We start from the raw sequence: 72089 nt of genomic DNA, 5'->3' as shown, positions 1-72089 counted from the left end.
GGGACCTTCCCAAGCTGAGACCACTTCTTCAAACCAACTAGCAGCTAGGAAACCAACCACTTCATCCTCTCAAAAGGGTGAATTGAGTAAAAAGAAGAGAAATGAGATAACCTTAACTGTTATGAATGAGAGTGGTGAGGAACAAACAGAAGCTGAGTCACCATTGGTCAAGAGAACAAATAAGGGTAAGAAATCTGAGTTGACCACTCATACTACCTCTGTATCCTCCCAAAAGGACGCATTTATAAAAATGGGGTCAAAATAAATGCTAGATACATCCTCTCAACAGGGTGTGTCTATTGAAAAGAGCATTCTCCCCAATGCACCCTGTATAGAGTCTGCACAACCAACACCTGAAGAAATTCAAGTGTATGGTAGGAGAAATAAGGATGACAAACACTGTGAGAGCACATCTATTGAAGCTCCCTCATCCATTCAGGGGGAGCTTCCAACACTCAATTCTGAGCAACAAATCTTAATCTCACAAATTTCTTCCTCTCCTACAGCACTTGAATCCATTTCTCATGCAAGCTAAATCAAGTGACTTGGTTCAAGAAACCTTTCTCACCACCCAGACACTACAATAGATGGTGAGAGGCTACTAGATGGGGTAGACCTTGATGATACCATCAAAACCATGGGGGATTCATCAGTTTTTACTGAAGACCCCATGGATGTTACAAATGCACCTTCATGTGCAAATCAGCCTTCATAGGCTGCTAGGTTTGAGGGTAGTACTCCTGAGGGGGAGTATCTAAATCCTCTCCAATTCAATTGGAGGTTCCTATACAAGGAACAACTCCCCTCAAAACCCTGGCGGAAATTGCATTAGTAGTTGATGCTAGGAGTACAATTGCCAATGACCCTATTATTGGAGAGGCAAGTTTATCACATTCATGTGACAGTGCTTTACAAGAAGCACAAGGGATTTAGACTGGTGCACATGACAGTAACCCAGCCAAATCCTCTCCAATTCAATTGGAGGTTCACACTACATGTGAGGAATAATAACTTGGCATAATCACAGAGCAATTTGTGAGTAAAACTGTGACTTCTGTCACAGGTGGTTCTGATCCTCAACCCTCCACATCTCAACAACACTTAATCTCCCAGTGGCTTCAAGATACTAAAAATCAACCTTCAACCATTGAAGATCTCAGAGTTGATCATCTTGGAGGCCTTGTACAAAAATCACAACAGATACTCACACCCAACATGTCAAATCTGGACTACCAAACTATCATGCTCACCTACCAGGATGATGTTGAAGAAAATCAAGCAAAAATTATTGATGAAGCTGGTCAGGATGCTAACTGTGATGCTTGGCTGGATAAGGAATTCACCATTGTAATGGATGTAGTGTTGGCTAAGTTCAAGAAGGAATACATCACCATTCCGGGAAGCAATGCTAGATCCCTAACTCCTCAAGAGGTGTATGATGCTATCAATGATGTCTACAAATCTCAAATCAAAGCTTTCCATTATTTTGGAAAAGCACTTCAAATCACATCACATTGAATGGTCATCAAGACAAGATAATGAGAATGGTCAGGGAAAAGATGGATCAAATCATCCCCTCTTAGACTGAGATCAAAAACCAATTCAAAACCTTCTCAGAATAAATGTCAAGGTATGATCTCAGTGGGATTGATAAGAGTGTCACACAATTGAAAGACTCATTTGTAGCCTTGCACAAGGTAGTTCAAGATCACATCACAAACTCCAATGACACAAGGTGGAAGTTGGATCAAATGCACATTACAAGATACACTCCTTCACCTTTGGTCATGGATGAAATTCAGAAACATGTGCAAACTATATTTGGACCATCTACTGCTCTCTCTACAACAAGCTCCTCTCCACAAGACCTTCAAGATCTCAAGACTCAAGTAGCTTCTCTAGAGACCTCCAATGCATCTCTCAATACTCAAGTTCAGGCTTTTACTTCTCTAGTCAAGAGTCAACAATCAGACATCAAAACCCCGATGGACTCTCATAAGCATCTCCAAATGCAAAATTCTGTTGCTTTGGGAGCCATCATGGGGAAGCTCACCATACCACTGCCATCACTTCCTGAACAAATAAGGCCAGAAATTCCAACTTCCTAACTCATGCCTGTCACCAAGACTAAGGGGAGATTGAGGCTAGGATCCAACAATCTAGGGATGTTAAAGCAAAATCTAAAGCTAAAGAGCCTATTCAGGTTGGTCAAAGCTCTTCTCATGATGATGTTGGAAAAGAAAGACTTCTCAGGGCTGCAGAAGGACCCAATCAAGATCAAGAATTTAGTGACCTTCTTGCAGCACTAAGAGTGTCTCTTCAAAACAACTATGTGACCTGCAAGAAAGCTTTAGCCAAGAACATCAACTTCATAAGGGTAGTGGTGAAAATTGATAACTTTTTGGAGAAAAGGATTGTCATGAACATCAATGATGATGGTGTGGACAGGTGTCTTCAGGTTACTCTTGGAAATCTCCAATCTTTAAGAGCATCTGAATTGGATGTAATGATTGAAAGAGTAAATCCAGTCATTCTAGAAGACACACAACTCCTCCAAGAGCTCAAAAAGGCACATATATCAGCTTTTTCTGAAGCTTATCTCCATCCAAACAGAGGAGTAGTTTATGTCTGTCCAACAACCAAACAATCTAAACATTTCCTTGTTCCCAAACATTATGTTAAATCATCTATGAAGTTGATCATGAATCTATAGACTGATCTAAAGCACATAAAGAACAAGAAGCAGGAAGATGTGGAGATGATAAAGATCCTGGAAAGATATCTTGCAAATCCTGACACCATACTGCCAAATACTCAATACAATTTAAGAAAAGACAAGGATGTTGATGAGCAGAAGGATGAAAAACAAAAACCTTGTGGCTCAAATCCAATTCAAGCTTCTAGAGCAACTGGAAGCAAGAACAAGAATCAAGGAGAGAAGAAGGATGATGAGAAGAAGGATGTTGAAAGTAAAAGGAGAGGAGAAAGGAGAAGCAAACAAATACATGATGGCTCAGAACCACTACAAACCCTAAAAATCCAAATAAATCTAGCTCAACTTTCAAATCCAACAACCTCAATCATCAAACCACCTCTAACCTCCAACCCAAAGTTTCTATACAAACAAACTGCAAACACCTTCCTAAAAACACCAATCACCTCAAACCAAACATCTCTCAGGAAAATCACAAATTACCTTTAGACAAGCCTTCACTCAAAATCAATTACAAATCTTTTGGGAGAAAACCTTAGAAAGCCAAGCCTACAGAAAAAGTAGAAGTCACTAAAAGGGCCCTCTGGAATTGTTTCAAGAAAAATGGCTTTCTACCTTTACATTGGTGCATCTCAGATGAAGATTATTTTCAACAACTAGTTGAGGAAATAGTTAGAGTCTGGGTTGTATCTCTAAGGGAATTTAGAATTTACTATGAATATGGGTCCTTCACATTCCTTGGTTGTACCTTAATGGACTCTCTCTCTCTCTCTCTCTCTCTCTCTCCCACAGAAATCAAAAGAGTGATAAGCTTGCTAAAAGATAAGGATTCTGCTACAAGAGCATGGAGATCAATTTTGGATGAGTGGTTGATTGTAAGAGAGGAAAGAAGAGAAAGAAATGAGGTTGAATATGAGGAAAGAAAAAGGAAGTATGATGAGGAGATTGAAATGTTCATAAAAAGATCAGAAGAACTGAAAGCAAAAGGAATGAGTAGAATCTCTAAGGATGGAAAGTTTCTAAACATTAACGCTAGCAAATTCCCAAGATTTAGGATTGATTTACTAGAAAGTGGTTACCCAAAGGCATAAAAAATCAAACTTGTAGAAGCTCTAAGTGGGACACCTATTGTAGAAGAACTTGAAATTCTTGTTTACTTAAAGGATCTCATTAGAAAAGAAGTAGAAGCAAAAACAGTCTTTACCTGATGCTTGTAACTATTTAAACTCTGTAAATCCCCTATTGTATAAAAGCTGTAATTGTGTCAATTTTTATGTATTAATCTTATTTTCCATCATAACTTGGGCTTAGTCTTGTTAACAGGCATGAATTTGTGTTGAGCACTCTTCTCACAAATTGGGGGAGATTGTTGTGCAAGACATGCATGTACAATAACAAGACTAAGTCAAATTGATAACCCTAACTAAGTTGTATTGTAATCTTAGTTTGCATTCCAAATGTCAAAGAGCAGACTGGAGTCTTTTTCTTTAAACAGTATCAAGCCTAAGAATTCTATCTGTAAGAAGATCAAGAATATCATGCCTCAGAAGAATTATGAAGAAGTTTGGAGTTGAATAAATCTGTTTTGAGAAAAATATTCTAAGTCAAGATATCTAAAAGTCACAAATTTAGTGTTATAGAGAAGTCATTCGAGAACTCCAGAATAATTTATCGAGAAGTCAGGAAAGCTACTAGAGAACTAAGAGATATCGACAAGCCAATTGAAGACATGAAGATTGGAGATATCGACAAGTCATTTCTTTAGTATAGAACTCAGAGTTATCGACAAGTCAAATATCATTAGAAAACTCTGAGATATAGATAAGTCAATTATCATTAGAGAACTCTGAGATATCGATAAGTCAACTATCACTAAAGAACTCTGAGTTATCGATAGGTCAATTAATCACTAAAGAACTCAGAGATGTCTATAAGCCAAAGTGAAGACATAAAGTGGAAAGATCTTGACAAGCTAAATTCTCTTATAGAGAACTCAGAGATATCTACAAGTCAAATCAAGTATAGATTAATAAGAGATCTCGATAAGACCTTATCGATATATCAAGTTCTCTGTATAACAAACTGGAGTTCTCGAGGTAAAACTCAAAGTACAAAGTGCAGATCAGTTCAATATACAAGATTAACAATAAACAAACAATTCAACCAGTTGGATTGATAGGTCTACAAAAAGCAACTTGAAGAGTTTGCAAGATCAAGGGTAAAGATTAACTGATAAAGGAAGATCAAAGTTAACACATTATGCAAAGATATGCTAAGCCAGAAATGGAAGATATACTTTTCCTAAAATTGAATGATTAGTGACGGGTTACTAAAGTGAATAGCATGTCTTATTATACACCGTGGAAACCAGTAGTTAACTGTGATATAAAGTTAACACTGGTCCTTTGCTAGAAGTAAAAATTTAGATATGAAAATCTTGTATTTCTCTCAATGAAGAAGCTAAGCTCTTTAGTAACAAAGAGCCTAGAAATTTTGTAGCAAAACATTCTTAATTTTAATATAAAATTAAGTGAGATTTGAAAAATTTATGTTCACTGTTATTGCTCGTTTAATTTCAATAGTAATACATCTCACTACAAGATTTAATTCACTTTGTTCACAACCATAAAAACTTCAAGAAAAGCATAAAAACACAAAAACACATTCCACCCCCCTGTGTGTAATTCATTTCCTAACATATTCTTTTTTTTATTCTCATATACCACACTTTGTCAGTGGTCGGAATTTAAAATTCAATAATTACGCGCCCTTATTAGGTATCTAAAGTTGCACACTTGTGCGCCTATTAAGGGTATCTAAAACTAGTTCTGGAACTATAGTGTAAATTACGAACGGGTTCGAAAATGTAGATACTGGGTTTCAAAAGATTCTCACATCTTATTTCTTATACAGTTCAAAATAGAATTCTTATATCTTATACGAAATTCGAAAATCAGAATATCAAAGCTTTTCCGAAAATAAAAGTAAGTAAAAAAGTACTTACCTCATAGCCTAAACAGATCTGAATATAGCCTTTTTATCACTCTAAATGATGTTATCTTGAAAAACACAAAATACGAAAGTTGTAGAGAACGAAAAGACCTTTTCGAAAAGTCTAGAATCAACAAATTATGAATTGCGATGAATTTTCTATAAATTTTACAAGATTGCTGATTTATGCTGAGAAGAGCCCTATGAATTTTGATACAAAAAGCGAGGAAGACCAATAAGATGTATTTATAACGAGATAAAACCCTATATCTTAACCTACAAGTTATCCATATTAGAATATGATCCGAATTTTAGGCCCATTGGTCTAATTTAAATTTTAAATCCTAATTTTTATCCAATTTTAATCCTTTTTTTATATTATTCTTATATTAATCTAATTCTAAAAATTACGGGATATTACACCCAACGACGGACATAGGCTCTAAAATTTCCTCTGAGCTATTATTAAAAATTAAATACTATATTAAAATTTATAAATTTACACGATAATTATATAAATCTATTATCTATACTATACTATAATAACCAGAATGGAGTGTAATTTGGTTCAACGGTTATCTCCTAATTTTGATTATTACAAAAAAAATAGTGTTATATATCCAATAAACTACTAAACATAGTCTACTTATCATAATAAATTAAGAATACAACTTATCCTATTATTAAAAAATAAATAAATAATATTATATATCCGTTAAACTACTAAATTGTTAAACTACTAAAAATAGTCTATTTATTCTACTAAATTACGACCACATATTATTTATTATTTTATTATAAATTTATAATCATTATATATTTATATAAATATTTTAAATATATAATATAACGGGATAAATAAAAATTTAAAATATTAACGAAAACCCGTGCATCACACGGGATTTAAGCTAGTATATATAATACAACAACATGGGGGTTTTGATGAACAATTTAATTAATATGATGAACAAACCCCTACATTGTTATACATATATATATATATATATATTATTTATTTCATCTTATCATTCAATTATTAAAAATTATCAATTATTGTATAATTAATATGTACATACATACAAACCATAAATATATACATATACATACATACATACATACATACATATATACATACATACATACATACAATACATACTTACATACATACTTACATGCATCCACATACATACATGCATACACACATACACACACACATATATACACATATACACACATACTTAAATAGATGCATATTCATATATTCTTATATGTCATCAATTTAACATCGTCCTCTGACACAATGAAATGGCCAAATATTATATCAAATTATATGAAATAAAAAATAAAATAAATTATTTATAAATATATGTACGATTTATACTTCACTATTAATAATTATGAGACATATATCATATACTTATACCGTCCCATAGGTTGTTAACATTGTTATAGGGTTTGTTTAGCAAATTAATTTATATAATAATTATATCCCTATATTAATATTTATATAATATTTAATTCATCTCGTCATTCATTTATTAAAAATTATCAATTGTTGTATAATTAATATGTGCATACATATATACATACATACATACATATATATATATATACATACATAAATAAATAAATACATACATATATACATACATACATGCATGTATGCATGCATGCATACATACATACATATATATATACATGCATACATATAATAAATATATACATATATAAATTAATACATGGACACCCACACATATACATACTCGTGCATTCTTATTTGTCATCAATCTAACCTCGTCCTCAAACATAATAAAACCGTGAAATATTATATTAAATTCAATAAAATAAAAATTAAAATAAATTATTTAAACATATATGTACGATTTATACTTCACTATTAATCATTCTATGAAATATATCATATACTCTCACCGTCCTATTGGTTGTTAACATCGTTGTTAGAAATAAAGATTACAAAAATGAATTGTGTTGAAGAAAATTAAGAAAGCGGGGGTAAATTTTGAAGCAATTATAAAGATAATATGTTATTTTGAAAATTTTAACAATCTGTTGAAACATCCCAAAATATAAAATTATTAGGACGGGGAGTATCTAATGTCATTCAGTGAGTAAACTTACAGTACTAACGTCAATTGCCTATATAGTATGACTCATCAATCACAGATCTAACACATAAACACATTAAATAATTAAAAAACAAAAAATAATTATTTATATTTAGAGTGATTGATATACATCAGGCACGCATAATCACTTGTATTTATTTTAATTTTTAAGCATTAACATATTACAAATAACATTTTATTATGAAGTGGCAAAAAAATGTATACTAACATAATTTATTACTTCCTGCGAATGCACCATTGCAAACATACCTCAATCACTCGTGCTCATATGCATAAATAAATAAATAATTTATCCATTAGGTAACAGCATAAATATATCGTCAACAATTACAACGAAAATAGTTTCAATTAGCACAATTTAAAGTATGTTCGTGCATTGCACGGGTTATAGAGCTAGTTGTCATTAATACACAAACACTTATTTTTATTGGTAAATATCTTTTTTCCTGAATCATTTTCGTAAATATAACTTATTTTCTTAAGAATTTGGGAATCGATATATTTAATCCATGATAAAGATACGATTTATTCAAATTTTGGAAATTAATAGTAATATTAAATGCTAAAAGATGACATAATACAGATGAGTTAACGAAATTCAATACTTAAACGCATCCCTAAAAATTCCCTAACTATTGTGATCAACATTCCTGAGCAAGTCCAAGTCATAACTATATTTAGTCCAATAGCTGTAATATAGGACTAAAGTCATAAAATTCAACCCCAATGTATAGCTATACGTTAAGGAATAAATGCATAAATGGATACTTGGTCTTATATTTGAGACCAAGAATAACTATAATTATTCTTGCCACATCATCAAATAACTAATAATGGGGGGCAAAAAAAATATCTTTAAAATAAAGTGAATGAGTTCGATAAAATGTTAGCTAAATATGAAATTATTTAATTGTAAAATATAACTAGTATTGGAGAGCATGTGCTATTTGAGCACCAAAAATCACTATTCGTTGTCATATTATAGCAATGGCTATAATCATTTTCCATCTAATATTGAACTTGCTCTTGGGTATTTTAATTACTAGTTATAACCCTTGTGAAGCACGGGCCGAGATCAAAATATTAATATTAAATAATAATTATATAAATTTATTATCAATATAATATAAAATATATAATAAATTAAATTGTACGATTATTACAATTATTCTTTTGGAATTATATGTGGTTTCATTAACTCAAATATTATTAGAATAATAAATTCAACATTATTATGTATTTGTTGTTCAAAAAGACATAACTAATATTTTATATCGAAACTTTAGCCAAGTAATGAGCAACACGATTGACGGATAATTTAACAAAATATTAAATCAACATTATTAAGTACTTGCATATTAGATTTCTTATTGTTAACTGGATTTGCATTTTTACATAGTTTGTGATCGCATATTTTTTTCTTATAAAATTTTCTTTATGTATGTATGTATGTATGTATAAATTTGCATTTGGTGCTAACATATAATTTTATAGGTATGAATCTAGAAATTACAATGTATATACGATTCTGTTTATATAAAAAATAATAAAAATATGCGGTATATAAGAATCAAAAATGGGTAAAATATAACATATAGAATTATAAGTCAAATAGGAATAAAAAAAAGAATAAAAATGACATATTTAGAGCTATAGTAAGATTTAAAAAGAGGTGAAACCAAAAGTTCGTGAAAACAAAAAGGGATAAAACCAAAATTGGGTGAAACCAAAATACCCCTTAAAAGATGGTTTCCCAAAAGCATGGCTTATAAAATTCAAAAAATAGATAAAAATAAAACATATAGAATTAAAAGTTATATAGGAATCAAAAAGGATAAAAATAAAACACTTAAAGTTATAACATGAATTATAAATAACTTTTCTGTAGTGTGCCTATGGACACACAATAAGCACAAATATTTATAACTTTGACTTGTTTTAATTGGTTTCCACTTCTTAATAGTGGTGGACGCCCTGCATTCACAACAACAACACCAATAAAATACTCTAAATTTATGAATTTTAATTCTCAGCATGTGAACCAAAAGGTGGTGGAATCAAAAAATAAGTGAAATCAAAGTACCACTTAAAAAAGGTTTCGTTTATTAATAAAGGTTATTGTTATGCACAAAATTTGGTACAAGCAATATTCAGGTGAAAATCAGGTCAATTGGACAAAATTGGGACAAAATTATGAAGATCACTTATATGGATATTAGGGAGCGCCCTGTTGTTTTGCTGGCAGTAAATGGATTTTTTAGGAAGATTCTTTGGACGCTTCGTGAGGATAGGAAGATGATGGATGATTATTACTGTAATAACCCCAAAATTTTGAACTTTTTGTAACCCTTATGAATAGTGTTTTTGCTGATATTGCTGCATAAGAAAACTTTTCATACCATACTATGTAGGGGTTCTTTTATTGTTATTCTGAGATCTTATTAGTAATCTATATGATATATAAGTGTATGTAAAGATCGTCAGAATCCAAATTCAAACACTTTGATTTTTCCCGAAAATCCACCAGATACCGAAAGAATTGAGTATAAGGTAAAGGATAAAAAGGATTTAAATTCAAGGATTATAAGAGAGGATCATAAAAGGAATATAATGTATTGAGAAAGGTTAAGGAAACCCAAGTAATAAGATCCCAGGTATGATCCCTCAAACGATAAACAAAAACGAAAGTTAAGCGAACCGTATAACAGATCACGTATAAAAGATCATCGGTCAGTTGCCAAGTAATTAGAAGCTAATCAAAGAGGTTAGTAAGGATGATGTCATCAAACCAATAAGAAGAGGACAAGCATGGGAAGATGACATAGGATTGATGACCTAAGCATGACCAAAGAGAAGTGTGTTGTTGGTTGATTAAGAACCACACAAAAATCACCATGGATAAAAGGTAAATAATTAAAATAAAAGCTAAAAACAACCAACCAACAAATCATTTCACCAAAACACAAGTTGACTTCACTTTTCTTCAAGAAAAGCTCTCGGCCTCTTTTCCATTTGAAGAAGAAAAAAACCAAAATCCAAGTTCCAAGCTTCATTAATTAGTGAGGTAATTATCTAAGACTCCTTATGCATAGATATAGCTATCTTATAAGTTTAAGCTTCAAATTCCTTCACAATATCTTCCTAAAATTCATGGAAGAAGAGGGTGAATAGTGTTTTTCAAGAACTTAAATTTTTGTTCTTGAGTTTTTGTTTAGATTAAGCTTGGGTAAGGACTTTCAAGGGTGATTCCAAGCTAATTAGTTACTCCTACTCACAAGGAAGGTATAATCTCTTAACCTAGCTTTTTTATTGAATATTAAGAGCTTATTATGAGTAGTATAGTTCATGAGAAGCATGGTGTTTGAATATGTAGAGATTAGTTGGTTTTCTGATGTTTTTGGAGTTGTAAATCTTGGTTATTAGTTAAGAAACTTAAGAATAGTTTTAGTTCATGTTTGAGATTAATATAAATTGGAAAACTTGAGGTGTTGGGACTGTTGTAGTGATGTATGGATGGAGTTTGGTTGTATGGTTGAATTGTGGTTGGTTTGTGGTTGATTTGGAGTAGAATAAAAATTGGTAATCGCGTAAACATAGCCGTCGTAATGTCCGATTTACTTTAGACTATTTTTGTTCTTAACATCAGGACCCGAAAACTCACTGTTAGGTTTTGACCATTGCCATTATTAGATAGTTCATGTTATGAGCTTCGTTTTGATATGTGGTTCGTTTGAATCCGAAATACGGTTTAGGAGAAACGACCGTTTTAAGTAACGGCGTTTCGTGAACGAACCATTACCACTCGCCTTACTTTGAAACATAGGTTAAAAACCTTAAAGGACTAATTGGAGTATGAAACATTTATGTGAAGTGTATTATGCAGTTGGTAAGGTACTCGCGAAAGAATCGCCTTAAAACCCTTAATGGTTAATTTATTCAAAATGGTGGAGCCGAGGGTACTCGAGCGACTTAAGTGAATCGTTACGCGCAAAAGCGAACTTTAGGGTCTAATTGGTTAAAATATAGATTCATAAGCGACTTTGGTTTAATTCCAACTTATATGTTGTTTATAGGTTACCAGACTCGTCCCAAGCCATTTATCACCCCCAGTCGCTCAGGCAAGTTTTCTACCCGTTATACTGTTGTTGTGATGTATACATTTGTATATGCATTATCTTGTGATAGATGCATGGTGGTTAATTAGCATATCTTGCGATATATTGGAGCATGTGATATGGTATATATGCATGTCTATTTCGTAATCTTGATATATATTGTTGATTCAATTGCTTATAAGTTGCATAATACATATGCTAGAGATAAGCAGTAGTTGCGTATACCCTTAGTATAGGGGACCCAAAGGTGAACATTTTCTAAAACCGGGAGTCGATGTTCCCGAGTATATTATATATATTTATATATATATATAGATATAGTTTTCAAAACTATGAATCGAATAAGGTTTATTCGATAACTTTATTTTATTAATGAATATTATTTTGAATATTCATTCGAGGGCTTATGACTCCGTTTATTTTATTAATGAATATTATTTTGAATATTCATTCGAGGACATATGACTCCGTTTATTTTATTTAATGAATATTATTATTTGAATATTCATTCGAGGACTTATGACTCCGATTATTTACTAATTAATATTCTTTATTTTATTAAAGAATAATGTGTCGATAATCAAACTCACTTTTGATTATTCAAATAAAGTTAATACTTTCGTATAAGTATATCTTTGGTTATTTAATATTCATTTCAAGTATAAGTTTTAAACTTCTACTCCAATTATTTTTATAAAGATTATTCTTTATGGGAATATTATTTAAATAATAATATTCAGATATTTTCTAATATATTGGGACTGATTTATTTTATTAAATCAGCATCACTCCAAGCATTCTTAAAAATGTTTTCGAGTCTTCAAAATGATTTTAAAGGTTAGGGCGGATCCCAAAACTCATTTTTATATTTAAGATCCTCCTTTCGAAGGGGATTTAAATACTCGCTCAAAATCTGAGGGATCCGGCTCTGTGGTGTATTTTATATTCGCAACAAGGTTGCTATTCTGATAAAAGAGTTTTTGATTACTTACCCTACACTCGGGAAGTAAAATTCTTGGAACAAGTTAATCCATTAACAGGCATCGCCTGGGAAATATCGGTGAATTTTCCTTTCCAACTAGATACGACTTCTTGGTGGAGCCGTATCAACAAGTTTCTACTTGGGGAAAATGGGGACGGGCTTTACATTTCAGAGTCATGGATTTCATCTGAACTAGGAGTGGCGTAAGTGGTCGAGTGGCGCCGGCCTAGCCTTATTATATTGGCCCAAATGGCCCGGAAGTTCCGCTAAGACGGTCCATTCCTTAGGAGTCCAGTGTTCGGTTAGCAAGTAAATCCGACAGGTTCTCCTCTACATGTAGAAAATGGTGGGGTTGCACTACTGCGACTGATCATCATAAGTGGTCTTCCTGGCGCGACAAACTCCCGTAATGAGTTCATCATCCAGTTGGATATTTCTGCAACACTACCCGGAGCATTTCGATCGAAAGGCTACGAATGGGTGATTGCCGAAGCATTGACAAGGGTCAAACAGTTATAATGGTGTTTCCATTGAATGAAGTATCTCATAACTTCATTTCCTTTAAAAATTAATTCAAAGATTGAATCTATTCAAGTCTTAACTTATGGTCTCATCTATGGGACAAACTTTTGAAACTTATTATATTTTTGAACAGTGGTAGTTCAAGTAGATTTCTAAAAATAGTATAAGTATAGTAAAGTAATTGGTAAATTCATCTTCCTTTAAGCTTATATCCAGTAAGTAATTACCTTACACTTGATAAAGGATTCTAGTAAGTTATGCATTTAGATACTTGCATTATTGTTTACACTATATATTATCTTGCGAGCTGTAATGCTCACTCTTGCTTCATTTCTTCATCACACAACAACAGTTAGAAAAGATGACCAGACTCAAGCAGACCCAGCGCAAGCGCGTGGGAAGCGGCCCGCATCTTCCCGTTGATGTTGTAGCTCATAGTCGGACTACTTAAAGTAGCACTGACAGTTAAAACCCTTACGGGAACCCTTATAAGTATCATGATAGTAACTTAGCTCGTTTAATGTGTAGGCTCATGAGATAGAGGACCCAGAGATGTTCGAGCGTGAGCATGATGAGGCACTGCTAGATGCCGAGGATCAGGAGGAGCCTGAGATGGAGGAGGATGAGGAGGACCCCTCAGAGGAGTCAGAGACAGAGGTTATTGATATTTCAGATGAGGAGGACCCGGATGAGGTCCCAGTAGCTGAAGAGCATGTCGGAGCTATAGTGGAGTATACTGGTACCCCTTTACCCTCACTCCCGGTGGTCAGAGCTTCTACCCCTCCACCACTATCTTGGAGCCCCTATGATGACAGCTCAGAGACCCATACTCCCGAGCCTAGGCAGACCGAGGAGGCACCCCCAGCGGCTCCGGATTCACCACCTCTCGACCCTGCCCATAGGCGGTCTTTGTTAGCTCATGGCTATGTTCAGGATGTACTGAGGACCCGAGTGGCTGTTGCTGAGGCCCGGCTAGATGAGGTCAGGAGGGAGTTGGATGCGGAGAGGGCGGGTAGGCGTGCCCGAGCTTATGAGACTAGGGCTACTATACCCCGATCCTTGAGGAGGGAGCTGACGGGGATAGAGCTCACATCCCGAGCGAGACTCCGATCGCTCCAGGGGGACAGGCATGGTAGGATCTCCAGGCGGCAGGCCGACTTTATCTTCCGTCGTGCGATGGAAAGGGTATGGGAGCTGACCCACTCTGGTGTGTGATTCAGGACCGACGATGGGATAGTCTAGTTGTCTAGTTAGTCGAGGCCATAGTAAGAGCCAATTTTCTGGGATAATTGACTTGTATATAGCATCCTTTTTTCTGACTAGACAGATAGACTCTTGTGTATCACTTTTGGGCAGATGGCTGTAGCACTGTTGTATTTTGACCAGATCAAACTATGTATTTCTCGCATTATGTATATATTTGTTTCCTTTCAGTTCAGTTCCTTAGTGACGAGATCACTGTTTTTATCATTATTATTACTGCACTTCTTATTAGAACTGTCATAAAATAATAGAATTGCAAGATACATTCTCCCCATTATAGAACTATGCAAGGCACAATTTTGTGTATGATTGTGACCTAACGTTGAATTTCCCAAAAAAAAAATTATCAGTATCATGCCGCCAAGAAAGATTGGAACTAGGGCGAACCCTGGATCTGAGGACCAGGGAAGCCATAACCAGGACGATAGGAACCAAGAACACAGTGAAGAGGAAGATGAGGATTATGTTGAACAGGATGACTCCCTGTATGAAGAGGAGGAGGAAACATATGATGTTGAGGGATTTGAGATAGAGGCTGAAGAAGGAGAAACTGAGGTTGAGCAACCAGTACCAAACCCAGGCATGGATCCCATGGGACAGTTCATGCAACTACTAAGGCAGAACTTGGAACGTCAACCCAACCCACCCCGACAAGGAAATAACAATGTTGTGGCAAACTCCTTCAGGGCTTTCAAGTCCCTTAAGCCCCCTGAGTTCCACGAATCAGCCGACCCAGTCGAGGCAAGGGCATGGTTAAAGGAAATGGAGAAATCCTTTGAGATTCTGAGTACCGATGAGGCACAGAAGACTGTATTTGCTACCTACCTTCTGAAAGTAGAGGCTAACTACTGGTGGGAGGCCAAGAAAAACATGGAGACAGATGCTATTATAACCTGGGAGAGATTTAGTCAGTTGTTTCTGGGAAAATATTTCTCGAGGTTTATGGAAAACCAGATGGAGCTCAAGTTCTTGGAGCTAAAGCAGAATAACTTATCTGTAGCAGAGTATGAAGCGAAATTTACAAGTTATCAAGGTTTGTGCCAGAGTTTGTGAGCACCGAGGAAAAGAAAGCTAGGAGGTTTCAGCAGGGACTGAAACCGTGGATTCAGAATAGGGTGGCAATCCTTGAACTTACTGATTATGCCACTCTGGTGCAAAAGGCAACAATTGTAGAAGCCGAAAGTGAACAGATGTAGAAGGAAAGAGAGAAGAAGGGAATAAAGAGGAAAAGTATGAGCATGGGTGGAGGTTCCGCAGGAAGGAGCTTCCCAACTAGATTTAATCGAGGAGCAGTGTCCCTACCGGGAAAGAACACTGGGTTTAAGCGGCCAATGAGTGTGAATATGAGCCAAAGCGGCCAGAAGTCAAGAATGTCCTATTCCAGCCAGTCTCGACCCCCATTGCCAGCCTGTAACACTTGTAGAAGGATGCATTCTGGGGAGTGTAAAGGAAAGCCAGTAACCTGCTTTAAGTGTGGACAAGTGGGCCACTATTCCCACAAATGCCCTTCGTCAGCCCCTGCCGTCATTCCAACCACCACTTGTCATCAGTGTGGACGCCCGAGTCATTGGAAGAGGGAATGCCCAATGAACAAACCAGTAGCTTCAGGAGCAAGCAGAACTGCTTCTAATAAGCCACTGACTGTGAGGACTTATATCATGACAGTCCAGGATGCTATGAAAGACTCATATGTAATAGCAGGTACCCTTTCTCTAAATTCAGTCAGTGCAAACGTTTTATTTGATTCAGGAGCAACTAAATCTTTTATATTAAAGGACTTTGCACGTAAATTAAGACTTAAGGCTGAACCCTTGATAGAACCCTTACAAGTAGAAATAGCCAACCATGAAGTTATTCCTGTTAACCAGATTCACCCCGCCTGTGAGTTAGGCATAGGGGAACAATCTTTTAGTGTTGATCTGATTCCTTTTAAATTAGGGGAGTTTGATGTAATTTTGGGAATGGACTGGCTATCTAGCAATGATGCTCAGATAGACTGTAAGGGGAAGAAAGTTAAGTTGAATATCCCAGGAAAGAAAGAAGTCATATTTAGAGGAAAGAGGCAGACGCAGAAATTTTTGACTATGGCCCAGGCCAAAAGGATGCTACGAAAAGGAAATGAGGCTTACCTAGCCTATGTGATGGACACACAGATGAGGTGCCCAACTTACAAGATATTCCGGTAGTCAATGAATTTGAAGATGTACTCCCACAAGACCTTCCGGGATTACCACCCGATAGAGTGATTGAATTTACTATTGACTTGGCCCCATGGACGGTGCCAGTTTCAAAAGCACCTTACCGGTTAGCCCCGTTAGAAATGAAGGAATTAGCTACTCAATTGCAGGAACTCTTGGATAAGGGTATGATAAGACCCAGTGTGTCTCCGTGGGGAGCACCAGTGTTATTTGTTAAGAAGAAGGATGGGAGCATGACGTTGTGCATCGACTACCGAGAGTTGAACAAGCTAACCATAAAGAACAGGTACCCGTTACCTAGAATAGACGATCTGTTCGACCAGCTAAAGGATGCTGTTTATTTTTCCAAGATTGACCTGAGAACTGGATATCACCAGCTAAAGATTAAACCCGAAGATATTCCCAAGACCGCGTTCCGTACCAGGTATGGGCACTATGAGTTCTTGGTAATGTCCTTTGGATTAACCAACGCCCCAGCGGCTTTCATGGATTTAATGAACAGAGTATTTAAGAAGTACTTGGACAAGTGTGTGATAGTTTTTATCGATGATATTTTAATCTACTCAAGGACTGAGGCAGAACATGCAGAGCATTTGAGGATAGCTCTAGGAATACTCAGAGAGGAACAGTTATATGCCAAATTCTCGAAGTGTGAATTCTGGCGGAATGAAGTACAGTTTTTAGGACATGTGATCAATAAAGAAGGAGTATTGGTCGACCCCTCCAAGATAGAGGCGGTCTCAAATTGGGAAAGGCCAACCACACCCACAGAGGTAAGAAGTTTCATAGGATTGGCCGGCTACTATCGTAGATTTGTACAGGACTTTGCGAAGATCGCAGCCCCTTTGACACGACTTACTCGTAAGACAGAGAAGTTTGAATGGACGGAAAAATGCGAGAACAGTTTTCAAGAATTAAAGAAAAGGTTGGTAACGGCCCCGGTGTTGGCATTGCCAGACGGAAAAGGAGATTTTGTGATATATAGTGACGCGTCGCATAAAGGATTAGGGTGTGTACTTATGCAGCACGGTAAGGTGATTGCGTATGCATTGAGACAACTGAAGGAATACGAGATTAGATATCCTACTCATGACCTCGAGCTCGCGGCAATAGTTTTTGCCTTAAAGATTTGGAGGCACTACTTGTATGGAGAGAAGTGTGAGATTTTCACATACCATAAGAGCCTCAAGTACATATTTACGCAGAAAGAGCTCAACATGCGCCAGAGGAGATGGTTAGAGCTAATCAAGGACTATGATTGTGAGATTCTTTATCATCCGGGGAAAGCCAATGTGGTGGCTGATGCCCTTAGTAGGAAGGAAAGACTCAGAATGATAATGACTTCGGAAGAATTGATAAAGGATTTCGAGAGAATGGAAATAGAAGTAAAGGTAACCGGAATCGGAACTGAAAAGCTGTTTGAGATCTCGATGCAGCCAGAGTTATTGGAAAAGATTAGATTGTGCCAAGAGAAAGTAATGAATGAAGGCAGAGAGTCAATGACTCGAGAAGATCGCAGCCCCTTTGACACGACTTACTCGTAAGACAGAGAAGTTTGAATGGACGAAAAAATGCGAGAACATTTTTCAGGAATTAAAGAAAAGGTTTGTAACGGCCCCAGTGTTGGCATTGCCAGACGGAAAAGGAGATTTTGTGATATATAGTGACGCGTCACACAAAGGATTAGGGTGTGTACTTATGCAGCACGGTAAGTTGATTGCGTATGCGTCGAGACAACTGAAGGAATACGAGATTAGATATCCTACTCATGACCTCGAGCTCGCGGCAATAGTTTTTGCCTTAAAGATTTGGAGGCACTACTTGTATGGAGAGAAGTGCGAGATTTTCACAGACCATAAGAGCCTCAAGTACATATTTACGCAGAAAGAGCTCAACATGCGCCAGAGGAGATGGTTAGAGCTAATCAAGGACTATGATTGTGAGATTCTCTATCATCCGGGGAAAGCCAATGTGGTGGCTGATGCCCTTAGTAGGAAGGAAAGACTCAGAATGATAATGACTTCGGAAGAATTGATAAAGGATTTCGAGAGAATGGAAATAGAAGTAAAGGTAACCGGAACCGAAACTGAAAAGTTGTTTGAGATCTCGATGCAGCCAGAGTTATTGGAAAAGATTAGATTGTGCCAAGAGAAAGTAATGAATGAAGGCAGAGAGTCAATGACTGGAGAAGAGATCCATACTGAGAGAGATGATAAAGGGATAATGAGGTACTCCTATCGGATTTGGGTTCCGAACGTTCAAGAGCTTAAATACGAGATTTTGGATGAAAGTCATAGTTCAAGATATTCCATTCACCCGGGAAGAACCAAGATGTATAAGGATTTGAAGGAGTATTACTGGTGGCCCAACATGAAGAGGGACGTAGAAGAATGGGTAAGAAAATGTTTGACTTGCCAAAGAGTAAAGGCAGAGCACCAGAGACCCAGTGGACTTTTACGACCCCTGAAGATTCCTGAATGGAAATGGGAACAGATAGCCATGGATTTTGTTGTCGGCTTACCAAGGACGAAAGCCAACCATGATGCCATATGGGTGATTATAGACCGACTGACAAAGTCAGCTCATTTCATTCCTATCAATGAGAGATACACAGTCGATAGACTGGTGGACATTTACCTTAAGGAAATAGTGACGCGACATGGAGTCCCAGCGTCCATTGTCTCAGACCGAGACCCCAGGTTCAACTCCAGATTTTGGAGGAGCTTTCAAGAATGTGCGGGGACCAAGTTAAATATGAGTACTGCTTACCATCCCCAGACGGATGGGCAGAGTGAAAGGACCATCCAGACACTAGAGGATATGTTGAGAGTCTGCGCAATAGACTTTAAAGGAAGTTGGGATGATCACTTGCCGTTGATTGAGTTTTCTTATAACAATAGCTTTCATGCTAGCATCGGAATGCCGCCTTATGAGGCCCTGTACGGAAGAAGGTGTCGATCTCCCTTATACTGGGATGAAGTAGGAGAGCGGAAGATGCTCGGACCCGAAGTGGTCCAAAGGACCAAAGACATAGTGGATCTTATCAAAGGACGGCTGGTAGCAGCCCAAGACAGACAGAAGAAATATACAGACCTAGCCCGAAAGGACAAGGAGTATGAAGTAGGGGACTTAGTACTACTAAAAGTATCCCCTTGGAAGGGATTAATGTGGTTCAGAAAGAAAGGAAAACTAAGCCCAAGATACATTGGACCTTTTGAGATACTAAGACGGATTGGGAAGTTGGCTTACGAGCTAGCCTTACCCCCGAACCTACAACAAGTTCATAATGTGTTCCATGTGTCAATGCTAAGGAAGTATCATCGGGATGCCAGGTACATAGTGGAGTACGAGCAGGTGGATATGCAACCATATCTGACTTACGTGGAAAGACCAGTAAAGATTATGGATAAGAAGGAGCAGGTGCTTCGGAACAAAGTAATCAATCTAGTCAGAGTACTATGGCAGAATCACAATGTGGAAGAATCGACTTGGGAACTAGAGAGCGCAATGCTAGAAAAGTACCCCCATTTGTTTTCTATTTGATTCCAGGACGGAATCCTTTTAAGGAGGGGAGACTGTAATAACCCCAAAATTTTGAACTTTTTGTAACCCTTATGAATAGTGTTTTTGCTGATATTGCTGGATAAGAAAACTTTTCATGCCACACTATGTAGGGGTTCTTTTATTGTTATTTTGAGATCTTATTAGTACTCTATATGATATATAAGTGTATGTAAAGATCGTCAGAATCCAAATTCAAACATTTTGATTTTTCCCGAAAATCCACCAGATACCGAAAGAATTGAGTATAAGGTAACATGATAAAAAGGATTTAAATTCAAGGATTATAAGAGAGTATCATAAAAGGAATATAATGTATTGAGAAAGGTTAAGGAAACCCAAGTAATAAGATCCCGGGTATGATCCCTCAAACGATAAATGAAAACAAAAGTTAAGCGAACTGTATAACAGATCAACGGTCATTAGCCAAGTAATTAGAAGCTAATCAAAGAGGTTAGTAATGATGATGTCATCAAACCAATAAGAAGAGGACAAGCATAGGAAGATGACATAGGATTGATGACCTAAGCATGACCAAAGAGAAGTGTGTTGTTGGTTGATTAAGAACCACACAAAAATCACCATGGATAAAAGGTAAATAATTAAAACAAAAGCCAAAAACAACCAACCAACAAATTATTTCACCAAAACACAAGTTGACTTCACTTTTCTTCAAGAAAAGCTCTCGTCCTCTTTTCCATTTCAAGAAGAAAAAAACCAAAATCCAAATTCCAAGCTTCATTAATTAGTGAGGTAATTATCTAAGACTCCTTATGCATAGATATAGCTATCCTATAAGTTTAAGCTTCAAATTCCTTCACAATCTCTTCCTAAAATTCATGGAAGAAGAGGATGAATAGTGTTTTTCAAGAACTTAAATTTTTGTTCTTGAGTTTTTGTTTAGATTAAGCTTGGGTAAGGACTTTCAAGGGTGATTCCAAGCTAATTAGTTACTCCTACTCACAAGGAAGGTATAATCTCTTAACCTAGCTTTGTTATTGAATATTAAGAGCTTATTATGAGTAGTATAGTTCATGAGAAGCATGGTGTTTGAATATGTAGAGATTAGTTGGTTTTGTGATATTTTTGAAGTTGTAAATCTTGGTTATTAGTTAAGGAACTTAAGAATAGTTTTAGTTCATGGTTGAGATTAATATAAATTGGAAAACTTGAGGTGTTCGGACTGTTGTATTGATGTATGGATGGAGTTTGGTTGTATGGTTGAATTGTGGTTGGTTTGTGGTTGATTTGGAGTAGAATAAAAATTGGTAATCGCGTAAACATAGCCGTCGTAATGTCCAATTTACTTTAGACTGTTTTTGTTCTTAACATCAGGACCTGAGAACTCACTGTTGCCATGATTAGATAGTTCATGTTACGAGCTTCATTTTGATATGTGGTTCGTTTGAATCCGATATACAGTTTAGGAGAAACGACCGTTTTAAGTAACGGCGTTTCGCGAACGAACTATTACCACTCGCCTTACTTTGAAACATAGGTTAAAGACCTTAAAGGATTAATTGGAGTATTAACCATTTATGTGAAGTGTATTATACAGTTGGTAAGGCACTCGCGAAAAAATCGCCTTAAAACCCTTAATGGTTAATTTATTAAAAATGGTGGAGCCGAGGGTACTCGAGCGACTTAAGTGAATCGTTAAGCGCAAAAGCGAACGTTAGGGTCTAATTGGTTAAAGTATAGATTCATAAGCGACTTTGGTTTAATTCCAACTTATATGTTGTTTTTAGGTTACCAGACTCGTCCCAAGCCATTTATCACCCCCAGTCGCTCAGGCAAGTTTTCTACCCGTTATACTGTTGTTGTGATGTATACATTTGTATATGCATTATCTTGTGATAGATGCATGGTGGTTAATTAGCAAATCTTGCGATATATTGGAGCATGTGATATGGTATATATGCATGTCTGTTTCGTAATCTTGATATATATTGTTGATTCAATTGCTTATAAGTTGCATAATACCTATGCTAGAGATAAGCAGTAGTTGCGTATACCCTTAGTATAGGGGACCCAAAGGTGAACATTTTCTAAAACCGGGAGTCGATGTTCCTGAGTATATTATATATATTTATATATATATAGATAAAGTTTTCAAAACTATGAATCGAATAAGGTTTATTCGATAACTTTATTTTATTAATGAATATTATTTTGAATATTCATTCGAGGGCTTATGACTCCTTTTATTTTATTAATGAATATTATTTTAAATATTCATTCGAGGACATATGACTCCGTTTATTTTATTTAATGAATATTATGATTTGAATATTCATTCGAGAACTAATGACTCCGATTATTTACTAATTAATATTCTTTATTTTATTAAAGAATAATTTGTCGATAATCAAACTCACTTTTGGTTATTCAAATAAAGATAGTACTTTCGTATAAGTATATCTTTGGTTATTTAATATTTATTTCAAGTATAAGTTTTAAACTTCTACTTCAATTATTTTTATAAAGATTATTCTTTATGGGAATATTATTTAAATAATAATATTCAGATATTTTCTTATATATTGGGACTGATTTATTTTATTAAATCAGCATCACTCCAAGCATTCTTAAAAATGTTTTCGAGTCTTCAAAATGATTTTAAAGGTTAGGGCGGATCCCAAAACTCATTTTTATATTTAAGATCCTCCTTTCGAAGGGGATTTCAATACTCGCTGAAAACCTGAGGGATCCGGCTCTGTGGTATATTTTATATTCGCAACAAGGTTGCTATTCTGATAAGAGAGTTTTTGATTACTTACCCAACACTCGGGAAGTAAAATTCTTGGAACAAGTTAATCCATTAATAGGCATCGCCTGAGAAATATCGGTGAGTTTTCCTTTCCAACTAAATACGACTTCTTGGTGGAGCCGTATCAACAAGTTTCTACTTGGGGAAAGTGGGGACGAGCTTTACATTTCAGAGTCATGGATTTCATCTGAACTAGGAGTGGCGTAAGTGGTCGAGTGGCGCCGGCCCAGCCTTATTATATTGGCCCAAATGGCCCGGAAGTTCCGCGAAGACGGTCCATTCCTTAGGAGTCCAGTGTTCGGTTGACAAGTAAATCCGACAGGTTCTCCTCTACATGTAGAAAATGGTGGGGTTGCACTACTGCGACTGATCATCGTAAGTGGTCTTCCTGGCGCGACAAACTCCCGTAATGAGTTCATCATCCAGTTGGATATTTCTGCAACACTACCCGGAGCATTTCGATCGAAAGGCTACGAATGAGTGATTGCCGAAGCATTGACAAGGGTCAAACAGTTATAATGGTGTTTCCATTGAATGAAGTATCTCATAACTTCATTTCCTTTAAAAATTAATTCAAAGATTGAATCTATTCAAGTCTTAACTTATGGTCTCATCTATGGGACGAACTTTTGAAACTTATTATACTTTGAACAGTGGTAGTTCAAGTAGATTTCTAAAAATGGTATAAGTATAGTGAAGTAATTGGTAAATTCATCTTCCTTTAAGCTTATATCCAGTAAGTAATTACCTTACACTTGATAAAGGATTCTAGTAAGTTATCCATTTAGATACTTGCATTATTGTTTACACTATATATTATATTGTGAGCTGTAATGCTCACTCTTGCTTCATTTCTTCATCACACAACAACAGTTAGGAAAGATGGCCAGACTCAAGAAGACCCAGCGCAAGCGCGTGGGAAGTGTCCCACGTCTTCCCTTTGATGTTGTAGCTATTATAGCTGCAGAGGTAGATCTATTGGTAGATCAGGCATTCTACTTTTGGGAACCAAATATTGTATAATTATAACTTGTGGCAGATAATGGCAATTAACTGTAAACTTATCAAGTAATAATTTTGGGTTGTAATAACTTTTAAATTGTGGATTCAAGGACTTGTACTTATTTCAATTTCATCTCTGAGACTATAACGGGTTGTGGTGTGTGTTAGTGTGGGGTCCCAGCATGAGGTTATTTATTATTAATTAAGTTAAGTGATATTGTGGAAAGAAAGACCGTGACGACCCGGATCCCCGACCCCGGATCTTGGGGTGTTATAATTACCAACATATTTTCTAGCAAGTACTCTATTGAAGAACTCCTTTATGTAATGCAACCACAGAAAGGCCGTGTCCGTGGTCAGAGATCTCCAGGGGTATGCCTGGATGGGAGGCCTTCTCCTGTAGTCAATAGGTGTCCTCATTGGGGATGTGGGATAAACTCTGGTGTGTGCTTTGGGGGCTCTGTCTCTGTAGTCAATGGGTGTCCTCATTAGAAAACTTCAGAATATCCTTCATTTTGCACCCAAAAGCTTGGGATCACTTATCCTGCAATCTGGTAGGGGCTCCTTATCCGGGGGACAAGGATGCATCCAACATTTGTGGTGAACCACAGCTATACATGCGTCTGTGGACTAGAGAAATAGTTGGTAATGGAGGGTTATCCTCGGCAGGGGAGATGCCTTATCCGCGAAGTCTCGAAGCCACAGACGAGCCTTGGGCTTTAGGGGTTGAGCCGCATCATCGGACATTCCTAAAGCTAGTAGAAGATGGTTTCCAGTGGGTTTCCTACTGGGCCTCAGGATGAGAAATCTAAGCCCATTAGGTTTCTTGTTCCCCAAAAACTACGTTGGCTTGATTCCCTATAAATAGGGATACATAAGAAAATTGTAAGGGGTCGGAAGTGAGAGCCATAAAGATCCACCAGTAACTATAAGCAATCTCAACCCCCAATTCATCGCAAGCACCATACTTCGATGACTTTTCCAGCGAAAAACCACCATCATAGATCTTGATTCCGGTGATGAACCTCCAATTTTATTGTGACCAAATTCCTCTGGCAACAAATTGGCACTAGAAGGAGGGGTACTGATCAAGATCATAATCCTAGGAGGAAGAGATGTCTCATCACGATGAAGGTTCTTTAACGCAATAATTGAAGGATAGCCACGAAGAAGGTTGCAAACAACGACCACGAAGGAGATCCGTGAATAACAATTTTCGGCCCGGGGGTCGAAGGAGATTTGAATGTAGTAGCTGCGGCCACGAGGAAGATCCATGAATGATGATTTTCAGTCATTGGGGGTTGAAGTTCACAGTCATGGCCATAAAAGAGCAAAGTTGGATTCAAAATTCGGATTTGGTGGGTTAAGCGATTTGCTTACACTATTTGGGCCCTATCTCGAGTTTCGTAAGTCAGATTTGGACAATCTTACAGCCTACATGAAACTTATTGAATTCTCTTTAATTCATAGATGATATGGTTACAAGAATCCAAGTTGAGCAGCCCAGAAACAGAGGAAAACAACATCTGCAGATTTTTACCAAAAAATCCTATTTGGTTTGGAAGATTGTAGAAACCTATTTGGTTTAGAATATTGGGAGAAATCTATTTGGTATAGAAGATTGGAGAATCCTATTCTAATTAGAAGATTAAAGAATCCTATTCGATTTAAAATATTGAAGAATCTTATTCGATTTAAAAGATTGAAGAATCCTATTCCAATAAGAAGACTAAAGAATCATATTTGATTTAGAAGGTTTGAGAATAATATTCAGTTCAGAAGATTTAACCAGGGAAAAATCTGAGGATGATGGGGAGGAGAACACTCCAAGAAGAAGGAATTACTACCATGAGCTAGTCATCGCCTTTAAGACGATCCCTCAAGGTATCACTCAACTAGTTTTGTCGTGTTTTCCTTTACTTATTTCTGGGACTTGTGCAGGAAGAATATTATGAAAGGGATTTGGCACGGAGGAGATCCCAACAAACTTTTAGGATGCGTCTTGATTAAAGATATCTGAGGCCCAGACGACTTCCAACAAATTCCAAAAGAATTTGCTGATTGGACACATCCGTTCATCTAGGACGCGTCCTCCATGTAACATTTAAAGTTCCATACTAATTGTGTTTCTTGCAGGTAGTAAAAATTATCTAAAAATCTCATGAGTTACCAAGTGCTACGTCTCAATTTATTAAGGCGCGCCCTCTGCATGTGAGACATTCAGTGGAGGATTGCCCTCCCAGGGCGCGCTTTCAGAAGAAAAATTCCTATGAAAGTTTTCAATAAAGATGTCTTGATGATCAGATGAGTTATAGTCACTACTTAAAGAATGGATCGACCGGAACGAATTTCTCGTCTTTCAAGACACGCCCTTTCCTCAAGGAGCACCCTCAAAAAAAATTGATGGTGAGGTGAACTTTATTAACTATAAGGAGAATTTTAATATTGGAAATTCAGAAGAAAAGAATCTATCAGAGTAGAGGTACTATGAATCCTAGGATGTCAAGGTGAGGCCCTAGGACATGAATGAGCTCCTCCATATGAGGATATAATGTTATATCCTTAGCAGTTATAAGTAAACTCTCCAAGGCTATCTCTCTTAAGGCATGCATTCATTGAAATACCCATGTCATCTTCCTCGACGTTACAAACATGATTTAGAAATAAGCAAATGAAGTACAATGATCTTCCTAGTATGGCAAGAGTTTAGTTTTAGCGAACGCGCCCTCACATACTCAATAATCTGAGTGAGTTTTCAGGGCGCGCCCTAAGCATATATGTCTTGTATGTTAACGTTTCTTCTTTCGGTATAATTATCAAGGTCATCTAGTTGTTCTTAGAAAGAAGAAATTATGGGAGTTGCCTTAGAAGCAGATGAGGAAAATAATGCTGCAAATTACTTCTGACAGGGCGCACGCTCGGGGGGTAGGTCACCTCTCATTAGTTCTGTGGTGTTATTTATTGCCACATAGGTAACATATATGGCTTTTCCTAAAATTAGGGAGATACCCGAGGTCAGGAAAACACCCACATTTAAGGCAACGCTCAACTTCAAGAAAATGTCTCTTAGAGTGAGATGCCCTTTATTGGATGCCACTTCATGAGATTCCTCATTAAGAGATTTTTTTACATGAGATAGTTTTTGCATTCCTTGAGTTTCGTTGAAGATAGAAGCCTTCTAAAAATACTGATCTTTGATTTGATTGTGTTACATGAAGATTATGTAGAAGACCCTTGTCGAGGTAGATGCTCCTCTTACTTAGGACACGCCCTCCAAGGATGATTCCCTTGTCGAGGTAGATGCTCCTCTTAAAGAGGACGCGCCCTCCAAGGATAAATACCCTTGTCGAGGTAGACGCTCCTCATATATAGGACACTCCCTCCAAGGATAATTTCCCTTGTCGAGGTAGATGTGCCTCATATAGAGCACGCACCCTCCAAGAATTATTCTCCTTGTCGAGGTAGATGCTCCTCTTACATAGGACACGCCCTCCAAGGATGAATACCATTTTCGAGGTAGACACCCCTCTTACAGAGGACGTGCCCTCCAAGGATAAATACCCTTGTCAAGGTAGATGCTCATCATACAGAGGATGCACCCTCCAAGGATGAATGCCCATGTCGAGGTAGACGTGCCTTTTCCCGAGGACACGCCCTCCAAGGATGAATACCCTCTTCGAGGTAGACGCTTTTCATATATAGGACGCTCCCTCCAAGGATGAATACTCTTGTCAAGGTAGATGCTCCTCTTACTGAGGTCGCATCCTCCAAGGATGATTCCCCTTGTCAAAGTAAACTCGCCTCCTATAGTGGACGCGCCCTCCAAGGATGATTCTCCTTATCGAGGTAGATGCTGCTCTTACAGAGGACGCACCCTGCAAGGATGATTATTCTTGTCAAGGTAGACGTTCCTCGTAAAGAGGACATGCTCTCTAAGAATGTTAATTTTGTTGAGGAAGACGCCGCTTCTCGAAAAGGCGCGCCCTCAAAAAATAGTTGATTGTAAAAGATCATAGAGGTTTTGAATAAATGAATCACGCTATTTATGGAAAAGACGAGATCATTGGTTTGGATTTATGATTTCGCAAGCAGCAAAAAATCAAATAAAATATGGAAAGGTATTGTGCAATCGGTGGAAGGATCACTCTCACCAATAATGCACGTCATCCTTGCATCAAAGATTATGTATTACTTGAAGATCAGAGAGCTAGTCTTTTATTCTGGTCGTGCCTTCCCTTAGATAGCGCCCTTGACCCTTTCAGTTTAAGGCGCGCCCATAGGAGACCAATATTGGGATGAAAATGTTAGATAAAACCCTCAAACCTTAGTTAATAGATTATACTTTTCCAAGGTATGCGAGGTTCACACTTTTGTACGATTTCTCTTGTTTCTTATGTCGAGTTAGCTCATGTAAGCTTATAGAAATGGTGCATGAGTGGTAAACCTCTCTAGACAAACCAAGGTTAAAGCCATCAAGAAAAGAAGCGGTAGAGAATGACAGATGTTATGCTGTCGGGTGTGAAGTTATTTTATAGATTTATGAGATGCGCATTCATGTAGGGCGCACCCTATCAGGTTTAAAGAAGAAATAGGGCAGGATGAATAAAGAGGAATGGATAAGTTCGAAAGGGCACACCCTCAAATTGGTAGATGCCCATACAAATTTTTCAAGTTTGCTAAGTGGTTGAAAATTCCAATCCCATTTCCAATGGCATATGAAATTTGGGGGGTAGTTGTTATGCCCAAGTTTGGTACAAGAAATATTCAGGTCAAAATCGGGTCAATTGGATAAAATTGGGGCAAAAATATGAAGATCACCTTAAATTAGGGCTTGCCCCCTTTCTGAGAATGAAAGGGCGCGCCCTCCAGGTCATGAAATCAGGCTCGCCCTAACTTATATGGATATTATGGTGCGCTCTGTTCTTTTGCTGGAATTAGATGGATTTTTAGGCAGATTCTTTGGACGCTTCGTGAGGATATGAAGATGATAGATGATTATTACTAACATATTTTCTGCAGGTAATCTATTGAAGAACTCCTTCCCGTAATGCAACCACAAGAAGGTGGTGTCTGTGGTCAGAGACCTTCAGGGGTATGCCTGGACGGAAGGCCTCCTCTTATAGTCAATGTGTGTCCTTATTGGGGATTTGGGGTAAACTCTGGTGTGTAATTTGAGAGCTCTATCTCTGTAGTCAACGGGTATCCTCTAAAAGGTTTTTAGGACATATACACAACAGAAACAGTAATTAAAAAATGTGAAAACCCATATTTTTCGAAATCCACCGCAGGATCCATGCGAAATATATATATAATTCATAGATCAGATTATTTATCTTAAGAATCTTTACCAATTGGTTGAGTAATGGAGATCCAAAGATTTTTCAATCACTGATCATCTCGCTGTCGCGATCTACGCTCTATCGGTATCCACACGAATGCTTGAACTCAAGGATTGGATGTGTACTAGCACAAGCTCGTTTCTTCTTGCTCTCTCCATCTTCTCTTTAAAAGGAATATGTCCTAAGTCCAATCATGTATTAGGATTTAGGAATAACTTTTTATGTAATCTATTTTGATTTCATTGATATTAATAAAAGACTTGTTTTGTTTTTATTACGGGCTTTATCTATTTAAGTGTTTAAATAAGATATACCATAGTTTAGAGTAAAGCTTTTTATGGATTATGATGAGATCATAATAGTGAGACCTAAAAGATGATAACTCTAAACTTAAATAGTTCCTGATCATAGGATTACTAACTGGTAATTAATAATCCGCAAAGATCGGTACATACTATGCTTGCTTCATTATGAAGGATGTCTGTTCTCATAGACATTTGTGTGGTGGCACTATAGCTAGTATGTAGGTGCTTATTATAGAATAAGTTCACTGAACATGACTCGCACAGCTGAACAACTGATGGAGTTCACTCACGTGTCAGCAGTTGTTCACATAGTGATAGTTGTACAAGTATCCTTAGACTTGAGGTCATCATAGTCATCTTGTGTACACTGAACTATGCTTTGGTTTAGTTCTTAGTCTCCAGGGACAATTATTAGGGCTCTACTGGGTATAGGAATTTGTACACGAAGATAGTGTATGATCAATAAAGGATCTACCCCTTCCAGTGAAGGAAGCGAATGTTCAAGGCTGATCCACTTATGCTAGTTCAGGAATCTCTGGCCAGAGTGAATGAAATTAGAAAGGTGTTTCTAATTTGCATAGAACTACGCATAGTAAATGGTAAGCAAGTGATTGAATTAGATAGGCTTGACACGAGATCCATGCCTTGTATTTAATCGGGACATTGTAGGGTAGAAGGAGTTTATTGTACGGTAACTATTCACTGAATAGGTTCTTGGTATTCTAAGCAGTGAATTCGTATTATCCGGATAGTCGCGATATGCTGAGAAGTATCCCTCACGATGTAGAATAAATGTGATTAATTAATTAATCATATTTAATAAATTAGAGAATTTATATAAATAATGATAAAATAGTTTTATTATTATTTATTTCTACTACCGGCTTAATATTGAACCTACAGGGTCACACCATAAAAAGAGAATGATTTAATAATGGAGGAATTAATTAATAATGGCTAATAATTATTTATTTGTGAAATAAATAATTAATTGGCAAATTTAATAATTGATTAAATGAGATTTAATTGATTATAAATTAATTAAGAAAAGTTCTTAATATTATTAATTAAAGGATTTAATTTTTTGGAAATTAAATCAAGAGAGAGAATTATTTCTAAAGTGTTTAGAAAAGGGATTAATAATTAAAAGGTGTTTTAATTATTAATGAGAATAATAAATGGGATAATAATAATAATATTTATGGGAAAATTTCAGCTGAAAATTTTGCCTATAAATATACTATTATAAACCCTATTTTATTCTAACCCAGAACCCCAAAATTTTATAAAACCTTATTCTCTCCACCTCCTTCTCCTCCTTAACGTCGTTTTCTTGGTGGATACCGGTGGAGTGCTTCACGTTTGAGGAGCAGCTGCTAAGGATCTCCGAACGTTGCTTTTGGATCACATATTAAAGGTTAGTAATCGATCCATATGTTTTTACCACGATTTATATGCTTTTATTTGGATTTTATATGTGTATAAGTGTTTTTCCATACCTCCACTGCGATTAAAATCCAACAATGGTATCAGAGCATAGGTTGTATGCATATAGATCTGTGGTAAAAATTTCAGAATTTTATGTGCTTGTATGAATTAATTATGATTTTTACAAGTTATATTATGGATTAATTTTTTCTGATGAGAAATCATTTCTCAGAATAATTTTGAATGTTGATCTGGGTTCTACAAGTGTTGTAGATCGTCTGGGTATTTTTTTCATAATTTTATGATGTATAGATTTTTTATTATGAATTTTTGAAGATCTTGCAATTAAATTTGTAATTAAATAATCATATATATATTATTTGTTAGTATATACATATATACATCTGCTATGCATCTGCTGCTTGTCTGTTACTGTACTGTTGAATGCACGGAAGAGAAGACACAAAAGTCTGTTGATGCACGGAGTTCGAGGAAAGCAATGGCGGCTGCTGCAAAAAAAAAGGGGGGGTGTTGCGCATTCCGGGAATGCGTTACACCCTGTGGCGCATTCACGGAATGCGTTACACCTTTTAATGGCTTAAAAGGGTTGTAACGCATTACCGGAATGCGTTACAGGTCTTGTAACGCGTTCCTGTAATGCGTTACAGCCCGTCTGTTATTTTTAAATTTGATTTCTGGGAGTTTTGTTACTCCGTTTTAGGCGTGCAATATATCGTTGGATTCGTTTTTCCGAGACGGATCTAATGGAGTGATCAAATTTTAGTTTATATAAAAGTTTTGAACTGTTTATATTTCCGAAAGTGTTTTAAAGCTATTTTTTAACTGTTTTAACTGCTTTTAAATGCTTCATGTGATACATAGAGATGTATAATGCTTAGACCAATATGCTAGATGATATAACATGCCTACCTTGATATTTATTCATGTTGATATATGTGATATATGCTTAGTTTATCATGCGATGATAGATTTAGGTGAACTTAAATGAACATAAGGTGTTTGTTAGACAACCTAGTATAGTGAAATTGTTTCATAACCTTAATAATAATATTATGAATACAATCATGAGATTCTTGTGTTTATGAAACACGTAATTGAATATGAATTTTCGATATGAGAGAAAGGATGATTCTGTCAACAACAGATTTCTATCTGTAAGAAAGGGTTATTAAGTGACGCCTCTTGACAATGCTCCACCCGATCTGGGAATCATCTGATTATCGATTATTGATTTGAAATATTTAATTTAAAAGGAAGAATCTCTTTATAATATGATTATGATTTTAACGTAATATAATCCCTCTAAAATTAAATAATATCAAGTAGTAATTGGCCAATGACACAACGGGCTTGTGTCGGTCATAGCCTTCCAACATGATAGAAAGTAGTTCTTATTTTTAAATCATTATCGTTTCGTGCCACAGCCGAGGGCTTTGATTTCGAAATAAGAAATACTTGTCTATTACATAGAGATGTGTACATTGAATAAGAATCTAAAGGTCGTTACGTGCCACAGCCGTGGGCCTTTGGGGACTGATTCAATTGTACGGAATGTTGGGTTAGACTTGACTTAGAATATTGAGTTTGTCGTGCCACAGCCGTGACTCAATTATTCAAGAGGCTAAAGTTTGATTAGGGAATAACATTAGATGTAATTGACAAGAGTTGTCTGCCTATTGAACATTACATGGCGTTTCGTGCCACAGCCGGGGTTGTGTAATGCAATGTAGGATCCCTATTCCCACTAGCATTATGAATGCTTAATTTTTCACGTAGGGGGTTGAATAAATTAGGTAAACTAGTGGTAGCCACTTATGAATAAAGACCCGATTCATATGGTGTTTTAAAATGAAATCGAATATTTGCTAAGTGTTGTTATGTGTTTATCATTTACAGATTTACAATATACATTATGTCTTCTGCACTATCACTCAGGAGCATACTAGATGCTCACAAATTGACTGGTCCTAATTATGCTGACTGGCTTCGAAACTTGAGAATTGTTCTCAGGATTGAGAAGCTGGAATACGTGATTGACTCACCTAAGCCTACTGAACCTGCTAGTGATGCACATAATGATGAACATGTTGTGTATCGTAAGTGGGTAGATGATGCAAATGTTGCTCAATGCATCATGCTAGCTTCCATGAACATTGAGCTACAGAAATAACATGAGCATATGGATGCTCACACTATCCTCATGCATCTACAAGAGTTGTATGATGTGGCAGGGAGGACAGCTCGATATGAGATATTGAAGGAGTTGTTCGGTTGTAGGATGTCTGAGGGATCACTTGTGAATGACCATGTACTTAAGATGATCAATTTGATTGAACGTCTTGGACAACTTGGTTTTGCCATGGATGGGGAGCTGAGCCAAGACTTGGTCTTGCAATCGCTTCCGAGTTCGTTCTCGCAGTTTGTTGTGAACTTTCACATGAATAAGTTGGATGTCAGCCTGCCTGAACTCCACAACATGTTGAAGACTGCGGAATCGAATTTTCCCCCTAAGAAGAGTTCTATTCTTCTAATTGGTGAAGGTTCCAATCCTAAGAAAAGGAAGAGGAACTCTTCCAAGAAGAAGAATGTAGGTGAAGAAAAGCCGGTTCCACCAAAAGTTGAAGACCCCAAGAGCAAAGTTGTTTGCTTTCACTGTAACAAGGTGGGGCACTGAAAGAGGAACTGCAAGGTTTACCTTGCAGAATTGAAGAAGAAGAAGGGTAGTGAGACTGCCGCTTCTGATTCAGGTATGTTCATGATAGAGGTGAATATGTCATTAAGCCAAATTTCTACTTGGGTATTAGATACCGCCTGTGGTTCTCAAATCTGCAATTTGTTGCAGGTTCTAAGGAGATGTAGGACTCTTGAGGAAGAGGAGGTGATTCTACTGATGGGAAATGGAGCAAGAGTTGCTGCTGTAGATGTGGAATCATTTCATTTACATATGCCTACGGGCAAGACTATTATTTTAAATAATTATTATTTTGTTCCCTCGATTGTGAGGAATATTATTTCCATGTTAGACTTGGCTGGATTTTCATTTATTATTGAGAATAATGAATGTTCTATTCTTAGAGATAATATTCTTTATGGACGTGGTACTTTAAATAATGGTCTGTATAAATGTGACATAATTTACTTCAGATTGAACAAACTAATAAAAGAAAAGGGATGATGAAAATCTCACTTTATAGTGGCACTGCAGTCTCCATTTAGTAGACATGGAGAGAGGGCTGCAAATTTGCTAGGAATGGTACACACAGATGTATGTGGACCAATGTCTACGCAAGCCATGGGTGGATTTTCATACTTCATAACTTTCATAGATGATAGATCTAGATTCGGATAGGTGTTTGATGAAACACAAGTCTGAATCCTTTGAAAAGTTCAAAGAGTATAAGTATGAAGTGGAGAAACAAACCAAACATAGTATTATAATTCTTCGATTAGATCGAGGTGGTGAATACTTGAATGGAGAGTTTCTGGATTATCTTAAAATAAATGGTATAGTCTCCCAGTGGACGCCTCCAGATTGGTATCTGAAAGGAGAAATCGAACTTTGTTAGACATAGTTCGGTCCATGATGAACTATGCAAATCTTCCAGTATTCCTAGGGGGTTATGCATTAGAAACCTCGGCATATTTACTGAATAAGGTGCCTTCCAAATCTGTTCCTCAAACTCCGTATGAGATATGGAAAGAAAGGAAACCGAGTCTTAAACACGTTAAGATTTGGGGATGTCCAGCTCACGTCAAGAAAGTTGACCCAGATAAGCTGGAATATCGATCCGTAAAATGTAGTTTTGTGGGATATCCTAAAGAGACTTTAGGGTATTACTTTTACACCAATCATCGGGTTTTTGTCTCCAGACTTGCTACCTTCTTGGAAAAGGAGTTTATCCTTGAAGGAAACAGTGGGAGCAAAATTGAACTTGATGAAGTTCAAGAAGCACAAACTACTACGGATCGAGTGGAAACACCTGTTCTGACTGAACAACCTTTTATGGAACAGCCCATTCATAGATCAAGGAGAGTGTCTCGCCAACCTGAGAGGTATTATGGCCTTGTCATTGAGAATGACATTGAGTTGTCGATCATTGATGATGACGACCCTGTAACCTATAATGAGGCTATGAGTAGTGTTGACTCAGAGAAATGGCATAGTGCCATGAAATCCAGAATGGAATCTATGTATACGGTATACAAAAGATAGATTATAGCAGATGGCCAGGTGGAGACCTATAAGGCCAGGCTTGTAGCAAAAGGATTCAAACAAAGGCAATGGATTGACTTTGATGAAACCTTTTACCTGTAGCCCTATTATAATCGGTTCGGATTTTGCTTGCGATTGCTGCTTACTACGACTATGAGATCTGGAAAATGGCCAGATGGTTTTCTTTCTAAGAGAAATGAAAACCTAGTGTGTAAGCTGTTGCGAACTATATGTGGTTTAAAGCAAGCTTCTCGTAGATGGAACATCCGTTTTGATGAGACAATCAAAGAGTTTGGTTTTATCAAAAACGTAGATGAACCATGTGTCTACAAAAGGGTTAGTGGGAGCGCGATAATATTTCTTATGTTGTATTGAAATAGAGTTGACACACATAACAACATAGCAGACCCACTCACAAAGCTACTTTATAAAAGTCACTTTGATCGTCATAAAGATAAGATGGGTATTAGATACCAGAGTGATTGGCTTTAGTACAAGTGGGAGATTGAAAGGAATATGTCCTAAGTCCAATCATGTATTAGGATTTAAGAATAACTTTTTATGTAATCTGTTTTGATTTCATTGATATTAATAAAAGACTTGTTTTGTTTTTATTACGGGCTTTATCTATTTAAGTGTTTAAATAAGATATACCATAGTTTAGAGTAAAGCTTTTTATGGATTATGATGAGATCATAATAGTGAGACCTAAAAGATGATAACTCTAAACTTAAATAGTTCCTGATCATAGGATTACTAACTGGTAATTAATAATCCGCAAAGATCGGTACATACTATGCTTGCTTCATTATGAAGGATGTCTGTTCTCATAGACATTTGTGTGATGACACTATAGCTAGTATGTAGGTGCTTATTATAGAATAAGTTCACTGAACATGACTCGCACAGCTGAACAACTGATGGAGTTCACTCACGTGTCAGCAGTTGTTCACATAGTGATAGTTGTACAAGTATCCTTAGACTTGAGGTCATCATAGTCATCTTGTGTACACTGAACTATGCTTTGGTTTAGTTCTTAGTCTCCAGGGACAATTATTAGGGCTCTACTGGGTATAGGAATTTGTACACGAAGATAGTGTATGATCAATAAAGGATCTACCCCTTCCAGTGAAAAAAGCGAATATTCAAGGCTGATCCACTTATGCTAGTTCAGGAATCTCTGGCCAGAGTGAATGAAATTAGAAAGGAGTTTCTAATTTGCATAGAACTACGCATAGTAAATGGTAAGCAAGTGATTGAATTAGATAGGCTTGACACGAGATCCATGCCTTGTATTTAATCGGGACATTGTAGGGTAGAAGGAGTTTATTGTACGGTAACTATTCACTGAATAGGTTATTGGTATTCTAAGCAGTGAATTCGTATTATCCGGATAGTCGCGATATGCTGAGAAGTATCCCTCGCGATGTAGAATAAATGTGATCAATTAATTAATCATATTTAATAAATTAGAGAATTTATATAAATAATGATAAATAGTTTTATTATTATTTATTTCTACTACCGGCTTAATATTGAACCTACAGGGTCACACCATAAAAAGAGAATGATTTAATGGTGGAGGAATTAATTAATAATGGCAAATAATTATTTATTTGTTAAATAAATAATTAATTGGCAAATTTAATAATTGATTAAATGAGATTTAATTAATTATAAATTAATTAAGAAAAGTTCTTAATATTATTAATTAAAGGATTTAATTTTTTGAAAATTAAATCAAGAGAGATAATTATTTCTAAAGTGTTTAGAAAAAGGATTAATAATTAAAAGGTGTTTTAATTATTAATAAGAATAATAAATGGGATAATAATAATAATATTTATGGGAAAATTTCAGCTGAAAATTTTGCCTATAAATATACTATTATAAACCCTATTTTATTCTAACCCAGAACCCCAAAATTTTATAAAACCTTATTCTCTCCAACTCCTCCTCCTCCTTAACGTCGTTTTCTTGGTGGATACCGGTGGAGTGCTTCACGTTTGAGGAGCAGCTGCTAAGGATCTCCGAACGTTGCTTTTGGATCACATATTAAAGGTTAGTAATCGATCCATATGTTTTTACCACGATTTATATGCTTTTATTTGGATTTTGTATGTGTATAAGTGTTTTTCCATTCCTCCGCTGCGATTAAAATGCAACACTCTCTCGGTGGCTAGGGTTTTAGTAAAAGTATTTCACACAAAATTAGCCACACTAGAGATATTATATAGAGAGTGGAAAAAGAATTATAACTCTTAACTAATTAGGAGTTATTATTAATTCGAAATTTCTATTTTTATAATAATTAAGTCACACTTAATTATTTAACAACTGAATTTCATAATTGATATTAATAAATTCGAATTTCTTTATTTATCTAATTAATTTAGTCAAACTTAATTAATGTTATAAATAATTCAAATTACTTTAAATTAATTTAAATCCAATTTAAATTATATAATCCTTCAAGCATTCTTTGTGTGTGACCCTATAGGTTATTATTACGTTGGCAACGAATTTTAAAGCTGATTTAAAATCGTAAACAATGAGAGACATCTAGTAATGCATCATTGCTACCCAAGTGATAATAGTTGAATCGGTGATCGATTAAATCTTTCATCAATAATGTAGAGTGTAATATAATCCCCTTAACCATATATTATAGATTAAACTAGAGGCAGGTAATGTGTCATCCTCATCAATGTTTAATCCAGGTTTCCTTGATCAATGAGTAGACTATCATATCAAGTCAACATTTGAGTGTGGCCACGCATTTTATAGTCTAGATCACACAAGATGCCAATAATATCACTCCTAAAATAGGATGTTTAAATCCCATCTAGATCATTCATATTTCTCATACGATTCATAATATACCCAATGTCCACTTTTATCATTACCCGGTCAAGGATAACTTTTAATGAAATCAATGTATATTAATTCTTGTATAGAAATATAATGAGTTCAGGTCTAAGGACCATTACATAATTATCACTGTGGGAATTACTTATGACACAAAAGACATGTAGAATCTCACATCGGGTCTGTCCAGCACCAAGTACATTTACATATGCACGTGTCTTTGACTTTGGTATCACTATACTATGATCAATGAGATGTGATCATCAGTCAATAAACACACCAGTCTTAATGCATTATTATTGTCCTTAATAATAATACTCGACTAGGGACCTTTAGGAATATTGACACTATTCTCATAATCTTATTTTTAAGTCACGTACTTAGAGATATAGAATTGCATATCATATTCCAATGACATTTATTAATCTAACATTTATACCGCGGTAAATTAAGAATTAATAAATTATAAAAGGAATTATCGATAGAACGTAAACATTAATAATCCAATTGTCTTAACTAAAACATCATAGTGTTGTCTCTAGGGCACAAACACTAACAATCTCCCACTTGCACTAGAGCCAATCACCCATGTATCTAATACTCATGGAACTAGTATGACCATCGTGCTTCTGCTACGACAAAGCCTTAGTCAGTGGGTCTGCAACACTATCATTACTATGCACTTTACATTTATATCTCCTTGATCATTAGTCTCATTAATAAGGTGATATCGCTTAAGGACATGCCTAAACAGTCTCCTTGGCTGTTTCGAAAGCATCAATATATTCGGCTTCCATTATAGAATCATCAATGTTCTTGCTGTGAACTATTCAAGCTAACATCAATTATATTTAGATAAAACACAAAATAGACATAAACACAAAATCATCATTGTCTATCCAGAAATTAGGTTCAGAAACTAGCATCAGTGTAACCCTTTACAACTAGTTCCCTATCTTCTCCATACACCAAAAATAAATCTTTAGTCCTCTTTAAGTACTTAAGAATATTCTTCAAAACTATCCAGTGACCCTCACCTGGATTAGACTGGTATCCGATCGTCATGCTCAAAGCATACGAAATATCAGGATAAATACATATCATTGTACACATTATAGATCCAATTGCTGATTCATCTGGAACTTTCTCAAATGGCCCTTATCATCTAATGATTTAGGAAGTAATTATTTATTGATATCACTATCCCATGAGACATCGAAACATATCATTTCTTTGTCTCTTGCATCATAAAATGGTGCAATAATCTATCAATGTATGTACTCCGACTAGGTCGATTAATCTCTTCAATTTATCACTATAGATCTTGATCCCTAATATATAGGTAGCATCGCCTAAGTCTTTCATCGATAAACTATTTCTCAACCAAGTCTTAACAACATGTAGAGAATGTATGACATTCCATATCTGTTATATGTCATCTACATATAATAGTATGAATGTCACATGGCTCCCACTAACCTTCTTGCAAACACATGGTTCATCTTCATTTTGAATAAAGTCAAACTCTTTGACCATTTTATCAGAATGAAAATTCATTCTCCTTGAGGCTTGCTTCAATCTATAAATAGATAGAAGTAACTTACAAACTATCGTAGCAAACTTTGGATCGACAAAACCCTCATGTTGTATCATATATACATCCTCTTCAAGGCTCCCATATAACAAAGCAGTTTTGACATCCATTTGCCAAATCTCATAGTCAAAGTAAGCAACTATTTCTAACAAAATCCTGATGGACTTGACCATAGCAACTAGTGAAAAAGTCTCATCATAGTCTATACCATGAATTTGTTTGAAACCTTTTTTCACTAGTCGCACCTTATAGGTCTATACTTTACCATCCATGTCAGTTTTCTTCTTGAAAACCCACTTACACCCTATAGGTTTTACTCCTTCGAGTGAATCAACTATCGATACTTTATTTTGATACATGGATTCCATCTCGGATTTCATGGCCTTCGGCCATCTCTCAGAGTCTGGACGATTCATAGCATCTTGGTAGGTGAGAGGCTTTATCATTATCCGTAAGCATAACATCACCATTTTGAGTCAAAATAAATCCATAATTTATCCTAGACTCATGGTAAATCCTACTAGATCTACGAATAACCTGTGTTTCTTGGATATGATTACTTTCATTATTTTGATGTACATCCTGATCTTATTCCAACTCTGGTTCAAAATTATGATGTGGTTCTTGATCTTCATCGAGATGTATTGTCCTCCCACTGATTTTCTTAGAAAGTAGTTCTCCCTCAAGAAATACAGCGGCCCGAGTAACAAACACTTTGTTCTCGGAAGGATTATAAAAAAAACTATACCCTAGTCTCACTGGGTATCCCACATAATAGCATCTATCTAATTTTGGTCCAACCTTGTCAGAGGCAAAACGTTTTACAAATGCTTAACGTTCCCAAATTTATATAAATGACATGTTATGACGTTTATCACTATATCTCATACGGAGTATTTTGAACAGCTTTAGTCAGAACTTGGTTAAGTGTATATGTAGCCGTTTCTAGAGCATAACCCCAGAAACTGAATGGAAGATCCGCTTGACTCATCATCGATCGCACTATGTCCAACAAGGTATGATTTCTCCTCTCAGAGTCTCTATTCCATTGAGGTGTTCCAGAAGGAGTAAGTTATGATACACTATCACACTCCTTCAAGAAACTCTTGAAATTGAGGCTTAAGTATTCTCCTCCACGATCTGATCGTAGAACTTTTATGCTTTCCTCTGTTTGCTTTTCTACTTTAGCCTTATATTCTTTGAAAATTTCAAAAGAATCAGATTTGTTCTTCATAAGATATACATTTCCATACCTACTGAAGTCAACAGTAAATGTTATAAAATAGTAAAAGCCACCCATTGCCATCATACGCATTCGACCATATACATCATTATGTATAAGTCCTAATCATGTGGTGGCCCTTTCTCCTGATCAAATCTTCATCTTGACATTGTTTTTGCTAATTCGAATTGAAGGTGTCCACTTTCCTTTCCCATTTGCATTTCATGCTTACATCATTAATATGGACGTAATTCATGCCTTTACCGTGTTATTTTCAGCAGTTCTAAACATGCTTAACAACTCAGTGAGTGTTTTGTCTATCTCATTCCTTTTGTTCTTAACAAACTAAGAATATAAGTTGTTCAAAGATTGTTTGATCAAATCAAGCTGAGTGTCTAGACTATTCTTGAAACCCAAAATATGAAGGTACATATACCTATCATCTTTAGAACATGTGGTCCAACCGGATATCATTCTCCCATTAATGCAAACTTATGATGGCTTATTATTATCAAATCTTTCTGAAGAGCCTATCCTTCAACATCCTTTGAAGGTGCTCAATCATATCATAAGCATCATTATGCTCTTGTTGCTTCTAAAGCTCAGCACTCATAATTACAATCATGAGACATGAAACATCAGTTGCATAATCAATTTGCTTTTGGTAAGCATTTTGTTCAGCACATGTTTCATTTTCAACTAGAAGAAATAAGGGAGGGGTTTGAGTGACATCCTTGAACCTGAGGATAATCCTCAAGTTCCCATGTCAATTAAGGAAATTATTTCATGTCGACTTGTCCTTCTCAAGGACTATTACATAGAGAAGTTATTTGTGTTATTTGTCATTTGATATCTACAATATTAAAGTGCATAAAATGACTTACTCTACACATGATCATTAAATTTGTTCAAGTGATTATTCATATATATTCACAATATATATCTCCCACTATTTTTTATCAAATCAATAGCCCTAACTATTAATTTGGAAAGAATATCTTTTATATCATTTCTAGTGAGTCAAGATCCATATTTCACCATGCGTTACGTCATCTTTGGCTTTTCTCCTAAAACATGATTATTTAGGTAGACAACAGTTGTCAATTATATCAACTATATAACTCTTGGATAGTTTGGTGGAACAATATTTGTTCATATTTATCTTATAAATCTCGCCAAACTCTATGCCTCTAAGTTCACAATCCTATTATGGTAACTTAGTTAAGTCAAACCCAATAGTCAAAAAGTATCAATATACTTCAACACATCTGCCACGATAGATGGGAGTACTTCGCTTTGGCGAACCCACTCCTTGTTGATCTAGGGGTTAATGTACTGGACTCATTGGAAGGCATCTGATCAACTTAATATTAATTTTAGGGTTTTGTTAATTTTAAAACGATCATGATCCCATCATAAAGAGATTCCCAATTTTTTCTTGAGTAAAATATATCAAATCAATATTTGTCAATGGTTTAATTTCCAGGTAGTGAGGGAGTCACATCGATCTCTCTTAAAACCCACAACCTTACAAGTTCAATGAACTCGCTTTTGACAAAATCACCCCATGTCAGAAACAAAGAAAATTTGTATCTTATTTCGTGTTTCATAAACTCGAGAATCTCATAATCGTTTGTTCATTTTTAAAATATTGAGTCATTACATATTTTATCTTGTTTAGCAAGCTGGGATGAGTGTCGTATCTAATATATACATCCTTAATCTAATTAAGCATGCATCTTTATAAAATACTCTACATATACATTGATGAAATGAGTATATATATGTAAAGTGCGATAAATTAAATGTGGTTGGTTATGGCTTCATCCTATGTGATCTTTATCAAGCTAATGACAAAGATCTAGGTCAATCTAAGGTGGAAAATAAATACAGGCTAACTATTACATGTCTTCTTTCTTGTATTGCTTCCTTGGATGGCCTCCATGTGGGATTACCCTTCCTTGATCTTCAAATCTTCATGTCTTCATGTACATTACATAAATGAAATATAAAAACTAATCTAATGTACTTACAAGAAGAACTCGAGTTACATTCGAGATTTAATAATTACAAGATCAAACGACATGCAAGCCTTATTTAAAAAACCAAAACCATCAACCTAAGGTCATAAGCCATAACCATCCTTCATGCTCAATTAACACATAAGAACATGTTAGAACACATAATCTGATCTTAACATATCATATCCATCATGATCTAAACATAAAAATCAAATATGAAAAAAATCAAAAAAATTGAAATTAAATCTGATAACATTAAATCACATATTACAGGGTCTAAACGACGTCAAACGCCTTACAGATCAGTCAATGATCGCTTTAGCCATCAATTTCGTTCAGACGCTCGATTCCATATGAAATAACGTATTTGTTCGCCAAAATCGGACACCATACCTAGATTTCAGCAAATCCGTTGCATCCGATTCAGAATCGTATCAAATACGATTCTTAGAATAAGAACAAACACAAAACATGTATATATCAATATATATACATATTATATAATCATCATATGATTACACAACTCTCATGAATATCATATATTCAAAACATATACATACCTACGCATATATACACATAACAACATGTAAAACATACAAAATCGCATACATAAAAGTCATGGAATATTGTATACATGTTATCATCATAAAACTAGTAAACACATTAAAGAATTAAACACTTTTCACAAGTAGCTCTGATGCCATTGAAGGGTTTCGAGGACATAAACGCAACAGAAACAGTAATTAAAAAACGTGAAAAACCAGAATTTTCGAAACCCACCGCAGGATCCATGTAAAAAACATATATACAATACGTAGATCAGATTATTTACCTTAAGAAGTTTTACAAATTGGTTGACTAATGGAGATCCAAAGCTTTTTCCATCACCATGCATTTCGCTCTTGCGATCTACGCTCTATCGGTATCCACATGAATGCTTGAACTCAAGGATTGGATGTGTACTAGCACAAACTCGTTTCTTCTTGCTCTCTCCATCTTCTCTCTTGGTGGCTAGGGTTTTGGTAAAAGTATTTCACACAAAATCTTCCACACAAGAGATATTATGTAGAGAGTAGAAAAAGAATTATAACTCTTAACTAATTAGGAGTTATTATTAGTTCAAAATTTCTTTTTGTATAATAATTAAGTCACACTTAATTATTTAACAACTGAATTTCATAATTGATATTAGTAAATTCAAATATCATTATTTATCTAATTAACTAAGTCAAACTTAATTAATGTTATAAATAATTCAAAGTACTTTAATTTTATTTAAATCCAATTTAAATTAAATAATCCTTCAACCATTATTTGTGTGTGACCCTATAGGTTATTATTATGTTGGCAACAAATTTTAAATCTGATTTAAAATCGTAAACAATGAGCGGCATCTAGTAATACATCATTACTACCCAAGTAATAATAATTGAATCAGTGATTGATTAAACCTTTCGTGAATAATGTACAATGTAATTAATCCCTTTAACCACATATTATAGATTAAACTAGAGGCATGTAATGTGTCATTCTCATCAATGTTTAATCCAAGTTTCTTTGATCAATGAGTAGACTATCATATCAAATCAACATTTGAGTGTGGCCACACATTTCATAGTCTAGCTCACACAAGAGGCCAATAATATCACTCCTAAAATAGGAGGGTTAAATCCCATCTAGATCATTCATATTTCTCATACAATTTATAATATACCCAATGTCCACTTTTATCATTACCCGGTCAAGGATAACTTTTAATGAAATTAATGTATATTAATTCTCGTATAGAAATATAATGACTTCAGGTCTAAGGACCATTAAATCATTATCATTGTGAGAATTACTTATGATACAACAGACATGTAGAATCTCACACCGGGTCTGTACAGCACCAAGTACATTCATATATGCCTGTGTCTTTGACTTTAGTATCACTACACCTATGATCAATGAGATATGATCATCAGTCAACAAACACATCAGTCTTAATGTATTATTATTGTCCCTTAATACTAATACTCGACTAGGGACCTTTAGGATTATTGATACTATTCTCATAATCTCATTTCTAAGTCACGTACTTAGAGATATAGAATTGCATATCATATTCCAAGGACATTTATTAATCTAACATTTAAATCGCAATAAATAAAGAATTAATAAATTATAAAGGGAATAATCGATAGAAGATAAACATTAATAATCCAAATATCTTAAGCTAAAACATCATAGTGTTGTCTCTAGGGCACAAACACTAACATCCTCGTTGGGAACTTTTGGAGTATCTTGCACTTTGCACCCAAAAGCTTGAGATCACTTGTCCTGCAATCTGGTAGGGGTCCTTATCTGGGGGACAAGGATGCGTCCAACATTTGGGGTGAACCATGGCTATACCTGCGTCCTCGGACTAGAAAAACAGCTGGTACTGGAGGGTTATTGATAAGTGGCATTTTATACCACTTAGAGCGTCTTAAAATGGCTTAAATTGGTGTCTTGAAATCAAGTATTTTGTTTATTTGATGCGTTTTTCTAGTGTTTATGCATTTCAGGGTTTTAGTTACATTTCGGGGGAGGAATCATCAAGAATAAGCCTTGGCATGTGTTCACCATTGCGAGAGGAAAGAAACGGGCAGATTACGGCGAAGAAACGGAGCGAAATCAGAATTTTTCCAGTAGAGGTCTAAGCGCCCGCTCAGCATTGCTGAGCGGCCGCGCAGCAAGCTGAGCGCCCGCTCAGCTATGCTGAGCGGCCGCGCAGGGTCGGGAAAAAAAACAAATTATTTTAGGACTTCTACTTCTGTTTGGTTTCCACTTCTATGTAATCTGAGTTTTATAGGACTATTATATAAGTAGATTTGAGACGTTTTCACAAGGGTGGATTGAAGAAGATTGTGTTTTTACGCAAAGAGCGAAGGAGATAAGGAAGAAGACCGATTTAGCACACCGCAACGAAGAGGAAGCATATCTTCTTGTGATTCTTGTTTCGTTGTAACGTTGGATGCTAGTTTTCTTGCTTTGAACTTATTTACTCTTGTGACGTACTCTGTTTTAATATAATTAGTTTAGTTATTATTTTCTTGTGTTTGTTTATCATGATTTCATATGAACCCATGATGACGATAAGTGCTATTGTGGGCTAATCGTGATCATGGGGTTGCAACGGATTTATTATGGAATTCTTTAGTTAATTGTTTAATACTTTAGTGTGTGATGATTGCATGATATCTAGTATTGGTTGTGCGTATTCGTCTTATGTGCGTCGCGTACATATAAGATAGGGTGTTAATCTCTTGTGAAGCAACGGTGGATCTTGAGATTTAGAACTTGCCATGCTAGCATAGGTTCATGTACGTTGTGCATGATTAGTGGGTAACTCTAACAGTTTTATTTGCCCTATGTAATCAAAAGGAATAACTTGTGCTTAAATCGTTGTGTTGTCAATTTCTGTAGACATATGGGAACTCAACATAATTGATGACTATTCAACTTCTATCTTAATTGTGGATGCTTGGTAGAATGGTATTAGTACAATGAAAGTTGGCTTTTATCAGTTTTGTGTTATTCGATTAATATCATCACTGTCACATGCTAAAGGTAATAACAATGGATATAGAAGGAAGTAATAATGAAGTTGTGATCTCATGAGTGTTTTATTATTGATAAATTGAAGTGTTAGTTAAGTGATTAATTAAGTAGTTAATTACAGTTAATATTTAATCAACAATTTTAAGTGTTATTGTCTTAACATTGAGAAGTAATCATACATTGGTGAGTGAGTTTAATTAGACAATAATTTAGTCTGAGTCTCTGAGGGAACGAACTAGAAAGTATTCTATATTACTTGTGAACGCGTATACTTGCGTGAATATTAGTGCGAGTTTTCGCCCTAACAAGTTTTTGGCGCCGCTGCCGGGGACTCGGCGTATTTGTTTAGTTTATGTACTTACCATCATTGGTCATTAGGACTCAGTGATTAGGACGTAGTAGTTACTTATTTTTTCCGGTTGTGTTTCAGGTACTTTAGCAAGCGTTTATGCAAACTCGTTCTCGTGCTCGCAAGAGGACTTTAGATACAGCTGAGGGAACGAACTAGAAAGTATTCTATATTACTTGCGAACGCGTATACTTGCGTGAAATCAAGCCGGGCACTATTCAGATGGTGCAGAATTCTGTTTCTTTTAGAGGAGCGGCAACTGAAGACCCCAACATGCACATAAGGAATTTTGTCGAGATCTGCAGCACTTTTAAGTATAATGGCGTGACTGATGAGGCTATCAAGTTGAGGCTTTTCCCATTCTCACTGAGGGACAAGGCTAAAGACTGGTTACATTCTGAACCAGCTGGGTCCATCACTACGTGGCAAGATCTTGCGCAAAAGTTTCTGGTGAAGTTTTATCCGATGGCAAAGACTGCTGCTATGAGGAGTGCTCTTACTCAGTTTGCGCAGCAACCTACAGAATCTATGTGCGAGGCTTGGGAACGCTACAAGGAAATGTTGAGAAAATGTCCACATCATGGAATGCCAGATTGGATGGTGATCACTGGTTTCTATAATGGTTTGGGGATCCAATCTCGGCCCATGCTCGATGCAGCAGCTGGAGGCGCCTTATGGGCTAAAAGCTATACTGAGGCGTATAATCTTATAGAGACGATGGCTGCAAATGAGCATCAAAACCCAACTCAGAGGATGACGTCAGGCAAGGTAGCAGGTATTCTGGAAGTTGATGCAGCCACCGCTATTGCAGCCCAGCTCCAAGCGCTATCAATGAAGGTTGATTCTCTGGCTACGTATGGAGTTAATCAAATAGCTATGGTTTGTGAGCTTTGTGCAGGTTCTCATGCTACGGATCAGTGTTCTCTTGTCAACGAATCTGTTCAGTATGTGAATAATTATCAGCGACAATAGCAGCCTGTGCCAGCGACCTATCATCCTAACAACAGAAATCATCCAAATTTCAGCTGGGGGAATAATCAGAATGCTATTCAGCCACCATATCAGCAAGGAGTGAGTAAACAGTTTAACCCACCTGGATTCCAGCAACCGCAACAGTATGCTACAAGGCAATCATATCCTCAACAGGGAAGTGCAGCTGCACCTACTAGTGCTGATTTTGAGGAACTTAAGCTGTTGTGCAAGAGTCAGGCGGTTTCTATCAAGACCTTGGAAAATCAAATCGGTCAATTAGCCAATGCAGTGCTCAATCGTCAACCTGGCACTCTTCCCAGTGACACGGAAGTACCAGGCAGGAAGGAAGCTAAAGAGCAAGTCAAGGCTATTACCTTAAGGTCTGGAAAAGTAGCTGATGCTGAAAAGGCAAAAGAAGTAGAAGCTGAAATTATAGGTGAAGAATCTAAGCAAAAGGAGAAAGCGGTGGAACCAAGGAAGACTACTGTTGAACACACTCTGCCTGAGGCTAATACAGGGGAGAAACAGCTCTATCCTCCACCACCTTTTCCTAAGAGATTGCAGCAACAAAAGCTGGATAGACAGTTCGGGAAGTTTCTGGAGGTGTTCAAGAAACTTCACATCAATATACCTTTCGCTGAGGCTCTGGAACAAATGCCCAGTTATGCGAAGTTTATGAAGACTATTCTTTCAAGGAAGGTGAAACTGGATGACCTTGAAACCGTTGCTCTCACGGAAGAATGCAGCGCTGTTCTGTAGCAAAAGTTACCACCAAAACTGAAAGATCCAGGAAGCTTCACCATTCCTTGCACCATTGGCAATCTGACTTTTGACAAGTGCCTTTGTGATTTGGGAGCAAGCATTAATCTGATGCCGTTGTCGATCTTTAAAAAGCTAGATCTGCCTGATCCAAAACCCACATACATGTCGCTACAATTGGCTGACCGTTCCATTACTTACCCAAGGGGCATAGTTGAGGATGTGCTCGTCAAGGTGGATAAGCTCTTCTTTCCAGCAGATTTTGTTATTCTGGATTTTGAGGAAGATAAGAAGATTCCCATAATCTTGGGAAGGCCTTTCTTGGCTACTGGCCGTACCTTGATAGATGTGCAAAAAGGGAAACTTACTATGCGGGTTCAAGATCAGGATGTGACCTTCAACGTATTCAAGGAAATGAAATTCCCTACAGAAGATGAGGAGTGCTTAAAATTGGATGTGATTGATTCTGCGGTTAATTCGGAACTCGATCACATGCTAATGTCTGATGCATTGGAAAAGGCCTTAGTGGGGGATTTTGACAGCGATGATGAAGATAGCAACGAGCAATTACAATATCTAAACGCTTCTCCCTGGAAGCGAAAGCTGGACATACCATTTGAATCTCTTGGTACTTCTGACCTTAAGAACGCTGAAGGGAAGCTCAAACCATCAATAGAGGAAGCACCTACCTTGGAGCTCAAGCCATTACCTGAGCACTTGAGGTATGCTTTTTTAGGTGATTCATCTACGTTACCTGTTATTATTTCATCTGACCTTTTAGGTAGTGAGGAAGACAAGCTCTTAAGGATTTTGAGAGAATTCAAATCGGCTATAGGATGGACCATAGCAGACATCAAGGGGATAAGTCCTTCATATTGTATGCATAAAATTCTGTTAGAGGAAGGTAGTAAGCCAACTGTGGAACAGCAGCGAAGACTGAATCCCATCATGAAGGAGGTGGTGAAGAAAGAAATTCTGAAATGGCTAGACGCAGGCATCATTTATCCTATTTCTGACAGCTCGTGGGTGAGCCCCGTACAATGTGTACCTAAGAAGGGAGGTATCACTGTGGTCGCAAATGAAAAGAATGAGCTCATCCCTACTCGAACAGTTACAGGATGGAGAGTATGTATGGATTATAGAAAATTGAACAAAGCCACAAGGAAGAATCACTTCCCTCTTCCATTTATTGATCAGATGCTTGACAGATTGGCGGGTCATGAGTATTTTTGTCTTCTGGATGGTTATTCCGGGTATAATCAGATTTGTATTGCACCAGAGGATCAGGAAAAGACTACCTTCACTTGTCCATTTGGCACGTTTGCTTTTCGCAAAGTTTCATTTGGGTTATGTGGCGCCCCGGCCACCTTTCAGAGATGTATGATGGCTATATTCTCTGACATGATTGGAAATAACGTCGAAGTGTTCATGGATGACTTCTCCGTCTTTGGACACTCATATGATGAATGTTTGAATAATCTGCGCGCCGTACTCAAAAGATGCGTGGAAACTAATTTGGTGCTCAATTGGGAGAAATGTCATTTTATGGTGCGTGAAGGCATTATCCTTGGGCATAAGGTCTCTGGCAAGGGTCTGGAGGTGGACAAGGCCAAGGTGGGAGTCATTGAAAATCTTCCCCCACCTAATTCTGTGAAAGGAATCCGTAGTTTTCTTGGTCATGCGGGTTTTTATCGGCGATTCATCAAGGACTTTTCAAAGATATCTAAGCCGTTGTGCAATTTACTTGAAAAAGATGTGCCTTTCAAATTTGATGATGAATGTTTGGCAGCATTCGAGACTCTCAAGAAGAGTTTGATCACTGCACCAGTTATTACAGCACCAGATTGGACAGAACCATTTGAGATGATGTGTAATGCAAGTGATTATGCGGTAGGTGCAGTTCTGGGACAGTGCAAGAAAAATCTCTTCCATGTGGTCTACTATGCGAGTAAGACTTTAAATGGTGCCCAATTGAACTACACCACTACTGAGAAGGAGCTTTTGGCTATAGTCTTTGGTTTTGAGAAATTTTGATCTTATCTGCTTGGTACGAAAGTAACAGTATTCACTGATCATGCAGCTATTCGCTATCTGGTTTCCAAGAAGGATTCGAAGCCGAGACTCATTCGTTGGGTGCTTTTACTTCAGGAATTTGAGTTAGAGATCAAAGATAGAAAAGGTACTGAGAATCAAGTAGCTGACCATCTCTCTAGGTTGGAGAATCCTGATTCTACTTCACAAGATAGGACGTTAATCAATGAATCTTTTCCGGATGAGCAGTTGTTTGCAATTCAGGAGGAAGAACCATGGTTTGCAGATATTGTAAACTATCTCGTCAGTAATATAATGCCTCCTAATTTGACATCCGCTCAAAAGAAGAAGTTTCTGCATGAGGTGAAGTGGTATATGTGGGATGAACCATATTTATTTAGACAGGGAGCTGACCAGATCATCAGGAGATGTATCCCGTTCTGTGAGACGGAGGGGATATTACGAGACTGCCATTCCACGGTTTATGGTGGACACTATGGCGGTGAGAAGACGGCAGCTCGTATTCTGCAAGCAGGTTTTTTCTGGCCTACTTTATTCAAGAATGCTCATCAGTTTGTTTTAAGGTGTGATCGTTGCCAAAGAGTGGGAAATTTGTCAAGGAAGGATGAGATGCCATTAAATGTGATGCTTGAAGTCGAGGTCTTTGATGTGTGGGGAATCGATTTCATGGGGCCTTTTATCTCGTCTTGCAATAATCAGTACATCTTGCTGGCAGTCGATTATGTCTCAAAATGGGTCGAAGTTAAAGCTTTACCGACAAATGATGCAAAGGCAGTGCTAAATTTTCTTCATAAGCAAATTTTCACAAGGTTTGGCACACCTCGGGTAATCATAAGTGATGAAGGATCGCATTTTTGCAACCGTAAGTTCACTTCTATGATGCAGCGTTATAATGTGAATTATCGAGTAGCTACTGCCTATCATCCGTAAACAAATGGTCAAGCGGAAGTGTCTAACAGAGAGATAAAGCGCATTCTAGAGAAGGTTGTTTGTCCGTCAAGGAAGGATTGGTCTTTAAAGCTCGATGAAGCTGTTTGGGCTTACAGAACAGCATATAAAACTCCACTTGGGATGTCACCGTTTCAGTTGGTGTACGGTAAGGGATGTCATCTACCTGCGGAGCTTGAACATAAGGCCTACTGGGCATTGAAGAAGTTAAACCTGGATTTAGATGCAGCTGGTAAGAAAAGAATGCTTCAGCTTAATGAACTGGATGAATTTCGACTTCAAGCGTACGAAAATAACAAAATGTATAAGGAAAAGGTGAAGAGGTGGCACGATAGGAAGCTACATCCAAAGTTATTTGTGCCAGGGCAACAAGTTCTCTTATTCAACTCTCGACTTCGACTTTTTCCTGGGAAGTTGAAATCAAGGTGGTCTGGACCTTTTATTGTCAAAACTGTGTTTCCACATGGAGCGGTGGAAATTTTTGAGAATGATCCGGACCAAGCATTCAAGGTTAACGGTCAGCGGTTAAAGCACTACTATGGAGACATGGCAAACCGAGAAGTGGTTAGTGCCATTTTGTTGACTACTTGAGAAGGGTACGAAATGTCAAGCTAATGGCGAAAAAGAAGCACTGCGTGGGAGGCAACCCATGAATTGTTGTTACAGGAACCCTTAGAAGTTAATAACCTATCCAAAAACACAAAAAAATCAGAAAACAGGGGCTGAAAAAAAAAATCCAGTGACCCCCTGAGCGCCCGTTCAGCTTTGCTGAGCGACCGCGCAGCAAGCTGAGCGCCCGCTCAGTTTTGCTGAGTGACCGCGCAGCAAGCTGAGCGCCCGCTCAGTTTTGCTGAGCGACCGCTCAGGGGTCGAGTACCAGAAATTTTTTTACAGTTCAGAAAAAAAAAACACACAAAAACCGTTTTAGCCCATAAATCCACGATTTGTCCCACTACCCCATCATGTTACCCCTTAATTTCCAAACCCTAATCTAATCCACACCCTATATATACATACACCTATCATACATATCTCCCACAAAACTTCCTACACTTAAACCCTCTCATAAACATCAAAAATCAGTTCTTACACACTTTTCTTCACGAATCAATGGCACCCAAGAGAGCACGCACTATTGACAGCAGCAGCACAGTTCCTACTGCTGATTCATCAAGGGGTACCGCTGCAAGGCCTCGGTTAACTGACAGAGTCGCGGAGGAGGAATACACTAGGCTGTTAGGGAAGCCGATTCTGAAGGAGAGGGGGTTTTTACCATCGGGGAGGGATGGTGAGTTGCTGTCCATGATTGCAGAGAAGGGGTGGATAGCTTTTTGTGAGTCACCCGAAGCGGTACCGATGAGCGTTGTTCGCGAGTTCTACGCGAACGCGAAGGCCGAAAAGAATGGGTTTTCTGTGGTCCGAGGGCTGACGGTTGATTATCATCCTGCGGTGATTCGCCGTGTGATTGGACAGCGAGAGAGGAAGCCTGAGGAGGAGGACTGGAATGTAAAGACTGCTGAGGATTTTGACTTGGATTTGATTTGTGCGACTCTCTGTCGACCGGGCACAGTTTGGACCTGCAGGACCGGCACTAATGAGTATCGTCACTTTCCGGCGATCGCCATGAACAGGTATGCCCGTGCATGGAATGCATTTATTTGTGCTAATATTTTGCCTTCTTCGCATGCATACGAGGTCACAGTTGAGAGAGCACAGTTGTTGTGGGGAATTCTGAATGAGGAATACTATGTGGACCTTGGTGAGTTTATCTACCAAGGAATTCTGAAGTTTTTGAGGGGAGCGAAGCATATGAACATCCCTTATGCATCTACGATTACGAAGCTATGCCGAGCAGTGGGAGTGAACTGGCCGGCTCATGAGCAGTTGCAGTTGCCAGCAGCTCTGATTGATTCTGGCACTCTGAATGGGATGCAGGAGTGGACCGGTGGTGAGCCTGAGGAGCATGGGCTGGGTTATCATCTTCCAGGAGGGCGTCCAGCACGAGGTGCTACTATGGCTAGGCCAGGGCGTGATGAGGCTGGTTCTTCGAGAGCTCAGGAGGGTGCTGGGATGGTTGATGCCCAGTATAGGAGGCTTTCACGGCGGATGGATGCCATGTATGAGACGCAGAGCAGGTTTGCTCAGGAGCTCACCCTTGCGTTAGGGACTGCTTTTCGAGGCCTTGGAGCTGATATCCAGTGGCCAGTTTTTGGTGAGGACTCTGCATACCCGCCGCCTGATACTCCACTCACTGAGGGTGATGATGATGATGATGATGACTCCGAGTAGGTATACCCTGTGTTCCTTTCTACTACTTTCACTGAGGACAGTGAAGATTTTTAGTTTGGGGGTGGTAGTTAAGGAAAATTGTGTGTGTGTCATTTAGTTGCATATTCATGATAGTTTAGTTCATATAGTTGCATAATTTATGCCATATAGTTTTTTTTGTTATGAATGTCATGTAGCTCATGCATTTACCATGATCCCTTTTTCAATGATTTATCGACTGAATTGTGATATTGATGTGAGTGTAGTGATAGCATTAAAGTGATATTAAGTTATATAGGTTGATATGCATGCTAGAAACAATTGTATGTCCACTAAGTCTTAGAGAATGCGTAAGGGCTAGATTGTTGTTATGATTTGGTTGTTTTCAAGGTCAATCTACTTATTATGCTTAGAATTCGATTATAGGTTCTTAGTGATAAAGGCATGAAAAAGAAAAAATTTTGGAGAAAAAAATATGGAAGTTGTTGCTAGTTGTGGCTAGGCGTCAAATGGCTAGTAGCCGGCTCGCATATGGTGCGAGTAGTCTAGGGTTGAGCAAGATGGAGCGAAACGCACTTGCTCAGAAGTTAAAAAAAAGAGAAAAATTTGCATAATTGATCAAGAGTGGGCTCTTTGGTATTCGAGTTATTAAGTTCTTAGGGGACTTTGTGCCTAGTGACCTAAGGCTTTTAGAGTCTGGGATCCGCTAACCTAATGCTCGTTACATGGATACCATTGTATAAGTCTTTTGTGGACCTCACTCATTGCACGGTCAAATAAGCATTTGAGTTGTAAATAAAAAGCACGATTCCGTAGTAAGCTCCAGAGTTCTTGTAGTGTTGTATATCACTTTGTGCCTAGAATTTTTTATTCTTTGTATAATCGTAGGATTGCCTTGAGGATAGTCTAGTCATAGTAATTGGTCTAGTTCCGAAGCATATCTGTTAAGCATTTGCACACACCACGTTTCTGGCTGTATGTCCGTTTGCATGAGTTTATTGATCTTTAGTTGTCTAACTGCATTCGTTGGGATGTGGCAATTTGGTTGATTAATTGTAGTAAGGGGGATCGCTGCATTTTCATATAGATTGCATTCATGCATGTTTTTATTTGTTTTTGAGTCTGTGACGCTTGAGGACAAGCATCGATTTAAGTTTGGGGGTGTGATAAGTGGCATTTTATACCACTTAGAGCGTCTTAAAATGGCTTAAATTGGTGTCTTGAAATCAAGTATTTTGTGTATTTGATGCGTTTTTCTAGTGTTTATGCATTTCAGGGTTTTAGTTGCATTTCGGGGGAGGAATCATCAAGAATAAGCCTTGGCATGTGTTCACCATTGCGAGAGGAAAGAAACGGGCAGTTTACGGCGAAGAAACGGAGCGAAATCAGAATTTTTCCAGTAGATGTCTGAGCGCCCGCTCAGCATTGCTGAGTGGCCGCGTAGCAAGCTGAGCGCCCGCTCAGCTATGCTGAGCGGCCGCGCAGGGTCGGGAAAAAAAACAAATTATTTTAGGACTTCTACTTCTGTTTGGTTTCCACTTCTATGTAATCTGAGTTTTATGGGACTATTATATAAGTAGATTTGAGACATTTTCACAAGGGTGGATTGAAGAAGATTGTGTTTTTACGCAAGGAGCGAAGGAGATAAGGAAGAAGACCGATTTAGCACACCGCAACGAAGAGGAAGCATATCTTCTTGTGATTCTTGTTTCGTTGTAACGTTGGATGCTAGTTTTCTTGCTTTGAACTTATTTACTCTTGTGACGTACTCTGTTTTAATATAATTAGTTTAGTTATTATTTTCTTGTGTTTGTTTATCATGATTTCATATGAACCCATGATGACGATAACTGCTATTGTGGGCTAATCGTGATCATGGGGTTGCAACGGATTTGTTATGGAATTCTTTAGTTAATTGTTTAATACTTTAGTGTGTGATGATTGCATGATATCTAGTATTGGTTGTGCGTATTCGTCTTATGTGCGTCGCGAACATATAAGATAGGGTGTTAATCTCTTGTGAAGCGACGGTGGATCTTGAGATTTAGAACTTGCCATGCTAGCATAGGTTCATGTACGTTGTGCATGATTAGTGGATAACTCTAACAGTTTTATTTGCCCTATGTAATCAAAAGGAATAACTTGTGCTTAAATCGTTGTGTTGTCAATTTCTGTAGACATATGGGAACTCAACATAATTGATGACTATTCAACTTCTATCTTAATTGTGGATGCTTGGTAGAATGGTATTAGTACAATGAAAGTTGGCTTTTATCAGTTTCGTGTTATTCGATTAATATCATCACTGTCACATGCTAAAGGTAATAACAATGGCTATAGAAGGAAGTAATAATGAAGTTGTGATCTCATGAGTGTTTTATTATTGATAAATTGAAGTGTTAGTTAAGTGATTAATTAAGTAGTTAATTATAGTTAATATTTAATCAACAATTTTAAGTGTTATTGTCTTAACATTGAGAAGTAATCATACATTGGTGAGTGAGTTTAATTAGACAATAATTTAGTCTAAGTCTCTGAGGGAACGAACTAGAAAGTATTCTATATTACTTGCGAACGCGTATACTTGCGTAAATATTAGTGCGAGTTTTCGCCCTAACAGTTATCCTCGGTCAGGGAGATGCCTTATCCATGAAGTCTCGAAGCCGCAGATGAGACTTGGGCTTTAGTGGTTGGGCCTCATCGGCGGATATTCCTAAAGCTAGTAGAATACGGTTTTCAGTGGGTTTCCTACTGGGTCTCAGGATGAGGAATCTAAGCCCATTAGGTTTCTTGTTCTCCAAGAACTATATTGGCATGATTCCCTATAAATATAGATACGTAGGCAAATTACAAGGGGTCGGAAACGAGAGCCATAAGGAGCCACCACTAATCCTAAGTAATCTTAGCCCCCAATTCATTACAAGCACCATACTCCGGCGACTTTTCCGGGGGAAAACCACTATCGTAGATTTTGATTCCGACGACGAATCTCCAATTTTATTGTTATCAAATTTCTTCATCAACAGTTATTAATTACTATCTCGGACCCATCCATGTGGACCATTTCTTTATACCTGCATTTCGATAAATTTCGAAGATTTTCTTTTAAATACTATTTCTCGATTTTTAATATTTCTCTACAAATTTAAGCCTTATATATTTATACGAAACAAAAAAATTGAAAAAATATTTAAAGAAAGTCTTAATAGTATCCTTCTGTTTTCAGTTTAGCTTTTCAAGTAATGTCATTTCTTTTTTCTAACTTAAAAACAAGGAGTACCGTTACATTTTTACTTTGTACATTTGATGCTATTTTGTTATACAACTGTTAGTCAATCATTAAAATATTTACAAGAGTATCATACATAAAAGTCAAATTAATGAAAATTTGGGAGTACGATGATCGTATTTTCAACAAAATTCTTTCAAAATCTTTCAGAAGTTTCAAAGTTTATTTTGTTCAAATATTTTGATGATAATATTTCTAATTATAATAAATTGTTATGTGTTGAAATGCAAATAATTAGAAGTTTAATGCCTAATGGAGTTATTTACCTAAATTTTAACATTTGATTAAAGTAATGACTAGAATATACGAAACGTAAAGTACAAGAGTACGTACCACTCATAAGTTAAAAATAAAATGACAGCATTTAAAAATGTTAAAATTACAAATTCAACTTTAGCACGGAAGTTACACGTGACTAATTAAGAGAACAACCCGGGGTTGCACCATATCATCTCCATATTTTAAACTAAATTTAATTAGCGATTATTATAGAGAATACCACCTCGCCTGATTTGAAAAAAAAAATCTTATAGCACACGTCATTTTCAATCGTCTAATCGTCCTTCCATACATTTAGATGGATGTAATTTGTTGAATCAACCTATTTATAAAATTAGGGATTTTTGTCTGCGCTACGCGCGCTCATTAAACTTTAATTTATTTCAAAAATATTTTAAATTATACAATTACATTTATATATTTTGTTATTAATTTATAATTAATTCAATTTAGACAGGTGTTGATATTTTGTTTATGTTTCATTTTGTATCGTTCACTTTTTCATTCAATAAATATTATTTACAAAGTTTTTTCAGTTTATAAATATTGCTTAAGTTTTTTTAGTTAATCAATATTTTTCACATATATGTTTTTCTACATATATTGCTTAAACATATGAACACGAAATCATTTTTTGTCAATTACTCCTTTAACTGTATTTTTTGTATATAAATTTCAAATTAAAAAAATTAGCTCAATATTACTCGGCGTCGCCTTACGGCGACCCCTCGCAGTTTAAAATTTGAAAAATTGAAAAAATGTAAATACTTAATATGAGTTATTTTAAAAGCGTTGAATTGAAAACTACAATATTACATTTCTATATATATTGCTTAAACATATGAATTTGAAATTAATTTATGTCAATTACTCTCTAACTGTATTTCTATATATATAACTTTAATATAAAAAAATTAGTTCTATATTACTCGGCATCGCCTTACGGCGACACCTCGTAGTTTAAAATTTGGGAAATTAGAAAATGAAAGTAAGGAATATAAGTTATTTTAAAACAGTTGAATTGAAAATTACAATGTTACATTTCTACATATATTGCTTACACATGTGAATTCGAAATCATTTTTTGTCAATTACTCTCTAACTGTATTTTTCTATATATAACTTAAATATAAAAAATTGTGCAATATTATTCGGCATCGCCTTATGGCGACACCTCGCAGTTTAAAATTTTCAAAATTAAAAGATATAAATACTAATATAAGTTATTTTAATACTGTTGAATTAAAAACCACAATGTTTTACCTGAATACATATACAAAACATATAAATTAGTGCATTAAAACAAAAGTCATTATTCTGTTAAAGGAAATTTTTTATTCAAAAGTATTTTAATATTATTGCGATGCCTCGTAGTTTAAACATTATACAATTAAAATATTTCTTTATCAACACAGATATATATCAATGCTCTATAATTTGCAAAATGATTCTCCAGTTTTCTAAAAGATTTGTTGGAAGCCTCTAAAATAGTAGAGGTCATGGAAATCACAAATTGATTCCAAATAGCTAATGACACGATTGCAAGCATATGTGTGTTCTGCAAATGTTTTTAAAAAAGTTAACGAAAAACATAGATATGAAACAATATACTATGCGTATTCACATCCTGATTCTAATCTTGATGCTGAATTTGCCACAATATTCTATGTGATTGTAATCATGGAGAATATAATTGAGAGTTAATATTGTAATCACATCCTGATTCTAATTCGGATACTGACAAACCCTGATTCATATCCTGATTCATATCATGTTGCATAAGAAATCAGGATTTCTCAGCATCAAGATTAGAATCAGGATGTTAATATGCAGAGTATGCTCCAATAGATGTGAGAAATGGTTTGAATGCAATTAATACAATTAAATCACAACTCACAGTCCAACAAAATAAGATTGTGCATGACTGCCTCCCCACGGTCATTACTTGATATATACATTCTTGTCGCTCAAACCTTCAATGTCCAAGCTACTTGAGTAACATCCAGAGCGGACAAATACTGATGGTCGTCCATATCTGAATGCAAGAAGATGAGAAACTTAATAAATTAATATGGAACTTCAATGTATATTTGAGGAAATCAAAAATGTGTACCTCTATTACCTTCTTTTGATGTTTGAGTATAGGTTGAGAGCCCAGACATGTGAATATATAGTATAGTTAAACGAAATTGATTATGGTAGAGTTGCATAATCTTTTTAACTTTTAAACAGATATGCACTATTTTTATTGATTAATTGACTGAGAATTTATGTAGCCATAATATTCTCTGTGAATTATAATCATGGAGAATCTAATTGAAAGTTAAGATTGTAATCACATCATGATGCTAATCCTGATGCTAACAAATCCTGATTCATATCCTGATACTGATTCATATCCTGATGAAGGAGAAATCCAGGAACATATCATGATCTTGATTCATATCTTGTTACAGAAGAAATCAGGATTTCTCATCAGCAGGATTAAAATTAGGATGTTAATATGTAGAGTATGCGCCAAGAGATGTGAACAATGGTTTGAATGTAACTTATATAATTAAATCACACCTCACAGCCCAACATAATAAGATTGTGTCTAACTGCCTCCCCACGGTTATTCCTTGATATCCACATTCTTGTCACTCGAACCTTCAATTTCCAAGCTACTTGAATAGCATCCAAAGCGGAAAAATGCTGATAGTCGTTCATATCTGAATTCAAGAAGAGGAGAAACTTAATAAATTATTATGAAACTTCAATGTATATTTGAGAAAATCAAGAATGTGTATCTCTATTATGTTCTTCTGATGTTTGAGTATAGGTTGAGAGCCCAAGTATGTGAATATATAGTACAGTTAAACGAAGTTGATTATGGTAGAGTTGCATAATATTTTCAATTTTAAACAAATATGCACTATTTTCATTGATTAATTGACTGAGAGTTTGTGTATCCACAATATTCTATGTCAATTGCAATCACGAAGAATATAATTGAGAGTTTAGAAAACTTGCTTCATGAATATTGTGTTTAACACAGTAAGAAATGTAACAATATAATCGGTCACGCGTAACTTGCATTTGAGGGTGATGAAAGTGATATAGGTATAAAAATACGCACATCGATAACATAATCACCCGGATAGAAAGCATATTCATTAGTTCCCCTTAAAAAAAAATTCTGAAATATTTAAAAGATATGTTGTATTTAAACTTGCCACTAATAACGTCAAAATAAAAGGAAATAGAAGAATAAGTAATAAAAAATAATATAGTATGTGTATCAGTGATACCACATTTTTTTCCCCTATGCTTGAGCAGCGTGTGATGATTACCAAGTTATTTTGATAATCATTTTCTTGTTGTGAGTCAAAATCCCCTTCAACATACTTAAAACCGATATCATGTTTAAACTTTTCACATAAATCTAAGATTACCCGTGCATGAAGCATCATACACAAAATAATTTTGACGAAATTACAACAATAATCAAATATCTACATAAACAGATGTTGTATATGCACTTGTTTTAGACATTTACCTTATAACCTACTTTAGTTAGATATAAAGGCAGATGAGGGCTCTAACAAAAAATATGAAGTAATCAAATGCTAATCGGGTTTGAAAACGACACACATGACATATAAGTACTATAAGGATGGTTGAAATACCCGTCAACACAAATTTTGATTCTCCAACATTACTTCCTTTTCTTGATGCAAACTATTGAAGATATAAATTTGTACCTTTTCTCTTGACTGGTCCAGTAGCTCTTTAAATAATTTCCTCGGAAATGATTCAACAATTATGCTATGAAAAATTATCTTTCAACCTAAAACCTTAATTCATAGACACCGGGATAAAAGTAATAATATTAGGTAACTTTCACCAAATATGTAAGAAACAACTATCGATGTAAACAAACCATGTGGACACATATATATTAGTAGAAAAATTTACACAAAGAGTTTAGGCCTAAATAATAAAGTAGATATTATTATTTAGAAATAGCATATGGAAAAACCTTATAATGTGAGAGATAACCACAGTCTTTGAGAGGATAGCCACCTTAAATTGACACCACCAATTTAAAACATTATAAAATTATTTTTTCAAAAAAAAAGATAATAAAATTAAAATATCTCTTTTCTCGACACAGTTTGATGTAAAAAAATTTAAAATTACATAATTTACCTTAATTGTCAAAATGTAAATATATACCATATATAAATGAAAATAATATAGTTATATTCAAAAAAAGCTGAATTTTAATCTGCAATTTAGTTCAATATTACTCGGCATTGCCTTACGGCGACACCTCGCACTTTAAACTTTGAAAATAAATGTAAATATTCTACGTAAATTATTTTAAAATACGTTAATTGACAATCACTATGTTATATTTGATGTATACAATTTGCAAAAGTAAAATATTAGTGCATTAAAATTATTTTGCAATGAAATTTTTTTATTAAAAAATTATTTTAATATTACTAATAATAACCTTAAACTGACACTTCCAATTTTAAATATTATAAAATTAATTATTCAAAAAAAAGATAATAAAATTAAAATATTTCTTTTCTCAACACAGTTTGATGTAAAAAAAATTAAAATTACAAAAATTACATTAATTGTTAAAAGGTAAATATATACTATAGACAAATGAAAATTATATAGTTATATCCAAAATAGCCGAATTTTGATATACAATTTAGTTCAATATCACCTGGTGTCGCCTTACGGCGACACCTCGCACTTTTAACTTTGAAAAAATAAATATAAATACTCGACATAAGTTATTTTAAAATATGTTAATTGGCAACAATTATGTTATATTTGATGTATACAATTTGCAAAAGTATATATTAGTCCATTAAAATTATTTTGCAACGAAAACGTTTTATTAAAAATTTATTTTAATATTATTGTAGCCACCTTAAACTCACACCTCCAATTTTAAACATTATAAAATTAATTCTTCAAAAAAAAGATAATAAAATTAAAATATTTTCTTTCTCGACACAGTTTGATGTAAAAAAATTTAAAATTACATAAATTACATTAATTGTCAAACGGTAAATATATACTATAGACAAATGAAAATTATATAGTTATATTCAAAATAGCTGAATTTTGATATACAATGTTGTTCAATATCACTCAGTGTCGCCCATTCGCACTTTAAACTTTGAAAAGATAAATATAAATGCTCTACATATGGTATTTTAAAATATTTTAATTGACAACTATTATGTTATATTTGATGTATACAATTTGCAAAAATATATATTAGTGCATTAAAATTATTTTGCAACAACATGTTTTTATTAAAAATTCATTTTAATATTACTATAGCCACCTTAAACTGACACCTCTAATTTTGAACATTATACAATTAATTCTTCAAAAAAAGATAATAAAGTTAAAATATATTTTTTTATCAACACAGTTTGATGTACAAAAATATAGAATTGCATAAATTACATTAATTGTCAAAAGGTAAATATATACTATAGACAAATTAAATATATCACCCGGCGTCGCCTTACGGCGACACCTCGCACTTTAAATTTTGAAAAGTAAATATATATATACTCTACATAAGTTATTTTAAAATATGTTATTTCATAACTATTATGTTATATTTGATGTATATAATTTGCAAAAGTATATATTTGTGCATTAAAATTATTTTGCAACAAAAACTTTTTGTTAAAAATTCATTTTAATATTACTAATAGCCACCTTAAACGCACATCTCCAATTTTAAACATTATAAAATTAATTATTCAAAAAAATATAATAAAATCAAAATATTTATTTTCTCGACACAGTTTGATGTAAAAAAAATTAAAATTATATAAATTACATTAATTGTCAAAAGTTAAATATATACCATAGACAAATGAAAAGTATATAGGTATATTCAAAATAACTGAATTTTGATATAAAATTTAGTTCAATATTACTCGCGATTCGACACCTCACACTTTAAACTTTGAAAAACAAATATAAATACTCTACATAAGTTATTTTAAAATATATTAATTGACAACCACTATATTATATTTGATGTATACAATTTACAAAAATAAACATTATTGCATTAAAATTATTTTTTAAAGGAATTTTTTTATTAAAAATTTATTTTAATATTACTGATATCCACCTTACATTGACACCTCCTATTTTAAGCATTATAAAATTAATTATTGGAAACAAATATTATAAATTAAAATATTTCTTTTCTCGACATAGTTTGCTGTAAAAAAAAATTAAAATTACATAAAATATAACAATGATTTTGAAATGCAGATAAATATAATTTTTTGAAAATATAAACTGTGTATGCATATATTTTGAAATGCATAAAAATATCACATTAATATCACACTATCTCTTTTTTAAATTTTTGGAGATTTTCATTAATTCATTCAATATTTGAGATTTTAATATTGTTTTTGTAGATTGGATGACCTTTATTGGTTCATTGTTGTAAAAAATATAATAACAAAGGTCACCTATCTTGGAAACCAAGCAATAGTATGTGTGCATATGTGCAAAAAAATTATATCAAATGGAAAAACTGGACAAAATTACCAATCATGGCCAACAACAAAGATTTCCCAGAACATGGTCCCCGAGCTAGCCAATAAAAAGGCCAGAAAGCCCAATTGTCCAAGTGCAATGCCATCATCAGCAATAGCAAAATAACAACTAAATTCCTCATGACATAACTAACAGACCTCCAAGAATTCTTAACCCAAGCTTGGAAATAGTACAAACTTATTATCAATACAAAAAACAACACTAAAATTACATAAAGAATGGAGTGCAGAGACGAATTAAAATAAAAACGAAAAAAGAAGAAATATGATGTACTAACTTGCTTATTCATTGTGTTGCATTAGAAAATGAAACTCAATTAAAATCTACATGTAACCTGCAAAAGATTAGGAGATTTGAAATTTGAGAGAAGAAGAATAGCTGGCATGTATATATCAATCTAATTTAACTCAATTTACAAATCAAGGAGTGATAGTTTCTATAGATAAGTATGAAATTCAAAATTTAAAAATATAACAAATAATGGAGCAAATCATGCATGATTGATTAGTCTAAAATCTTTTTCCATAGATAGCTTATTTTTTGAATTTCAAATTATAAATGTAGATTAAGAATATTTATACAAACATTAATAATACTAGTTATCTTGCCCGCGCTACGCGCGCTCCATATTTCTTCAATTTTGAATATTTTTTTTCAAAATTTGTAATTTTTATAACATAAACGGTTATCTTCTAGTTTTATTTAATTTATTTATTACAGTTATTTAGGTTCCGTTTATTTTGAAATATAAAATTGATATTATAGTTTAACCTTAAATCTCAATATTTTATTTTAGTTTTCTTTCTCTCACATTTAACCAATTAAAAGTCTCTTAACTCATATTTTAACATTTCTCTTTTACATTTTTAGTAGTCAATATTTTAATAATTTTTACAACAAAACTGAGTATATATTTTTTTTAATTAAAATACTTTTTTAAAAAATACAGTAAATATTTTTTTTATCCGCTAACACAAAAAATTCGTCCATAACTTATATAATTTTCACTATATTATGAAAAATGCCAAAGTCTTACTTAAAAAAATGCTAAAGTCTTAACTTTTAAAGTTGTAAAAATTTACGTATTATATTCAAAAATTATGTAATATATTATAATTATAAAATTAGTAATCACTATTTTTTACTCCGCTAACACAACATTCCGTCCACAACTCAATAAACAAATAATTATGTTTTTGAATTTATTCTAATAATTATGTAAAATTCAAATATTTTCAATATATCTCATTTGATTTATTACGTAATTAAATTAAATTATGTTTAAATTGTTTAGTCATACAATACAAATTTATTTATTGATTCATAAAAAGGATATAAGTCAAAAGTAGTTGAATTTATTAATTCTGTCTAATGTACAAAAGGGGTTGCATACAGATATAGGACCATCTCGATTCCTGTTCAAATCCCCGGGGTAGAAGGTCTATCAATCCTCATACCAAGCTCAATCCTCAGATAATCTACACTACGGTACTAATTTCTCGATCCTCTGTTACTGTTCCTTTAATTTGAAGTTCGGTTGTATGCTTCAATTCTCCCAATCGGTTGTTATAGTAGGTTATCTAACTTATCTGGTCTGATCTGTATGATCATTGAGAATGTAATTCAAGTTGTATTGATCTTAATTGATGCATGTAAAGACTTAATCCGATCGGGTTATGAATAGTAGTATCCGCATAATTTGAGAAGCAGGGCAAATTGATGTTTTATTTTATGAGTAGTAAACATGTAGGTATGTTCTATTTGATATATGCATTCACAATTGTAGTTTTTCCTTTTGTTTAAAATCATGGTAAGGAATTTGATATGGGGCACTCTTCCTCAATTGTACATTATCTGTTACACTCGGTGCCCAGTTTATCATTTTTTTAGTAGTCTCCGCACAATGTGAGAAGCAGAGAAAATTGATGTTTAATTTTAGCAATAATAAATATCAAGGTATGTAGAATTCGATATATGAATTCACAATTGTAGTTTTTTATTTTGTTTAAAGTCATGACCAAGTCATTTGATATGCGATATTCTGCTGTAATTGTACAGTACTTGGTGTTATACTCGGTGTAGAATTTTGATAATTTAGTAATGGTGAATACAATGGCCTTTAGTAATAGTAAATACTTGTTGTTCTACTCTGTTTTTTCAGTCATGATACCATAGACAGATTTTCAAAGTTTAGTTTGTTGCAATGGGTATAATGATTCGAATGTGTTCCTCATTCTTGTTACTTAATTGACAGTTGATTTAGTACAATTTTTCTGGCAAGTAAATATCGGAACAATTGGATAAAATTTAAAATTATATAATATATAACAATGATTTTGAAATGCTGATAAATATAATTTTTCGAAAATATAAACTGTGTATGCATATATTTTGAAATGCATAAAAATATCATATAAATATCACACTATCTTTTTTTTAAATTTTTGGAGATTTTCATTAATTCATTCAATATTTGATATTTTAATATTAAAAGATAATTGACCTCAATATCAATATTACATAAGGTTACATAATTTATCCAAACTTTTCATAGTTTAATATTGCACTTTTATCTATCCAATATTGTTTTATACATAATTTGAATGAACTTAATAATTTTATTAGTTAAATACAATAAAAAGTATTCATATAAACTAAATTTATTATTTATATACTATGATACTATTTAATCTAATTTTTTCAATATAAAAAGTATTCATATAAACTAAATTTATTTTTTCAAGTTAAATGGCAGTTCAAATTTTAAATCACCCAAAATACTAACTAAACTCAAAAATACTTGTGAAAAACAAAATTAGGACAAAAAATAGAACATATTCTATTATTGCATCAATAATTTTTTAACATTGCTAAAAAATCACAATGTTCCAGCTTTATTCTCCTCTGTATTGCGCTGCACAACAGCCTCTGTTCTGAAAGAATATTTACCTCGGAAATGCACCGCTTTCATAAATAATTTAAGCTCAATGATAAGCTTGACATGAATATCATATTAAAGGAAAACAATATGGTGAAGTGAATATGATGAATTTTAATCATGTGACCGGGACTACATGTATGAAATGGTCTATCTACAGAATGCATCCGGCTGCTCCTGATGTCATATGTATTCGACCCACCTAGGGCAAAAAAAGTTAAGATTCTGGGATCAATAAAAATGGCTTTCAACCTTATGTTTACCACATAGTGCTGGTTGTTATCCCTCAAGGAGGAACGACAGAAAAGCTTCCTGACACAATTACTTTGTAAAGGTTTTCAATAGTTAAACATGCATGTGACAAAAAACTGATAATCCAATTTCTCAAAGTAACCTACATGTTGAACAAAACATCTCCCGCAACGACTATAGAATGTATGAGGCCTTCCTGACACCCTTGCAAGATTGTGCACACTGCCTCGGTCACATTTCCCATTTAAATTTATTTTTGTGCACGAATTTTTAAAAAAAAATCACAGTGAACACTTCATATTTATACTATATTTATACTGATAAATACTTCAATAAAATGATTAAAAGATTTCATTACTTGGTTTACTTCAAAAAAGATGTAGTTTGTGATTATTTTGTTAATAACACATTAATTAAAGAAAGTGGTCAAAAATTTCATTTTAAATGTAAACATTCAAAAAAATATGTAATTATAATTAATACTTTAATCATTTTATAATAACCGAAAATGTATCTCTCTTGTTCAATGTTATATTTTTAATTTTACTGAATACATTCATGTGCTTTTCAAATTTTTCATCAAAACTACTTTAAAATTTCATTAGTATTAATTGAAACTTTAACAAATCTATATATAAAATTACAGACTTTGTAATTTTTCAAACTTAGAATGGAGCTCAAATATTAAATTGAAAATTCCTGAAACTATTGTAATGATAAAATAAAACTAAACTTAGAAAAATGTATGGATAAAAGCACGGGGACAACAATAAATTACATAACAATTACAACAATAATTTTTCTAACATAGCTAAAAAATAATCCACCATGTTCCAGTTTTGTTCTCCATGTTCTACACTGCAGTGCCTAGTGCCCAGAGGTTGAAACTTTGTTATGCAAGATTACTTTTGTCCTGACTATATCTATTCTCTTTTTTCCTTTCATTTTCATATCCTTAAGGCTTAACCTATGTTAGGCTGAGCCGGGCTGAGCTCCTTCCACACTGGCAATACACTCCTTTCATAAGTAATTCAAACTCATTCCAAAAAACACTTCTTTGTGAGGCTAACATATCCTTCTTGGATTTATAGGCCGTAAGGTATAAATAGTTGCCATCAAGCAGGCCCATTGGTAAGCTTGACATGGATATCACAGTTAAGTACAAAATTAGAAGCACGGATCAGAAAAATAATCAAATATTCTGGTTGGATATGGAGAAAGAACAGGTAATTGAGGTACATAATTATATCTAACATTTTTTTATAAGTGCTTTGGTATATTAAAATAACTTATATAAAAATCATGGTTAAGTTGTCTGGAACTCTATTATCAATGTGATGAATACAAAGGGAATCATAAAATATATTGGAAGATGATGAGATCACAAAAGCAATTGGAAAAAAATGTAATGTTAAAAGAATCCTTGACCGAAACTAAAGATTCAATATGGCTAAAACAAAGGAACTTATACAACGAAGAATGTGATCGATTCATGGGGAGTTATGTACGATGTTTAGTCTCTAAACTTTAATCTTGTTTACAAATGAGATATATCATCCAAATTAGGTATTGGAACTTGGATGAGCTGAAAGCAGCATATATTACAGGCTTTAGTACTTCACCATGATTCACTTTTATTGGTTTATCAAGTCATATGCAACAGTAGAGCTTACGAGGAGATGTTGCACACTAATTCATTTGGCACAAAGAGAAAACCAAAAGTTTGAAGGGAGAGGCCGGCTCCTAATGGGAACAATCTTGCAAAGAAACAACCCCCTACCAAGTCCTCGTTCAACATATGAAATAATAAATTATGCAGGATTTCAATTTCTTGGTTAACGGGCACTACAAAAAAGAATACCTTTAACTATAAATTCTAGTAAAAAGCATACCTAGATTATACTGATAACCATAACTTGAGCAAATTAGAGATATAAAAAGGGACCGACGACACTTTTAACTTAATCATGTACACCTAAATTGTGATAACACAATCACAAATCCTTGCACCTATATAAAACGACTCCAATTAATTTGTTTTTTATATATATGTAAAAATCCAAATCATATACACATATAAGAATAGAGAGATGAATATCAAGACATTTATATTGCCAAATATATAATAGGTCATAGATTTACGCTGGGATCAAATGCAGTCTACATTACGGCTCGACTTCTGCAACACGTTAATCTCTATTATAGAATGGACCAATACATCATCAAGACATGTATTAGATGTGTCATGGAGGGAAATCTAAAACGAAAGTATACACCATGGTATGTATTCCACATCAGAGACTCCTAAATTTAAATTTTAATTATAACTTAAATTTTTGGTATATTAGTAAAATTTCTAGCACTCTTACCTGTATATAGGTTTCATCCTTATTTCTCAAATAGACTCTGTTGTTGAATTATATGCCAAGAAAAATGTTTTTGTTGCTGATGGCGATTGTGCTGATGTAGAGACAAAGATGTGTCCCATCTGCGATTAGAATTGAAACTTTGCCTCATAAATTATCCACAACTACATTAAAATGAAAGAAGATAATTGGAATCCTAACTGCATATATTAACATCTTATTTTTCAAGGGATATTCAATTACTATAAAAAGATTTAAAAATTTGACATTTTATCGTATGAAGCATGTTATATACACTTGAACATGGACAATCACCTCTTTACTGGCATATATAATTCAATTGACTTCTAAAATCTCTCTTTAAATATGCTCCACAGTTCACATAATTCTGAAAAATCAGTAAATCTTGCAACTGCAAACATTAAATATAATACAATATCTCTGCAATCCTCGGGTCATTACTTTTTTTAGCAATTCCTTGTGATCGAGTTACTTCAAATTTAATATGACAGACTATCTCATCGTAATAAGAAATTGGTATTTGCCTCGGTAAGTTCATTCATCACTTCTTATTCCAAATTTTCTCCTGCAAGTACAAAGATATATATATATATATATATATATATATATAATGATATACAATCCAAATGATTAAAACCGAGGGAAGGTAGAAAAATCGGAGAAAAAATGGTATAAAATGTATTACTTTTGTCATAATCAATAACAATGCTATAGCAACATGTATATTTTATCAACATAAAATCAAATGAGTATCAACATAATATCAACATAATCAAGAACAATCCTAAAGCAATAAAGGCGAAAAGAAATATTGACTTTAAATCTCTTGATATTTCTCTCAACCTGTATATTTTATCAACATAAAATCAAATGAGTATCAACATAATATCTCACCAGTAATTAAACTACATAATCTTAAGTGCACGGTTATGGAATAGTAGCCTGGAACTATTTATTTATATTAAAATTGGACAAAAGGATATAAACTCGACAAAAACACGATGAAATTAAATAGTCGTGCACACCTGGCTTAAAATTTGTTGAAAACATGGTGAGATTTATCCCCGCGTCTGCACAAATCTAAACCAATATGGAGAACAATATAATCAGAAAATAATCCACCAAATTCTACAATTAACAAAAATTGAGAAAAATCAAATACAACAATAAAAGTATAACATTATGCGAGAAAACAACAAAAAATCGAAATGAAGTTGTTTAGGACTAAATCAAACAGTTGGAGTGCAAAAAAAATGATCCAAAAAATATTCAAAAAACTATGGTTAAAACTTGTACATACTTTAAATCAATTAACGAACCATAATGATTACCCTTTCCCATGAGAGGTCTGCATATTCGTAATACACAAAGTAACTATACCGGTGGAGTGAGGGATATGAAACTATCAATCGCCTCAAACATTGATGAGTTATTTGAGTCTTGATAATCCCCTGAAATTGAAATATAAGAAGTATAAAAAATCACTCCATGTAAACACAAATATCAAAAAGATAAGAGAAAGCATTATAGAAATTCAATTTTGTAATAGATACAATGATAATCACAAATACAAACACATATCTAAATACATTAATTTCGAAATAATTGATGTATAATCAATTATATTTTTATCCTGCACAAATCAAACAAATTAAACAAATCACACATACATTACGAATATATATACACACACACGAAGAAACTGAGATAGAAGAAGAAGAAGAAGAAGAAGAAGAAGAAGAAGAAGAAGAAGAAGAAGGAGAAGGAGAAGGAGAAGGAGAAGGAGAAGGAGAAGGAGAAGGAGAAGGAGAAGGAGAAGGAGAAGGAGAAAAAAAAAATGATAAATCTGAGAGAAATCGTTTGTTTGTAACATAGTTTACGATGAAAAAAATTCAAAAAAATTCAAACATATTATTTAGTTGCTATAATCAGGGAGCAGTTTAAGTGTCTAAATTGATATGTTAGATTAGTTTTTATATGGGTTAAGATAAATTTAAATGTGAAAGATTCATGGATATCTGTATAATATAAAGTTTTATGTGTAAAAAAATAAAATGGGTTATGGATTATGGGTCATGGGTAAATTAGTGGGTAAATCTTATATGGGTAATAGTAGCCTTTAAGATT

The 72089-nt window shown here is 35.0% G+C and overlaps 1 long non-coding RNA gene and 1 other non-coding gene across 3 annotated transcripts; both read right to left on the bottom strand.

Annotated features, from left to right (window-relative positions):
* Window positions 1-47689: 47689 nt before the first annotated feature.
* On the bottom strand, window positions 47690-47796 carry LOC141675557 (small nucleolar RNA R71). The gene has a single exon (XR_012556204.1). It is a non-coding gene; the product is annotated as a small nucleolar RNA R71 (small nucleolar RNA).
* A 22597-nt stretch (window positions 47797-70393) lies between these two features.
* LOC141671243 (uncharacterized) lies at window positions 70394-71669 on the bottom strand. 2 transcript variants are annotated; one of them, XR_012555021.1, is made up of 4 exons: window positions 71633-71669; window positions 71282-71413; window positions 70988-71042; window positions 70394-70527 (listed from the first exon to the last, which is right to left on the bottom strand). It is a non-coding gene; the product is annotated as an uncharacterized LOC141671243 (long non-coding RNA). The 2 variants fall into 2 exon arrangements; XR_012555020.1 differs by having other exon boundaries at window positions 71294-71413.
* Window positions 71670-72089: the final 420 nt, after the last annotated feature.

This window comes from Apium graveolens, chromosome 7 (genome assembly GCF_009905375.1).
Source record: "Apium graveolens cultivar Ventura chromosome 7, ASM990537v1, whole genome shotgun sequence".
NCBI lineage: Eukaryota > Viridiplantae > Streptophyta > Magnoliopsida > Apiales > Apiaceae > Apium > Apium graveolens.
This window is presented reverse-complemented; position numbering and strand designations above follow the sequence as displayed.